Source organism: Saccopteryx bilineata, chromosome 4 (assembly GCF_036850765.1).
Source record: "Saccopteryx bilineata isolate mSacBil1 chromosome 4, mSacBil1_pri_phased_curated, whole genome shotgun sequence".
Classification (NCBI taxonomy): Eukaryota; Metazoa; Chordata; class Mammalia; order Chiroptera; family Emballonuridae; genus Saccopteryx; species Saccopteryx bilineata.
In genome coordinates this window covers 30693850-30765938 of record NC_089493.1, presented here as the reverse complement: position 1 = coordinate 30765938, position 72089 = coordinate 30693850, and the positions used below count along the sequence as shown (strand labels likewise).

At 45.0% G+C, this 72089-nt stretch overlaps 1 protein-coding gene and 1 long non-coding RNA gene across 2 annotated transcripts; one reads left to right on the top strand and one right to left on the bottom strand.

Annotated features, from left to right (window-relative positions):
• Positions 1 to 27879: 27879 nt before the first annotated feature.
• LOC136335863 (uncharacterized) lies at positions 27880 to 34878 on the bottom strand. The gene is made up of 3 exons (XR_010731321.1): positions 34471 to 34878; positions 33626 to 33885; positions 27880 to 28200 (listed from the first exon to the last, which is right to left on the bottom strand). It is a non-coding gene; the product is annotated as an uncharacterized lncRNA (long non-coding RNA).
• A 501-nt stretch (positions 34879 to 35379) lies between these two features.
• Positions 35380 to 71045, top strand: TTC9 (tetratricopeptide repeat domain 9). The gene is made up of 3 exons (XM_066277039.1): positions 35380 to 36006; positions 65002 to 65184; positions 67980 to 71045. The coding sequence occupies exons 1-3, from the start codon at positions 35598 to 35600 to the stop codon at positions 68057 to 68059; spliced, it is 672 nt and encodes a 223-aa protein (XP_066133136.1). The 5' UTR covers positions 35380 to 35597; the 3' UTR covers positions 68060 to 71045.
• Positions 71046 to 72089: the final 1044 nt, after the last annotated feature.

Here is a 72089-nt window from a genome sequence, read left to right as displayed (position 1 = left end):
GAAATCAAAACCTTTAAGCCACTATACCAGGGGTAGTCAACCTTTTTATACCTACTGCCCACTTTTGTATCTCTGTTAGTAGTAAAATTTTCTAACCGCCCAATGGTTCCACAGTAATGGTAATTTATAAAGTAGGGAAGTAACTTTACTTTATAAAATGTATAAGGCAGAGTTACAGCAAGTTAAAGCATATAATAATAATTACTTACAAGTACTTTATGTCGGATTTTTGCTAAGTTTGGCAGAATAAATCTTTATAAAACAACTTACTATAGTTAAATCTATCTTTTTATTTATACTTTGGTTGCTCTGCTACCGCCTACCATGAAAGCTGGAACGCCCACTAGTGGGCAGTAGGGACCAGGTTGACTACCACTGCACTATACAAATAAGGAAGTCTCTAATACAAAGTCACTTATCTGAGGCATAAATGGGATTCCTCATAAGAGTGCACCACCTCACATCATACAACAGTCAAGGGTGTGGGGAAAAGCTTAGTGTTGAGAAGATCTTAGAATTAAAAGGGTGGGGAAGGCTTAGTCTTAAAACTAAGCCTTAGGTATAAGGACCCTGCCTGTTTATAGCCTGCCCCCACACCCAAAGCAAACTATAAGCAAGCAAACATATGTACATCATATTTGCAAACTTATTTGACCCACACCTGGGTGATTTGCACAGACAGCTGGGCTGTCTATTGTGGACTGACTCTTGGACTGCAATCAGAGGGAGGCACCAGCTCCTTGTTGGATGGACATGCTGTTCTTAGACATTATAAGACAACCGGATGGGTAGGGGCAGCTCTGGTGAAGGCACTCCTGCACCAGAATGCACGAAGGACACTTGTAAGGTTTCCATGAACACACTCCTGAGGCCCTCCCACCTACCATAGAATAGGGGTTAGAGTTGGGCCTCCAGTTTATAATTTGGACAAAGTGCTCAGAGAGACATTGTGAAGGGCACCTTTGTAATTGTTGAAATTGTATAACTTGTGCTGTTACTATAGTTTTTTTTATGTAAAGTACCTCATTCCTAGCACAGGAATAACTGTGATGTAGATTGTAAAGTGAGCAAAAGAGATGGAATGTTGGGCAAATAAGTTTGTAAAATGTGTTTTTTTAGGTTTGCTCCCTTATATTTTGCATTGTTGGAAAGTAACGTACCTTAATTCCACGGTTTTATATTGACACCAAGGCAGGATACAGAAGAATTTTTAAGAGGAAATTTCTTAATAAGCCGGCTGCACATGACTTACAAGGGTATAGCTGACCCAAATCGAGTAGCCTTGAATATAGCTCTGAGGCTAGTTATATACACTTGATCACATACAGGGTGGGGGGAAAAGGAGGGGGCTTACATGACGTCAGAGTGTGAGGTGGGTTGGCAATGGGGGAAGGTCACACGAGGAGCCACCCATGTCCATGACCACCAAAAGAAACGGTCCGGGAGCATTTTGAAACTCTCTGCCAGCCAATGAAATTTCGCCACAACCTATCACACCACCACCCTACCAAGACTATAAATTACACCCCCACCCCCACCCCCACCCCCACCCCCACCCCCACCCCCACCCCCACCCCCACCCCCACCCCCACCCCCACCCCCACCCCCACCCCCACCCCCACCCCCACCCCCACCCCCCCACCCCGTAGAAGAAGCTGCGCAACTTCCCTGGCCCCTGTCTTGTTTGTTTTCTTTTTTTCTTTTTTTTGTTCATTTTAGAGAGGAGAGAGAAAGGGAGAGAGAGAGACAGAGAAAAGGTGGGGAGGAGCTGGAAGCATCAACTCCCATATGTGCCTTGACCAGGCAAGCCCAGGGTTTCGAACCAGCGACCTCAGCATTTCCAGGTTGACGCTTTATCCACTGCGCCACCACAGGTTAGGCCCCCTGGCCCCTGTCTTGTGGACCAGTGAACCTCGCCTGGGAGAGCTCTAAATAAAGGTTTTGCTTGTCCTCACTTGGTGGCTGCATCCTTCTTTCTTCCTTGGTGGAAAATACCTTACACAGAGGATAAGCACTTGTAAATCGCCCATTAAGGAGAAAGAAAGGGGAGAGGAAAGAGCTACTTAAATCTTTTTTCCTTCTCCTCCACACCCCCCCACACACACACACACCTGGCTAGCTGTTTACCTTCTTCCTCACAGGTGTGGGGAAGAGAGGGGGTCCAAGTCTCCTTCCTCCTTCCATTCAAAACCTAGTACAAAAACCTTTCTATTTACAATATAATAGCCCTTCCTAAGCATGAATGCGATCGGCCATCTAGAGCTGGTGTAAATCACACACAAGTGTAAAAATCATATTTACAAAATCTCTCTGAATGCTTGGCCTAAATCATCAAATGCCTTTTAAGCCTCTTAGTAAAAGGGGGTTTCTTATCTCAGTACATAGTATGTCCTTGTAAGCCAAGAAGTTCCCACATTCTTCTCCCTCCATTCTTAAGGAGGGGCAAGAAACCTGACTCTTCCTTCTAAAATATTAATATTAATTTTTGCAATTCTTCGGCACCTTACCACAGCATTAGCCTGGGCAGTGCCATGTGTATGTAGTCTGTGAATGGCTGCAGCGCCTGCCCTCTGGGTGGCATATTACAAATTGCAGATTATGTTCCTGCTTGGGACGGGCCACTGTATTGCTAATGTTTGCTGGAGAAGGGATTTTTTCCGCAGCAGGTTTTGCAGAAAAAGAAGAAAGAGTGCAGATGTAGAACCGGAGCTGAGGGGCTTTGAGAACTCCACTGAGGGTAGTGGGGGCCTTTGATTCCAGGACAAACCGAAGAAGATTTTCTCGGTTGTGGAACCAGAGAATGCTTTAGAGTTTTGGGAGCTCTGGATGAGATGGAAGTGGTCTTCCCTGCTTGTTTGCCCGTCGGCCGGTATGAGACTTTAATAAATAAAATGGCCCACCAAAAAGAAAAAGAAAAAGTTTATTACTATGTAGATGCTGCCAATTAATGATTAATGACAGTTTAGTTGGAGGGAAATAGATTAGTAGGGAGAAGGCAAGATGTGGTTAATAGTGTCTGAGTAGACAAATAGTTCCCCACTCTTCACCCTCTCTCTGCTGACTTAAGAAAAAGCCTCCACAAAATGATAACACATTCATTTCCACTTCTCAGATGCCTGCCAGGCTTTTGGAGGACTGGATGACTCTATCTCCCAATTCACTTTCCTGTTACTTTCTCTTAGGATTGGTTGCCTGGAACTCTGATACCAGACTTGCCTTCCTAGTAATTTTGCTCTTTGTATTCTCCAATAATTATCTTCTATTGAGTTTTCCTGCAGTTTACATTTTATTTGTTTCTAAATATACAATATTTATGTTAAGCCTAATCCAGAGGGACTCAAAACATTGAAGACACGAACAAAATTCGTCGATTCCACACCAAAGCTTTATTGTCTGGCTTGGCCAAGCGGCGGCAACTCCGACAGAAATCTGAGGGAGAGCGCGCTGGCCCTTTGTTCTACCTAGTTTTTATAGTTTTGCAAGCGGGAAGTACAGAAGCAAAAGTTGTAATTAGGTGCCCTTTACCACTATTGGTTATAGTCATATGCCCTTTAACATGATAGGACCATGTTCAATTTGCAAGCCATACATCATTTTGGAGAAAACAAAATTTACAAGTCAACACAATGGTAGAAAGATGTCTCTTCCTGCAGATGTAGAACCAGAGCTGAGGGGCTTTGAGAACTCCACTGAGGGTAGTGGGGGCCTTTGATTCCAGGACAAACTGAAGATTTTCTGGGTTGTGGAACCAGAGAATGCTTCAGGGTTTTTGGGAACTCTGGATGAGATGGAAGCTGTCTTCCCTGCTTCTTTGCTTGTGAATGGCTAGCCATTCACCCCTTTCCCCACAGGTGTGGTGGAATGTCTGGGAATCCATGTTTTCCTTCCCTTTGCATTTACAATACAATGCCAAGGGCCATCCTGGTTTTATGCCAATCACACAGTACAGAGATCATTCACAAAATTTCTCTGTACACCTTAACCCAAATTAATAAAATGTTCTTCAAGCCTTTTAAAATATTAATATTGATTCTGTAGCTTTTGGTACTTTACAACACCTGCGGGTGCGGTGGTGCAGTGGCTCCTCAGGGCTCCTCAATTTGAACATAAAGAAATAATTTCATTTTTTTAGGGCCATGTATAGAGTATAAGAACATTTACCAAATATTTATTGGTAGGAAGAAAACTTCTGGGTTTATGTTCTATTTCCTGCTAAATAAAGTTACCCTTTTCTTCCTAGATCTCTGACCTTGTAAGTATGGCTTTCTGTGAACCTGACATACAATGTGAACTAATTCTTTACTTTCTTGTGGGTGTTGAATATAAGATTCAAAGTCATTTCCCAGACACAGGTTAAAAAAATATTTTTAAAAATCTTAAAAACAGCCTAACAGGACTGCAAAAAGGAAAAAGGTTTAAAATGATAGATTTTTTTTTAAGATTTTATTTATTGATTTTAGAGAGAGAGAAGGTGGGGAGGGGAGGAGTGAGAAGCATCAACTTATAGTTGTTTCACTTTCATTGTTCACTGATTGCTTTTTGAATGTGCCTTAACCAGACAAGCCTGGAATTTTGAACTGGCAGCCTCAGCATTCCAGGTCAATGCTCTATCCACTGCGCCACCACAGGTCAGACAGAAATGATGGTTTGTTTGGTTTTTTAGACAATTAATTTTAATGGGGTAACATTGATCAATTAAAGTACATAGATTCAGAGAAAACATCTCCAGGTCATTTTGACATTTGACTATGTTGCATACCCATCACCCAAAGTCAAATTGTCTTCTGTTACCTTCTATCTAGTTTTCTTTGTGCCCCTCCCCTCTCTCCACCCCTCCCTCTCCTCTCTTCCCCTCCCCCTGGTAACCACCACACTCTTCTCCATGTCCATGAGTCTCAATTTAGTATCCCACCTATGTATGGAATCATACAGTTCTTAGTTTTTTCTGATTTATTTTTTTCACTCAGTTATAATGTTAACAAATGATGGACTTTTTACGTCACCAATCCATGCCATAAGTTATTCCCAAGTTATATGCAAATGAAGACTATCATTGTATATATTATTTGGATATACAATTAACCCTTGTAAAATGTAAAACCACATTGTATATGTGCTAGCATTCAGGGCTCTGTTTTTTAATATGCCATGTACAAACCTGAGAATACCTGTCTGCTTCATGGACAAATCATTCAGAGAAACACTTTGTTTTCTCAGTATTCATTCATCTATTCGTTTTTATTTATTTACTCAGCTGGCAGTTTTGGGTGGGTCAGAATAGCCATGTGAAACAATATTGTAACACAAAGTAAAAAGTGATATAATAGAAATTATAGGTTTGAGAAGACAAGTCAGTTAGAAAGCTCTTGAGAAACTGTGGAATAACGGGGAAAAACTTCTATTCTTTTTTTTTTTTTTGTATTTTTCTGAAGTTGGAAACAGGGAGGCAGTCAGACAGATTCCCGCATGCGCCCGACCGGGATCCACCCAGCATGCCCACCAGGGGGTGATGATCCGCCCATCTGGGGCGTTGCTCTGTGGCAACCAGAGCCATTCTAGCGCCTGAGGCAGAGGCCATGGAGCCATCCTCAGCGCCCCAGCCAACATTGCTCCAGTGGAGCCTTGGCTGCGGTAGGGGAAGAGAGAGAAGGAGAAGGGGAGGGGTGGAGAAGCAGATGGGCATCTCTCCTGTGTGTGTTCTGGCCGGGAATCGAACCCAGGACTCCTGCACGCCAGGCCAACATTCTACCACTAAGCCAACCAGCCAGGGCCAAGACTTCTATTCTTAACATATTTTAATTTGTATCTTTAGCTGAATAAGACATACTTGTATACATGTATACATTCAAAGATGAAACAAGTAATTCATAATTAATTTTTATTGCAAATTTTATTACCTCTCTTACCCAAAAACAGATTCTACATAGAAGAGTACCATACCTCAAAAGCTAGATTAGAAATCACAATGATTTCTGTGGCATTTTTATATGAATGGAAATAAATTAGATTTTCATGTGTAATTAAAGTAGAAATAAGTCAAATTTGAAATGAGAATGAGTAAGTTTAGCCTGACCAGGTGGTGGTGCAGTGGATAGAGTGTTGACCTGGAATGCTGAGGACCCAGGTTTGAAACCACAAGGTCGTCAGCTTGAGTGCGGACTCACAGGCTTGAGCACAGAGTCGCTGACTCAAGCATGGGGTCATAGACATGACCTCAAGGTCAGTGGCTTGAGCCCAAAGGTCATTGGCTTGAAGCCCAAAGTCACTGGCTTGAGCAAGGGGTCACTAGCTTGGCTGGAGCCTCCTAGTCAAGGCACATATGAGAAAGCAATCAATGAATAACTGAAGTGCCGCAATTATAAGTTGATGCTTCTCGTTTCTCTCCCTTCCTGTCTGTCTCTGTGTGTGTCTCTCTCTCACTTAAAAAAAAAGTAAGTTTAAAGTTGTATTTTAAATCACATTTGTGTATATAAATGCAACAAAAACAGTTTTCTCCATACAGACATAGTAAACATAAGTAGAAATACCTTACAAAGGTTGAATCTTTAAATTATTTTGTGTTAATGTTGTTTAGCCATGCATTAAGAATACCTGATTGGCCTGACCAGGTGGTGGCACAGTGGATAGAGCATTGGACTGGGACGCAGAGGACCCAGGTTTGAGACCCCAAGGTCGCCAGCTTGAGCACGGGCTCATCTGGTTGGAGAAAAGCTCACAAGCTTGAGCCCAAGGTCGCTGGCTTGAGCAAGGGGTCACTCGCTCTGCTGTAGACCCCCAGTCAAGGCACATATAAGAAAGCAATCAATGAACAACTAAGGAGCTGCAACGAAGAATTGATGCTTCCCATCTCTCTCCCTTCATGTCTGTCCCTATCTGTCCCTCTGACTCTCTCTGTCTCTGTCTCTGTCACAAAAAAAAGGGGGGGGGAATACCTGATTGGACTTTAAGAATCCTCAAAATACGAAAGCTTTATCCTGGCTAAACAGTTATTAGTAGAATTGCACTTTCAAGTATCATTGTCACATAGCACTTTAATATAACTCATTTAGCCATACTCCATGAGATACAGCTGTGGTAAATATTAAGGAATAAATGAACTAGGGTTGGTAATGACTATTACCTTGATCATTCAACTCACCCAAACTAATAGAATTCTAGGCATAAAAGCTAAAACAGAACAATGTTAAAATATAATGGCATGCGCCCGACCGGGATCCACCCAGCATGCCCACCAGGGGCAGGAGAAAATGTCAGCAAAAATAGAAATAACAAACATTTCATATTAAGTACTTCTGATATGCCAGGCACAATGCTAAGCACTTTAAAAAAGATTGCTGTATTTAATTTGATTCTACCAACAACTTCCTACACTAGTTACCTTTTTTCATTAAATTTTTTTTTCAATTACAATTTCCTTTCAGTATTATTTTGTATTGGTTTCAGGTGTACAGTTAGGGATTAGATAATCATATACTTTACAAAGTGTTCCCTTGATATTTCCAGTACCCACCTGGCTCGATACAAAGTCATTGCAATATTGCTGACGACATCCCTTATGCCGTGCTTTACAGTCTCATGACTATTCTGTAAGCATTAGTTATTATTAAATCTCCAACTCACAGAACCAGAGACTAAAACAGTGGTTCTCAGAAGTGAAGGGAAATGGGGAGATGTTGCTCAAAGTGTATAAAGTTTCAGTTATAAGATGCATAAGTTCTGGGAATCTAATATGCAGTATGGTGATTATAGTTAATAAGAATGTTCTTTCTTAAAATTTGCTAAGAGAGATCTAAAGTGTTGCTACCACACGCACACATGAATGATAACTATGTAAAGTGATGGACATGTTAATGAACTTGATTGTGGTAATCATTTCACAATGTACACATATTAAAGCATCACGCTGTGCAACATAAATATATATATAATATATATATTAAGTGAGAGGAGAGGAGATACAGTGACAGACTTCCACATGCACCCTGACCAGGATCCACCCAGTACCCCTATCTAGGGCCAATGCTCTGGCCATCTGGAGCCATGCTCAAAACTGAGCTATTTCTTTAGTGCCTGAGGCAGAGGCTCGACAGAGCCATCCTCAGTGCCTGGGCTAACGTGCTCAAATCAACTGAGCCATGGCTGAGGGAGACGGGGGGGGGGGGGGGGCAGGAGAGAGAGAGAGGGGGAGAAAGGAGGGGGAGATAGTGAGAAGCAGATGGTCATCTCTCCTGTGCCCTGACTGGGAATCAAACCTAGGACATCCACACACTGGGTTGATGCTCTACTGCTAAGCCAACCAGCCAGGGAAATATATTTTTAAATAAATGGTTTTTATTTGTCAATCATACTTCAATAAATCTGAGAGGAAAAAGTTGCCAACTTACACATGAGGGAACAGAGCTCAGGGAAGTTGAACAAGTCACTTAAGCTCACAGTGGTCAGTCGGAGGAGCCCACGTCCCCAGTACTCTTATCATTTCCATTTTGCTATTCTGCCTTTAACATATTGAGCACAACAACTGAAATTTAAGTTAATATCAAAAGAAGAGCATGATTTTTCCTAGGAGAGGAAAGAAGGTGGGCACTTTGCTCTGAGTAGGGGAATAACTGGTGAAAAGTCACAGAGGTTCAAAGGAGAGCATTATTCTGTGCCTTGAGCACACAGTGTGCTGATGCTGGGGTGGTGAGACTGGAAGCTCTGTTTGTTTCAGATCTTATTTGCTTAGGAGTTTGACTTAATTCAAAAGGCATTGGCTAGTCAATGGAGGCTTGCATTTGATAATATGAACTCAGGTGTTGGTGGAGAGGGTGAATTGGTTGCATACTAAGCAATAGTTCTTAGCAATCCAGAAAAGAGGTGATGATGTACATGCTAAACTAAGGTGCAAACTATCAAATTAATAGTGATATAGACCTTGAAGGGATAAAAGAAATGGGCTCTCCAGCTCCCTCAAGCCCACAGGTGCAAGCACTTAATTGGTTGTTGGTTATATGCAAAAAATGGTAATGTCAGCAAAGAAATGCTGTTCTGACTTTTTCATACATCAGTAATGTTTCCTGCTGTGGGTTCTTCTTTACCAATTCAGATGAGGAGTCATCACTGTGAACTTAAGAGGAAAGGGTAATTATAAAATTCATTAGGCTTCCTGAATGAAGAAGTATAATATCTTCCAAGAAAATAATTAAACCACCATGGGCAAAGAGCCTCATCTGTAAAATTTAAAGCTATGCCAGTAGGTCATTGTTTAATGTCTCAAATCTAGTCAACATGTAGCTAATTCATAATCATGCTCCATCTGGCCAAAATTAGTTGCATTATTCTGTAGGCTAAGCAAAAGTGTTTTGCTTTAGAGGTTTCAGTATTCTATCCAATGTAGCCTAATGTGCATCTGAATTTTCCATTCTCCTTTCCTCAAAATAGCTGAATCTGCTAGAGTGAAAAGTAAAAGTAGAATGTATGGCATGTATAATTAAAAGCTCTTGTTTCAAGAGCCCAAAGTCCTTAATAGAAGGAAGTTGGGATGGACTAGCCTTATACCTACTTCAAAGACAGGGAAACAAACAGATGTGTGCCAAGCTGCCAGGTGTGGAGGTGGTCAATTAGGATAACAAGCCAAAATGAAAATAACAACCAAACCACTTTATTCACTTACTTCGACAGGGCAGGCAAGAGGCAAAAGAGAAAGGCACTGGTGTCTGGTGTTCCATTTTTCCTCCACGGGAGAACACCAGGCAAGGGTCAAATGGGGGGGTGTCATCTCATGGCCAAAGAGCCCTGAACAAAATGCTCCTGCTTTTTTTCTGGACCTGTAAATCCCCAGGAAGGAAAAGAGGGAAAGAGTAGGTGTCAAAAGGTACTGAATCCAAGTGGAGAAAACTGCCTCAGCCAAAGGCCCCTACTAATGAAGTCTTGGTGGAGCTATTTGGAAAGTGTCTCGCTGAAGCCCCCTGAGAAAGAGGATTGCAAGTAGAAGTGCCTGGGCTGGGAATGCAGGTATGCATTTGAGCATGTCTGGCCCCAGGGGACCTGAGTCCTTGACTGCACCCCCCCACCCCCCAGATAACTACATTGCTCAGGCTGTGCACTGAGTCTGGTGTGGATAGAGCAGCCCCATGAGGCCTGTCAGTCAAAGCCTTTGATTGCCTATGGTCAGACCTGACAGATCACACAGAGGATTTTGTTCTGGAACCATGCTCTTCATTGTAAATCCAGGAGAATACAGATCTGGTAATAAATTAAGGTGGCTTCAGGCATCTAGCATGACAGTCTGCCAAAAGCGACACATTGTGACTAGAGGGCCTAAAGGAAATTTTTTGATCTGTCATGCAATCACTAAGAATGGCTGGCAGTCCTGATTTTATACATTATATCTGGGAAGTCCAAGACCAAAGATTAGATCTAGAGCTTGAGTAGGGAGAAGAGAAACTGGACTTTTCCTTCCTGTTTCCCAACTTTGCTGATTTCCTACCCATTCGTCTGTCAGACTTTGAGAGGAGAAAGGAAGGGGAAAGGAGTGGGGTTCTGGAAATGTTTGACCTTCTTCAGACCCATGAACACTGACTGGGTCAGCCTGCACCAGTGGTGGGATCCAGCCGGTTCGCACTGGTTCAGTAGAACTAGTACCTAATTTTTTGTTGAGTTCAGTGAACCAGTTGTTAAAATGGCAATTGCAATCAGGGTTCTCTCTAAGGTGGGCTCCTCGGCGGCTGCCCACTGTGGAAATCACAAATTTACATTCCTTACTCTTTTTTTTTGGACAGAGACAGAGAGAAAGTCAGAGAGAGGGACAGACAGACAGGAACAGAGAGAGATGAGAAGCATCAATTCTTCATTGTGGCTCCTTAGTTGTTCACTGATTACTTTCTCATATGTGCCTTGACCAGGGGGCTACCGCAGAGTGAGTGACCCCTTGCTCAAGCCAGTGACCTTGGGCTCCAGCCAGCTACCTTGGGCTTCAAGCCAGTGATCTTTGGGCTCAAGCCAGCGACCATGGGGTCATGTCTACGATCCCTCACTCAAGCTACTGAGCCCTTGATCAAGCCAGATGAGACCGCACTCAAGCCAGCGACCTCGGGATTTGGAACCTGGGCCCTTGTGTCCCAGTCCGACATTCTATCCACTGCGCCTCCGCCTGGTCAGGCATCCTTACTCTTTTAACATTCATCTGCACAACAGCATATTCTAAGTGCCCATAGTAATGTTCATTTCATCCATAGGTAAAAAAATTGCAAGTGAAAACGCCAATCAAGAAGCAATATGGAGCCTGACTAGGTGGTGGCACAGTGGATAGAGTGTTGAACTGGGATGCAGAAGACCCAGATTCAAAACCCCAAGGTTGCTGGCTTGAGCAAGGGATCATTCTCTCTGTTGTAGTCGCCTCCCACCCCCCATCAAGGCACATATGAGAAAACAGTCACTGAACAACTAAGGAGCTGCAATGAAGAATTGATGCTTCTCATCTCTCTTCTTTCCTGCCTGTCTGTATCTGTTTCTCTCTCTGACACTCTCCCTGTCTCTGTCAAAAAAAAAAAAAGAAGAAGAAGAACTGATCAGGCAGTGGTGCAGTGGATAGAGCATTGGACTGGGATGTGGAGGATCCGGGTTCAAGACCCCGAGGTCGCCAGCTTGAGCGCGGACTCATCTGGTTTGAGCAAGGCTCACCAGCTTAAGCCCAAGGTCACTGGCTTGAGCAACAGGTCACTCGGTCTGCTGTAGCCCCCTCCCCCCCATCAAGGCACATATGAGAAATCAATCAATGAACAACTAAGGAGCCACAACAAAGAATTGATATTTCTCATCTCTCTCCGTTCCTGTCTGTCTGTCCCTATCTGTCCCTCTCTCTGACTATCTCTGTCTCTGCCACAAAAAGAAGAAGAAGAAGAAGAAGGAGAAGAAGAAGCAGCAGCAGCAATATGGATATATCTTAAATAACGGTTTTATTGTTTTTTCTTAGGTATTATTTAATATTTTATTAATTTTTTTAATTATTTTATTTTATTTATTCATTTTAGAGAGACAGAGAGAGAGGAGAGAGAGACAGGGGGGAGGAGCTGGAAGCATCAACTCCCATATGTGCCTTGACCAGGCAAGCCCATGGTTTCGAACCAGCGACCTCAGCATTTCCAGGTTGACGCTTTATCCACTGCGCCACCACAGGTCAGGCTATTAATATTTTTTAAACTCATAATGTAATCTAATTTTCTGTACCTATTTTATTCTTATTTAAGTACTAAATGCATGAAATAATGAACTAACCTTTCAGTATATTATTTTTTTATACTTAAAACGATCGTTAGGGCAGATAACTGGTTGTTAAATTATTTGAATCCCATCACTGGCCTTTACCGTAGGGGAAGTGGGCACTAGCACATATTGTGGGGTTTCAGAGCACTGGCAGGAGTCTCTCCATCTGCCCTGGATACAATTCATGTCTCAGGAGACTCTTAGATTTGTTTTCTAATTTCCATTCTCACTGCCTCTCACTTAGATCATTGTAATAGACTTCAGATTACTGTCCTTGCCTCTGGTTTATTTTTCCCACTGCAATATCTGGTAAGCAATAAGAGACACAGACCTGGAGCTTCTTTGGAAGCTAGTTGTATAGAGTTTGTAATTGAAGTCCATGGGAATGAATAAGCTCTCTTCAATAGTGAGGTAGTATTAAAAGAAAAAACCACACAACTATATGCCTGACCAGGTGGTGGCACAGTGGATATAGCATTGGAATGGGAAGCAGAGGACCCAGGTTTGATATTAGCTGCCCTTCTTGCTTGGGATGGGCGTGATTATGTTAATATGTGTTGGGGGAGGACTTTCGCACCAAAAGGTTTTAAAGGGAAAAGAGATCACATTGTTCCGGGAGAAGAGTTATTATGTTCTAGGAGAAGCCCATGCTGTAGGAGAGCAGAGAAAGGCCACATGGAGGAGAGGAGAAGCAGCCAAGATGGCAGAGTGCTGAAGGAGAAGCCAGTTTGTGCAGAATTTGTGCAGAGAGAAGGAGATGAGGAACAGAGGTGAATAAGGCTAGTGAGCTAGAAACCTTTGATTCTAGGAAACTCGGATAAGTCAGTAGCTTTGTGAGCACTGAATGAGTGGGTTTTAGAGCCCAGTGTGTGTGTTTACTTGCCCGCCGGGTACAAGCTAGGATTAAAGGTAATGGCCCACCAGTTCTTGGCTCTGTTGTTTCATTACATGTAAGCAATGAAAGAACCACTAGAGAATTTTTTACTTAGGGTAATGAAGAGTCAGATTTTTGTCTTAGAAAGCCCAATCTGGCAGTTATATGAAAGAAAGATGGTTGGAAGGGTATGATTGAAGACACTACTGCCTACAGTCTAAGTAAAAAAAAAAAATGTGGGCCTAACAAGGGAAAAATAGCAATGGAACAGGCAGAACACTCAAAGCTCTTCAGTAGGTGCATTCAAAGGGAGATGCAGGTACAAGAGGCCAGATTTTAGGAACGGTTTTTCCATTTGTACAGTCACACTTGGGCCTACTCAGGAGAATTGCATTCACTTCTATTTAAACTCATAAAAAGCTCATTACTTGTACCCTGGTTTCTGGGGGTGGTGGTAGTAATTATAACCAATTACACAAACACCTCATTTTGATTTGTCAACAAATGACTCACAGTTTGGGGATCGGCGGCTAGTTAGGAAAATTCTGTAGAGAGAGCACGTTACCTTGAATGATGCTTTCTCAATGGGGGTGATGAAAACTGGTTCTTGGGAGGGGGTGTAAAAAAATCTATGTATAAAGCACAGATATACTTGTGGTACATAAACAAATATACATTATATCTAGCCTATTAAAATATCATAGGGACTTCATGTTATATGATTTCTTTTATATGAAATGCTCAGAAAGGCAGATCTATAGAAATGGAGGTTAATAATCATCTAGGGCTGGGGGGAATGAGATGGGGCACTGGAGATGATGACTAATGAATACAGGGTTTAATTTGTGGTTGATGACAATGTTCTAAAGTTAGAGTGATGATTGCACAACTCTGTGAATGTACTAAAAGAAATTTGTACACTTTAAATAGGTGAATTGTATGGTATATGAATTATATCTCATAAAGTTTTTGTCTTTTTTTGGTAATTTTCTTCCTGCCCCAGCCAGTGGCACAGTGGATAGAGTGTCTTCCTGGAACACCAAGGTCCCCAGTACGAGCCTGGGATAACTAATCCCGAAGTCACCAGTTTGATCCTGGGATTGCCTGCTTGACCCTGAAGTCTCCAGTTGAATCTATCCGGGCACATATGAGAAGCAATCAGCGGCACAACTTAATCAATGGGTGCATAACTAACAACTATGTGGAACAACAAGTTGATGCTTCTCCCCCCCCCCCATCTATCCCTCTACTTCTATTTTGCTCTCAAAAAAAAAAAACCAAAAAAAAAAAAAAAAAAAAACCCCACCAAAGGAAGTTCATGATATCTTGGTGGCTATAACTGACATAAACAACAGAAAGTGATCTCCCAGATGAATTCATTTTCTCAGTCACAGAACCATAGAGAATGAATCTGTATAGCATCACAATGAATACACAGCTAAGACTAGCTAATATTACAAACTTATGTTGATATTATGACAAAATAGGTGAACCAGCCATCATCAAAGGAGCCACATTCATCAATGTAAGGATATTTAGTAAATGTTGCCAATAATGTGCATTTCAACCATGTACTTATGTATTGTGTTATCTGCCATGCAATGTATGATATGATACACTATTTCTTTAAGACAAATTGCCACACGATAATGTGAAAAGCTATACAAATACGTTTAGTATTTTCATGTATGTGTAAGAATGTATTCATTAAGATTTCCCATGTTCTGTCAGATACAGCTTTGGGAAGCCCTGTTTTTATCAAAACCCACTGTCATCCCTAAGTCTTCCATGCTCTGCTCCTACTATGTCTTCCTGACTCTTTGTTGCTCTCCCAGTAGAGAACCCAATATTTAGAAGGCATGAAGAATCCAGAATGGTTTTTTTTAATTCAGTGAGAGGGAGGGAGGTAGAGACAGACTCCCACATGAACCTCGACCAGAGTCCACCAGCAAGCCCATTAGGGAATGATGCTCTGCCCATCTGGCGCATCATTCTGTTGCTTATCAACTGAGCTTTTCTTAGTGCCTGAACAGGAAGCCATGAAGCCATCCTCAGCACCCAGGGCCAATTTGCTTCAATCAAGCCATGGCTGCAGAAGGGGAAGAGAGAGAGAGAGAGAGAGAGAGAGAGTAAGCTAGAGGGAGACTGGTGGAGAAGCAGATGGGCACCTCTTCTGTGTGCCCTGACCAGAAATTGAACTCAGGACATCTACACACCAGGCCAACACTCTACCAGTGAGCTGACCAGCCAGGGCCAAGAATCCAGAATGTTTATAAAAGGGTTTCAGGGAGACTGTGGACTCCCTGGAATTGAATGCAAAGTTTGTGCATCATTACTTATGTACATCATTCTAGGACAAGAGTCCATAATAGTCATCAGATTCTCAAAAAGGTAATTCCTGGCCCTGGCCAGTTGGCTCAGTGGTAGAATGTAGGCTCAGTGTGTGGATATCCTAGGTTCGATTCCCGATCAGGGCACACAGGAGAAGTGCTCATCTGCTTCTCCACCCCTCCCCCTCTTGCTTTGCTTCTCTTCTCTCTTCCCCTCCTCTGCAGCCATGGTTCAATTGGAGAGAGCTGGCCAGGGGCCCTGAGGATAGTTTCATGGCATATGCCTCAGGTGCCAAAAAAATGGCTCTGGTTACAATGGAGCAATGGCCCCGGATGGGCAGAGCATTGCTCCCTAGTGGGCTTGCCCAGTGGATCTTGGTCCAGGAGCATGTGGGACTCTGTCTCTTCCTCTCACTTAAAAAAAAAAAAAGGTAATTTCTTTGAATTTATTAATTATTTCAATTTGTTGTTCCACTTACTTAAGCATTTGTTGGTTGATTCTTCTATATGCCCTGACTGGGGATTAAACCAGCAACTGTGTTGTGTTGGGATGACACTCAAAACAACTGAGCTACCTGGTCAGGGCCATAAGTCTCATAAATCTTTTTTTTTAATCCCTAAATGGGTCCCTCTTGAACAGATACCTCTTGGCTGAAGACATACATTGATATTCACTCCCCAACAGTGGAAATATCTCAAGTGGCTCTGTTTCTAATACACCTCGAAGCTCCCTAGAGTTGTTGGCATGACTATCCAAGATAAAGTTTGTTCAAGGAATTCCTTTCCTTGCCTCCATTTCTAGGTATACTTCCTCTGGAAAGAAATCCACATGACTTGGTAAATTATACTAAAACAAAACAAGAAATTTTTGGCATTCAAATTTTGTCTTTTAGATAAAGCTACCATTTATATAGAGCACTTAATCAAATATTCAGGCACTTGGCTAAGTACTATACAAATAATGTCATTTAACTCTCATAACAAGCCTATAAGATGGATGTTATTGTTATTATCATTTGATGGAATAGAAAACTGAGACTTAGCAAGGTTAGAGTGCCCGGAGTCCCACAGCTGATAAGGCACATTTGACTCCAGAGCTAACAAACTCCGTGGTTCATTCTCTTAACCACTAAACTTGACTGCCTCTGAATGATGGCACAAGGTTAGCTTTTTAACCTTGTTTATTGGGGGAGGGTGATTGAAAAGAGGTTACAAAACACAAGAGGGAAGTGGGAGAGGACTTCCTGGAGGAAGGGGTGTTTAAGCAGAGACATGATGAGTAGGAGTTTACCCACTGAACAGGAGAGTTAAGAAAATGCAAGGCAGAAGAAAGAGTATGAACCAAAGCCAAAAGACAAGAGAGAGCAAGAAAGTGAAAAATGTTCAGAATAACTGAAGCGTAGAATGTATAAGGAGACTGTGAGAGATGAGGTTAAAGTAGAAATCAGGGGCAAGATCATTGTAAACTACATCAAGGAATTGAGAGCAGTAGGATAATGAAGAAAGATTTTAAGGAAGCCAATGACAAGGTTAGATCTTAATTTAGAAATTTGTTACCATAATCTAAGCCTGAAAACATGATGACACATACAAAGAAATGACAGTAAAAGATGAACTAAATGACAGCTCTGTAGGAGGTGGGATTGATAGGAACTGGTGAAGAACCTGTGGTGAGGAGAGGAAGGAGTTAAGATATCTAGCTTGGCAGTTGGGTGAACGATTTAGTGAGACAGGAAAAAAGCAGAAGAATGGTTTAGAAGAGGGAATAGAATAGTTGTGTTTTGTTTTAGATGTGTTTGAAATGCCAGTGGACTAACCAAGTGAAGATATCTACTAGGCTGATGAAACTAAGGAAAATCCATGAATCTCATATGTAAATTTAGGAGCTCTGGAAGCCATTGAGTGTATAGTGGGACACGGGGGCTGTGTCAAAAATATTAAAAGAAACAGATTTAGCCTGACCAGTGGTAGCACAGTGAATAAAACGCATCAACCAGGAATGCTGAGATTGCTGGTTCAAAAACCTGAGGTCACTGGCTCTGAGTGTGGACTTGTCAGTGTGGGGTCACTGACTTGAGAAGGGGATCATCCACACAATCCCAAAGCCTGCCAGTTTGAGCCCAAAAGTTGCTGGCGTAAAAACCCAAGGGTGGTGGCTTGAGCAAGGGGATATTGGCTCAGCCCCAGTCAAGGCATGGACGAGAAGCTCAATGTACAACTGAAGTGAAAGCAACAATGAATTGATGCTTCTCACCCTCTCTCTCCCTTCTGGTCATTCTCTCTTAATACTTTTTATTCCAGGCAACTACCTGGGCTACAGTTGAGAGAGGTGATTCAAAGAAGGTAGTAATAGTGGTCAAATTGTTTATTGGAAATAATACGAACCATAACAACTAACTTTTTAAGTGTTTGGAACTGGGTAATACCTGAAGACCCTTTATGGCTGCCACACATGCATAATCAGTCTGGCTAGCTCTCTCTGCTAGTACTAATTCATCCCTGCAAACATGTTGCCATTCTAGAGAACAGGCTAGCCTAGTCTAGAATGATGATGGTAGCTCTCCCCTAAATGTAACTTAGGTTGACCTCTATGGTTTAAAAAAGATACTAGACCTTTGAATTCACACTTTAATGAGCTTCTTTCAACCATAAAGTCCTCCACATCACCCCTTTTTAAGAGAGTGCTAAAGTGTTTTCCTAAGTTTGGCACTAAATCTCTCTATATCTCAGTTTGACTAAATAATAACCACTCCCATTGTTCAGATATTGAGCTAAGGACAGACAACATTTTTTTCAGGTGAACCATACAATAATCCTGTGAGAGGATACTGGGGTTTATTTTATTTTTTATTTTTCTGAAGCTGGAAACTGGGAGGCAGTCAGACAGACTCCCGCATGCGCCCGACCGGGATCCACTGGTATACCCACCAGGGGGTGATGCTCTGTGCATCTGGGGCATTGCTCTGTTACAACCAGAGCCATTCTAGTGCCTGAGGCAGAGGCCATGGAGCCATCCTCAGCACCCGGACCAACTTTGTTCCAATGGAGCCTCAGCTGCGGGAGGGGAAGAGAGAGACAGAGAGGAAGGAGAGGGGGAGGGGTGGAGAAGCAGATGGGTGTTTCTCCTGTGTGCCCTGGCCGGGAATCGAACCCAGGACTCCCGCACGCCAGGCCGATGCTCTACCACTGAGCCAACCAGCCAGGGCCAATACTGGGGTTTAGAGAGGTTAAAATGGCTTTCCCAAAGTCACAGAGCCCACATTCTTTAGCAACAGTGCTATTCTGACTTTCATTTTCTATTATCTTAATCTTGATGGTGACAGTAAATACCCCCAAAACAACATGTGTTGAGCATTTTTTTTTTTTTGTATTTTTCTAAAGCTGGAAAGGGGAGAGACAGTCAGACAGACTCCCGCATGCGCCCGACCGGGATCCACCTGGCACGCCCACCAGGGGCCACGCTCTGCCCACCAAGGGGCGATGCTTTGCCCCTCCGGGGCGTCGCTCTGCCATGACCAGAGCCACTCTAACGCCTGGGGCAGAGGCCAAGGAGCCATCCCCAGCGCCCGGGCCATCTTTGCTCCAATGGAGCCTTGGCTGTGGGAGGGGAAGAGAGAGACAGAGAGGAAGGAGAGGGGGGGTGGAGAAGCAAATGGGCGCTTCTCCTATGTGCCCTGGCTGGGAATTGAACCCAGGTCCCCTGTACGCCAGGCCGACGCTCTACCGCTGAGCCAACCGGCCAGGGCCGTGTTGAGCATTTATTATGCCCCAGACACTCAATGAAAACATTTACCATGGATATTGGCTTTTAATTTTCCCAACAGTTTAATAAAATAAGTACTATTGTCTCCATTTTTAAGATGGGGATTCTGAAGCCTAGAAAAGTTGTCACTTGCTAAGTGATGAGTGGCAAGGCCAGGAATCCTCACAGTAATCACTACACTTTTGGGTGAACTCTGAGGCCTCTCTCCCACTACCTAACTTCCTGCTGCCTCCTGTACAAAGATTCAATAACATTCCTGTACCACGAAGCCTTATCACATTTTATTTCACATTAGTTACATCATTAAAATTATGGTTGTGGCCCGACCAAGCAGTGGTACAATGGATAGAGCATCAACCTGGGATGCTGAGGACCCAGGTTCAAAACCCCGAGATCACTGGGTTGAGCACGGCTCAGCTGGCTTGAGTACAGGCTCACCACCTTGAGTACATGGTCATCAGCTTGAGCATGGAATCACAGACAAAACTCCAAGGTCACTGGCTTGAACCCAAGGTCGCTGACTTGAACTCAAGGTTGCTGCTTCAGGAATGGTTCACTGGCTCAGCTGGAGGCCCTCAGTCAAGGTACATATGGGGAGGGAGAGGAAAAGGGGGAAGGGGAGGGGCACAAAGAAAACTAGATAGAAGGTGACAGAGGAAAAAAAATTTTTTTAATGCAGTAACAGTAACAATTGCATCAAATACTTATTACCTGTGACGGAAAACAATTGGACTTTGGGTGATGGGAATGCAAATGTCAAAATAACCTAGAGCTGTTTTCTCTGAACATATGTACCGTGATTTATCAATGTCACCCCATTAAAATTAATTTAAAAAAAAAAGGTACGTATGAAAAAGCAATCAATGAACTAAGGTGCCGCAGTTACCAGTTGATGCTTCTCATCTTTCTCCCTTCCTGTCTGTCTGTCCCTCTCTATCTCAAATAAATAAATAAACAAACAAACAAACAAATAAATAAATAAATAAAGTATATGGTTGTGTTGAGTTTATCCAGTTTAAGCATTGGAAGGTAGAGCCAGTTACAGGTTGGCCCAGGGCAAGTTGAGGCAGAGAACTTTATGTTTCAACTCTGAAGGTGTAGGCAAAAGGACTAAGTCTTGGCTTCCCACTTCACAGTGTGGGAGATGCCCCCCTGTAGAACAGAAGCCACCTTTGCCAGCAGGAGCTCTTTGCCAGATTTTCCCAGTCTTCTTCCACATGGTAACGTGGCCCTGATAACACAAGTACTTTGTGAATTAAATAATAGGCAACTTAAAATAATACCTTACCTTCTGAGCATAGAAAGTTATTTGATGGATACAGAACAAATCTATCAACTATAATGCAAATTTAGTTGCTGGAAAACTGGTGTAAAGGAAGACTGAAAGAAGAGAAAAAAGAAGAGGTAAGGAGATTGTTAATAAACTCCATCTTTGTGGTGTAATATGTTCTGTTTCTCTTTTAATTTTAGCTTTAAACGGCCTCTTAATCCCTAACAATGAGCTTGAAGTTTGATCCACTGAGAAAGTTTAGAGAGCCTTAGATTTCAAGATCAGATATTTTAGGCCCTGGCCAGTTGGCTCAGTGGTAAAGCGTTGGCCTAGCATGCAGGAGTCCCAGGTTCGATTCCCGGCCAGGGCACACAGGAGAAGCACCCATCTGCTTCTCCACCCCTCCCCCTCTCCTTCCTCTCTGTCTCTCTCTTCCCCTCCCGCAGCCACTGGAGCAAAGTTTGCCCAGGTGCTGAGGATGGCTCTGTGGCCTCTGCCTCAGGTGCTAGAATGGCTCTGGTCGCAACAGAGCAACGCCCCAGATGGGCAGAGCATCGCCCCTTGGTGGGCATGCCGGGTGGATCCCAGTTGGGTGCATGCGGGAGTCTGTCTGACTGCCTCCCCATTTCCAGCTTCGGAAAAATACAAAAAAAAATAAATTAAAAGATCAGATATTTTACACCCCCAGTATAAAATTATTTGGTATATGTAAGAAAAATAAGTGTAAGTGAAGCTGTATGTTCATCTTAATTTTTTTTCTCTGCCCTACCCCCTTTATGTCTAAATACCTCCCTTCCAGGCACACATCTCAACTCTGAATTTACTGACAAAGATTCTGCAGCCTGTGTGTGGGAGGGCTGGGGCAGAATGTAAGGGAAGGAAATAAATAATGGATGATAAGCTTGGCTGGTGACAGATTGTTGCAACAGCAGCAGAATCTGCAGGAGTTTAGATGCAATTCTGCAGATCTGAAGAGCTCTTGAGTACAGGAGAAGGGAAAGAAAATCTGGCCATGTTCAGCAGCTCCATGACATGAACCCACACTTTAGTTATCATAAGGCAACCAGAGTGGTCCCATATAATCCAAACATTTGTAGTGGTCAAGAGTGTGATTTGAGGTACATGAGAACAGCCAACTGCTCAGAAAAGGCTCTCTCTCTCTTACTGATCTGAGATGTCCTATTCATTCATCAAAACTTGATGGTCTCCCAGTTCCAATATCATGACACCAAGGTAACCATATTGTACCAATCAGGTACTCACATTTGACTGATCTGAGTAGAAAGAGATTGATTAAAAGGCTATGGGGTGAAAAGAGATGTCAGCAAAATGGTAGCTAATAACATATGGACCAGAATACCTCTGTGAGAAGTCTTGAGACCAGTTAAGAAGCTACAGCACCCAACCATTGTAAAACAAGGAATTCCAACAAGAGAGGCATGAAAATTTGCAGCATTTGGCATGCCTATTTCTGCTCTTCCCTTATGCAGAATAAAGCTGTGCAGCCAGGAGAAAATTCCTCATACCGGGGTCCTTCTCAGAATGGAAAAAGAAGAGTAGACCATGTGCCCAACATTGTAGCTTGTTTGGAGGCTACCTGAGGAACTGATTACTATCTTGCCTGATTTGGACCACTGAAAAGACAGGCACCAGAATTTGGAAGCCACTGAAAACAGAGGCAAGTAGCATGTTAGAGCTGCAGAACCACAGGTAGACTCCAGGGGGAGCAATATATCAAAAAATGTTTGAGATGTCCTAGAACCTGCTGCTGAGTTGACTGGTGGTCTTCCCAGCACAAAGCCAAAATACAAAGACTGGGAGAGATGGTTGATTTTTCAAAATGCCCAAATCCCAGCAAAAAATTAGAAGGCAAACAAAAAAACATAAATACATGGACCAATTAAGGGATCAAAATAAAACTCTAAAACTCCAGAAGCTCTAAAGAAACACAGATCTAAGAGTTGTCTGACAAAGAATTTAGAGTAACTGTCATAAAGATGCTCAACGACCTAAAAGAGAACACAAATAGACAACTAACTAAAATCAGGAAAACCATGCGTGCACCAAGTGAGAATAGCAACACAGATATAAAAGAACCAACAGAAACTCAAGAGTTTAAAAATATAATGACAAGCCTGACCAGGCAGTGGCACAGAGGATAGAGCATTGGACTGGGGTGCGGAGGACCCAGGTTCGAGACCCCAAGGTCGCCAGCTTGAGCGTGGGCTCATCTGGTTTGAGCAAAAGCTCACCAGCTTGGACCCAAGGTTGCTGGCTTGAGCAAGGGGTTACTCGGTCTGCTGAAGGCCTGCGGTCAAGGCACATATGAGAAAGCAATCAATGAGCAACTAAGATGTCGCAACGAAAAACCGATGATTGATGCTTCTCATCTCTCTCCATTCCTGTTTGTCCCTCTCTCTGACTCTCTCTCTGTCTCTGTAAAAAATATATAATATATATAGATATTATATATAATGACAATACTGAAAACTTTACTACAGGAATTCAACATAAGACTTCATAAGGCAGGAGAAAGAGTAGTGAACTTGAAGATAAGTCATTTGAATAACTGAATCACTGGAGTAAAATGAAAAAAAAAAAAGAATGAGGAAAAGCAAAGACAGCATAAGGTCCTTATGGGACACCATCAAGAGGACTAATATATATGTGAGGGAGTCACAAACAAAAAGAGAGAGAAAGGGGATTGAGAGCTTATCTGATGAAATAATGGCCAAATCTTCCAAAATCTGAGGAAAGAAATGAACATGTAGATTAGAGAAGTTTAAAAAATTCCCATTAAAATTAATCCAAAGAAAACCACACTGAAACACATTACAATTGAATTGTCTAAAGTCAAAGATAAAAGAGAATCTTGATCTGTGGTGGCGCAGTGGATAAAGTGTCAACCTGGAAATGCTGAGGTCGCTGGTTCGAAACCCTGGGCTTGCCTGGTCAAGGCACATATGGGAGTTGATGCTTCCAGCTCCTCCCCCCATCTCTCTCTCCTCTCTCGCTCTCTGTCTCTCTCTCTCCCTCTCTCTCTCCTCTCTAAAAATGAATAAATAAATAAAAATTAAAAAAAAAAAGATAAAAGAGAATCTTGAAAGCAGCAACAGAAAAGCAGTTTGTAACATACAAGGAAGCCTCCATGAGATTATCAGTGTGTTTCTCAGTAGAAGCTTCCCAGGCCAGTACAGAGTGGCATGTTATACTCGAAGAGCTGGGCAGCCTGGTACCACTCCCAGGCACTGGATGCTGCAGCCTGTACAACTACCACCAGATTATCTGACTGCCAGTACTTGTCAAAACAGCTGTGACTACTTCCCACAGAAGATTAAGATAAGTAGCAACTGACAGAATAATCTCATGGGAACTTCCTATCAGTGGAGTAACTCCAAAGCAATGTTCCAGAAACCAATAATGTTTTAACATCTTAGAAATGCATTGATAATAGTTTTAAAAAATTTAAATTAGAAAGTTAAATTTACGGAAAAACAAACAAACAAAACCCTAAGGAGCTTTGAGTCATAATTCCTTTCAGTACTCTAAATTTCATCTGACCTTTGTAGTAAAAATACATGCTTTTATATACATTGTGATCAATGGTCAGCTTACTTCATTTTATTTTATTTTTTGATATTTCACAAGTGCCCTCTTAAACTCTAGCAGCTTCTAAGCAAAATAAAATACACAACACCTACTTCTCTTTTGAGGCAGCCAGCTTCCAAAATGTCCCCACACTATTCCGTAACTTCTGGTGTACAGGCCCTGTGTAGTGGGGGGAGCCAGGTGCCGTGTCATGAGGACACTCAAGAAACCTATGGACAGAACTGCCTGGTGAGGAACCAAGATGTCCAGCCAGCAGCCAGCAAGGAACGGAGACCTGCCAACAACGATGTGAATAAGCTTGGATCTGAAATCTCCTCCAACAAAGCTTTTGGATGACCTCAGTGCTGGCCTACAGCTTGGCTGTAACTTTTTGAGAGACCCTGAGCCAGAACTACCCAACTAGGACATTCTCAGAAACTGTGGAAGTGTTTAAAAATCAATAAATGATATTTTAAGCTGCTGAAGTTTGGGATAATTCTTTACATGGCTATAGATAACTAATATATCTCTTCAGAAATTCTGTAGGAAAAAAATGGTGGTGGTGGTGGTGTGTGTGTGTGTGTGTAAGAGAGAGAGAGAGAGAGACAAAGAGAAAAGTCTGTTAAAATGTTAAATGCCTGATAACGCATACATAAAATTATGAGAAGCAGAACAATGACAAAAAAAAAAAGCACATATTCACAACTTCACATACCAACAGCAGAGCGAATCTCAGCCAAATAGGCTGCTGCCAAGTAGACAGAATTTGAGAGTAAAAGAGTATACGTTATCTCTGAATAGCTCACCCACTAACTGAAAATTTTCCATTAGAGATCAATTTCATTGAGTCTTTCAGTTTCAGGCCTTTAAATGTCTCCTAGAAGAAATAATATCTTTAAGTAGTATTTATGATAGGGTCATGACAGGAAACCAACTCTAACTCATGGTTTACCCAAAGCGATTTCTAATACAGAGACTATTTACAAAAGCATGAGCATGGATATAGAGACCAAAGAATAAAAGCATCTAGAGACTAGTAAGAGAGGGAAAATATTTGGGCAAAGAGCAGAAATTGTGTTCTCAGGTAGACCCAGGGAGGAGGGGTCACCCGACCATAAAACTATCATACTCACAGGACATGGCCACCCCTAAAACCATGGTGCCAAAGCAGGAGGAGAGTGGGTAAGAAATACATTAATCTTGCTCTCCCCTAACCCCTATCCTCCAGTCTCAGGTTGTTGCTTTGCTTGGAGTAAAGCTGATCAGCAGCAAAAGGACAGAGGAGCCCAGTTGGTTCAGGGGTCAGTCTCCCAGGGCACAAAACCAGACAGAACAGGGCAGAGAATGAATGGTGGAGTGGCACAGTGTTAAAACACTTCCACATTTTTAAAGAACCTTAAAGATCATCTAAGGCAGTCCACCAAGCCATCTCTGTAAATCCTCTTTATTTCGTCCCTAGCAGAAGTACCTAAAATTTCAGTGGTAGCAAAAAGCGTGGCTTTTGGAATCAGGCAGGCCTGCTTCTTGTTTTCAAGCTGTATGACCTTGGGTAATTTACCTAACCTCTGAAAACCTCAGATTTCTTCTCTGTAATGTGAGCATCATAATAACCTCATGAGGTTGTGGTGAAATTAAATATATGTACAGAAGTGGGGACACTGAGCTCCTCCCTGTGGGGAGCTGTTCATTTAGTTCGGCATGAAAAATCTGAACACCAGATTCACAGTGCAATCTGACTTCTCAACCAGTTGAGTAGCTCACCAAAATATCGTCATTACTACTTAAGTATCTATCAACTGAAAGCTGGTGAAATATATTCTGATATAGCTGTACAAATACCATATTGCTGTATTTTAAAATGTGGCAGTAACTTATATACAGAAATTCAATGATTTTCAAGGTAGTATTTACAATTGAAGATGACCGATCAATTGACAGTACAGATAGGTATAGATAGATAGATAGATAGATAGATAGATAGATAGATAGATAGATAGATAGATAGATGACAGACATGCCCTGGAATGATGCATGAAAAACAAGTAACAGTGGATGCCATTATGAAGGATTTTGGAGGACTGAGAGCAGGGTTGGAAGGCAAAATTTATTTTTATTTATTTATTTTTGTTTGTTTTTTGGGTTTTTTTTTTTGTATTTTTCTGAAGCTGGAAACGGGGAGAGACAGACAGACTCCCGCATGCGCCCGACCGGGATCCACCCAGCACGCCCACCAGGGGCGACGCTCTGCCCACCATGGGGCGATGCTCTGCCGCAACCAGAGCCACTCTAGCGCCTGGGGCAGAGGCCAAGGAGCCATCCCCAACGCCCGGGCCATCTTTGCTCCAATGGAGCCTCGGCTGCGGGAGGGGAAGAGAGAGACAGAGAGGAAGGAGGGGGTGGGGGTGGAGAAGCAAATGGGCGCTTCTCCTATGTGCCCTGGCCGGGAATCGAACCCCAGGTCCTCCGCACACCAGGCCGACGCTCTACCGCTGAGCCAACCAGCCAGGGCCAAAATTTATTTTTTTTAATTAAAAAATGTTATTGATTGATTTTAGAGAAAGAAGAAGAAAGAGAGAAACAGAAACATCGATTCATTCCTGTCTGTGCCTGACTGGGGATGGAATTGACAACCTCTGTATATTGGGATGACACTCTAATCAACTGAGCTATCCAGCCAGGGCAAGGAAAATTTATTTTTTGTTAAATATTCTTTTATAGAGAGTACTTTTCAATTTTTTCCCATGTGTATGCACTGGCTTTTAAAAAACTTCCTTAACAGCAAAAGTCTTTCTTTCCTGTTGGTGTCTTGTATCTTCTATTTATTCCATTTATTCCACAATTGCTACAAAATACTACCATACTAGGTTCTGAGGCTACAAAAAGAATGCGACACAACCTCTGCTTTCAAGTAGCGACAGCCTAGAGGTAGAGACAGAAGAATAAGCAGATCACCATCCTGCAGTGTAATAAGTACGTCTTACCTTAAAATTTGAAGGTACACACACATGCCTCATCCCCCTTCCACTCCCCTTTTTTGTTGCACTTATCACATTCTAACATCTTACATAACTTATTTATTTTTATGATGTTTATTGTCACTCTCCGTTCACTCCACGAAGATGATGATTTTTGCCTGTTTTATTCATTGATGGATCTCTAATGTCTGAAATGGCAAATGTTTTCAACATGTGTTTGTTGAATGAATAAGTGCTATGTAATATAAAAATATGTAAAAGAAGCGAGCAGAACACAGCCGAAGAAACACCAAATTTGTGAATGGAGATCAATAAGGGTTCACAGGAGAGGTGACACTTGTGCTAAATCTGGGTGACTTTGAAAGATCTAATGTTTTACAAGCAAGCAAATGAGAAATGCAGAATGATGAGACACACAGGAAACCATGAGCCCAGAGGCACAGAGATCCAAGGAGCATAGCACATGTAGGGAATTGAACATATGGCAATAATATTGGTTGCTGTTAGTTGTTTTTGCTGGCTGGGTGTTGAGTTCTTGAATATTTGTTGTATTTTCTTTTGTATCTGTTTAAATTTTTTCTTAATATAAGTTAAGAATAAAATAAGTAAATAATTTTTTAATGAGTTTATAAAAGAAATTTTAAAATGAATGTCTTCTAGGCAGGGGGACATGTGACAGCAGCCAATCCGGGCTGGCAGTAGGTGGAGGGTGAAGAGGGTAAATGCCTGAGAAGGCATCTATAAGTCAGTAGTTTTTCCACTGTAAATGATGACTCAAACTAGCTCAAGTATAAAAAGAAATTTATTCATGGCCCTAGCCAGTTGGTTTAGCGGTACAGGGTTGGCCAGGCGTGTGAAAGTCCCTGGTTTGATTCCCAGCCAGGGCTCACAGGAGAAGCGCCCATCTGCTTCTCCACCCCTCCCCCTCTCACTTCTCTCTGTCTCTCTCTTCCCCTCCTGCAGCCAAGGCTCCATTGGAGCCAACTTGGCCCGGGCACTGAGGTCGGCTCCATGGCCTCCGCCTTAGGCACTAGAATGGCTCCGGTTGCAATGGAGTAACACCCTAGATGGGCAGAGCATCGCCCCCTGGTGGGCATTCTGGGTGGATCCCCGTTGGGCGCATGCAGGAGTCTGTTCTTCTGCCTCCCTGCTTTTCACTTCAGAAAAATACAAAAAGAAAAAAGAAGAAAAAAAAGAAATTCATTCATTCACATTCTAGGAAGTCTGAAGGTGTATCTGTCATTAAAAAAAACTCCTGATCTAAGAATTTAATAGCTACTACCAGAGTTCTGTCTTTCCCTCATATCCTTTTTCCTCTGTTCAGTTTCGTTTTCCAGATAGGCCTTCTCCAGGTGGGAAGCAAGACAGTCACTGATAGTCCCCACCTCAAATCCCCCCAATTTAAAGAACGTTTTCCCCCAATCTTCATACATAAATCTCATGGAAATTTCTGATTGTCTCTACTTAGGTCATTGTACTCCTCCTTGAACCAATCACTGTGGGGTAAGGAGATGGAATAATATGATTGGCCAAGACTGGAATAATGCTAGCAAGTGGGGGGCGGGCTCAGACACCATGATTGACAGCTCCACCGGGACCACATGAATAGGGAAAAGGAGAATCCTCTAGGGAAGAAACACCAGCAGATTTAAATAACTGACATCATGGACCCAATGGAGGGCTATAGTTGATATTGGAGATGGGGAGTTGGGGGGGGGCTGTGCAGAGTAGATTGAATGGTAGGAGAGTAGGGATAGGAAGAAAGGCCTTATTTAAATTTTTTTTGTGTGTGACAGAGTCAGAGAGAGAGAGAGGGACAGAGAGAGACAGACAGAAGGAAGAGAGAGAGATGATAAGCATCAATTCTTTGTTATGACGCCTTTGTTGTTCATTGATTGCTTTCTCATATGTGCCTTGACGGGGGGGGGGGGGATACAGCAGAGCGAGTGACCCCTTGCTCAAGCCAGTGACCTTAAGCTTCAAGCCAGTAACCATGGGGTGATGTCTATGATCCCACACTCAAGCAAGCACTCTGGGCTCAAGCCAGTGAGCCCGCACTCAAGCCAACGACCCCGGGGGTTTCAAACCTGGGTCCTCTGTATCCCGGTCCAACACTCTATCCACTGCACCACTGCCTGGTCAGGCAAGACCTTATCTTTTTTTAATAAGGCTGGACTGAGCTGGACTCTGGAATTATAAAGAAATTTGTTGTTGGAGTAGGGGTGAGGAGCCAGACCGTGGGATAAATGAAACTATGAAGTTCACATTAGCCTCATATGTCTTATGCTGCATCTGAACATGAAATAGTTAAAAATCTTCCATCTTTCCAAAGAAAGATGCTTGAAAATTAAACAGGGATAAAAACTGGTGATGGAAATTCTGTCATTTTTCTAAGGTAAATTGTGTAGTCGGATGCAATTAGAAAAACATCCGCACAATAGCTTTGCTTTGATTGGCATATGACCAAACCCTGAACAGCGTAGGTTAGTATAAAAGCGATCCAAATATACATCTTTCACGTATGCTTAAGAAACTGAACTGAAGGAAGAGAAAGAGCAGCGCCTGCCACCCGTTTAGGAAGTGTACAAGCTTGGAGTGATTTTGGAGAGGAAGGGGGCTTCGGTTTTCTAGGACCAGGAGGCAGTGAGAAAGGCTGAGACTCAGAAAAGCAGAAGCAAAGCCAGAACCCAGGGCAGACACAGAACCTGAGGCCCAGAAAGCCAGCAGGAGCACTGTGCCTTCTTCTGTGTACCCTGTGTACCACACCAAGTTCTTCCCCTTAAAAAAATCGCTCCATGTCCATCTTCTCTAAGAAATCTCCCAGCATGTCTCAGCAGTGATGAGTTACTCCATGAGCGGTATGATCTTCCATAGGATTAATTGGACTGTGCCCAGTGGCGGTCAAGAGGAATGAAGAGAGAGGTTTTGGTGACACTGGGCCAAAGGACCATGAGTCCTAGAAACCTTCTTTGGTTTAATCATCTTTCTTCCTGATGGGGTTCATAAGCAAGCAATATATCCAAGGGCCATCAACAGATAAGAAGTCAAAATACTACTTTATTCTCACCTGAATAAATGCCCTTTTTTTTAATTGTTTGACTTCAGAGAGATGGGGGAGGGGGAAGCATTCATTTGTTGTTCCACTTAGTTGCGCATTTGTTGGCTGCTTTCCATATGTGCCCTGATGGGGATCAAACAAACAACCGTGGTGTTTCAGGATGTTGCTTCTATCAACTGAGATAACATCCCAGGACCAAAGCTCATTTTTTTTAGTACAGAGTTGCCTTCTAAAAACAAGGCTGGAGCAAACAACTTACAGTAAAAACCCACATGAGTGCCACCCCACCCCAACACACATACATACCAAAATCTTCCTACCTCCTGTCTTGCATATTTAAATCAGAAACAGAAGCAATAAAAAGTATGCTTGGTGATGCACTTAAGGAAGAGAAAACAAGATGGCAAGCCCTGGCTTAGCGTGCCTATTCTTGGAGTCCATATCCCGCCTTTATTTAATTATTTTTTTAAAATTTAATTAATTAATTAATTAATTAATTTTTAGAGCGAGAGGAGAGAGAGAAGGGGGAAGGAGCAGGAAGCATCAACTCCCATATGTGCCTTGACCAGGCAAGCCCAAGGTTTTGAACCAGAGACCTCAGCGTTCTAGGTCGACACTTTATCCACTGTGCCACCACAGGTCAGGCCATATCCTGCCCTTTAAATGTGGACTGATTAATTTCCAGGAATCTGACCAACCTAAAGAACAAGTCCTCTCTGGGGGAAGGCAAAGGGCAGGAGAAAAGAGGAAAGATGGAACTTCTCTTTCATCTAAATACTTGCTCCTCAACATGTGGGCCATGGACCAGCAGAATCAGCATCACTGGTAGCTTGTTAGAAGTGTACAATCTTGGGCCCCACCCTAGATTCATGGGATCAGGAAATTGTATTTTAATAAGATTGGGATTCGTATGCATGTCAAAGTTTGAGACGCATTGGGTTTCTGAATCCTAAAATCCATGCCCAAATTGTCTGTCATTTGGATCTTTGCTCACTTCCGAAAATAGTACTCTGCATATGGTCAATTCTTAATGACAGGATGTTTGAGAAATTCTCTTTGGCACCTATTTGATTCCACTTGAAGGAAGAAGAAAATTTCTGAGAAACCAGCACACATTTACTAACGAGTGACTTAGATAGAGACAGAAACATTCTAAAAACAACCAAACAAAACAGTTCTAGACATACACACACAGATCTGCTGAGCAGGACAGATGGGCATAGTAAGTCTCCTCTCACTCCATCCCTCCTCCCGTAACGCCCCCTCCCTCCTCACGCATGCTCTCCTTCATCTGAGCTAGTTAGTATTAAGCTCTCACAATGAATTCTGTTTCATACACAGGAGAGTACCACATGGATTACATTACACGTCTCTTACAGCCCTGTCCTGAAACCCAAAATCTAAGCATGAGACACTATACCACTAAAGCCAGGACCCAGCAGGAAAACAAAAAGCAAGCTGGCACTTCAGTATTTCTCACCTACAGACAGTTATGACCATCAGGACCCAAATCCCATGCCTGGTTCTCGGTACGATATTTGCCTTCAGTAGTTCTTCCTACCTGAGTAGGAAGTTAATGATAAAAACTCAGAGCACTTAACCCCCAGAGTCTTCTCTTTCCTCAACCTGACACAGTACCTTAAAGTAAAAAAGGTCAGAAGTTGGCAAATACGAATTAACTAGAGTCTGCCATAACATTTTTATGGGATCCAATAATGACAGGATTTAATGAGTAATGATTAAACTTCTTACCACCTGTTAAGCACTTACAGTGTTTCACAATAACTATATGAAGTAAGTAGTGTCCCCATTTAATGAGTGAGGAAATGTGACATTTTCAGAAGTTGAATAACATGCTCAGGAAGCAGCAAAGATAGAATTCCAGCTGACATCTACCTTCGCCCAGAGCCTCTTAGCCACTGAACTAATACTATGTCTCACTGATCAGAAACCACTGTGTGAGGAGAGAATCATTTTCCTCCTCTGGGGCTAAGGTGAGGATTAAATGAGATGAAAGATGTTCTAGCACTTAGTAGAGTCAGATGCTATAACATATAAGGTGTCAATTAGTACATTAAGATTGTATCCAAATAAAGGTCCTCAGTATTATATAAATGGTAACTATACATGTGAAGAGTCTACTCTTATAATTAAAGAGATCCAGTTCATTCAATATAGTTCTCATTTATTAAATTAGAAAATCTCTTTTAAAGTTTAACACTTGGTATTGGTAAGGCTGTTTTGAAACTAGCACATTATTGGTGGAAGCACAAGTTAGCACAACCTTTCTGAAAAGCAAACTGACAATACATTTCAAGACATTTTAAAAAATTTACATCAGAGGCCATGGACAGGTAATTCAGTTGGTTAGAGCATCATCCCAATACGCCAAGGATACAGGTTCAATCCCTGGTCAGGGCACGTGCAAAAATCAACCAATGAATGTATAAATAAGTAGAACAACAAATCAATGTTTCTGTCTCCTTCTTCTCTCTCTAAAGTCAGTAAATAAATACAGGTTGTTTTGTTGTTGTTTTTTTAAAAACTGTAACAAAGCCAATGAATATTGGTCTGCTTTTGAAAAAAACTGACATCAGAATTTCTTGTAAGGAAAAAGAAATTAGGACAAAAACTTCAGTATGAATATAGTTAAGAGTATAGATTCTGAAAGCAGATTGTTTAGATTTAAATCCCAGCTCCACTACTTATTAGCAGTGTAAACTTGGACAAGTCTCTGTAAGCTGGTATCAAAAATGGGGATAGTAGCCTGACCAGGTGGTGGCGCAGTGGATAGAGCGTTGGACTGGGATGTGGAGGACCCAGGTTCGAGACCACAGGTCGCCAGCTTGAGCATGGGCTCATCTGGTTTGAGCAAAAAGCTCACCAGCTTGGACCCAAGGTTGCTGGCTCCAGCAAGCAGTTACTCGGTCTGCTGAAGGCCCGCGGTCAAGGCACATATGAGAAAGCAATCAATGAACTAAGAAGTCGCAACGCGCAATGAAAAACTAATGATTGATGCTTCTCATCTCTCTCCATTCCTTTCTGTCTGTCCCTATCTATCTCTGCCTCTGTAAAAAAATAAAATAAAATAAAATAAATTAAAAAAAATGGGGATAGTAACAGTGCCTATTTCGCTGGGTTATTATGAGGATTAAATGAATTATTATACATAAAGTGCTTAACCTAGTGCCTGGCACAAAGTAAGCACTATATAGAAATGCTATCTATTATTTTTATTATCTCAGTAGTCTATATAATAGCAAATAATTGGAATCAATCTGTCTGACCATAGGAAAATGGTTAAGTACACTATGATAGATATAAAATGAATATTATAAAAACCATTAAAAATGAGGCTTTAAAAGACTAATCACATATAATGTAAAGTAAAAAAGAGCAGAAATTGCATATATTGTTTCATACCACTCATGTTTGTTAAAAGGAGATTTGGTACAAACATAAAAGTGTAGAAAACAGCCCATAGGGATTACATACATCAAAATCTTAACAAAGAATATACATACCTGGGTGACAGTGTAAGGTTGGAGGTTTTATCTGCTTCTGTACTTCGCAAATCCTTTTCCAGCAGTGCTTCTCACATTCACATAAGCATAGGAATCACCTAGTGATCTTGTTAAAATGCAGATTCTGGGTCAGTAGGTCTGGGATTTTATAGGTTCTGCATCTCTAACAGGCTCCTGGATGGTGCTGATGCTATTGGCCCAAGGCCTACACTTTGAGCAGCAAGATTTTGGAGCAGAGGTTCTCAAAGTTGAGTGTGCATCTAAACCAAACCAGAGCATTTGTTAAAGTCCAGGTGCTGCCCCCTGCCAGCAGGGGTTCTGATTTTAACAGAGCGGGGGCAGGACCCTAGAATGTACATTTCTAACAGTTTTCTGGGTGGCACTGATGTTGCAAGTGTAGAAGCCACACTTTGAAAAACACTGCTTTAGAATATATATATATTCCTTTAGCATCATAAAGAAGGGGGGTGGGAGCACTAAAAACAAACAAATAGACCAAAAAAAACCAAAAAAACTGGCTTTTCCATTGCTTACAAAATAAAATCCACACTGTCTTTATCATCCAATCATTTCCCACTACTTCTGCTTAGGCCACCAAAGCAAATCACTCTGCCCTAAACACATTCAAGATTTCAAACATCGTAACTTCTGCTCTTTTTCCTCACTCTGGCTGATAAGCCACTTCCTTCTATTTCCTCATGCCCAAATTGTACTACCCATCCTTCAAAAACCTCCAATGCCAGTTTCTCCATAAAGCTTGATCCATCACTACTTAAAAGGCCTCTCCCTTCATCGGAGCTCCACAACACTTTCTATTCCTCCGTGGTAATACTGCCGATCCATACCTGGTAGTGACTCTAAGGGTGGGTGGTGTCTCTCTTCCCCAGCAAACTGGCAGTTACTTCATTGAGAGCAGGGCAGTCAGTCACACGCCTATTTTTGTCTGTCCCTTGGTCTCAACGAATTCCCGGCACACAGCCAACACTAGGGGCTGACCTAAGAATGAATGAAGTAAGGAATAGCATCCCCGGGGGAGGACACGGAACTAAATGAAAACTAGGACGCATGCACGCCAAGCCTGATGACCAACAGTAACACGTGTTTTCCATCTCTGATGTTCGTGACTCATTCTGCACAGCTGCCTGCACACCGAGGTGTCAGCACACGGCGGCTTCTGGAGTACAACGCCCCACACGCTCAAGTGCACTGTGTTCTGGGCACTCTGGCGGCCACACGCAGAGACACACCTCAGCAACCACCTGGATCCATAGAAAAAGAGGCCCCGACACCTTAAAAATATTAATGCCTTACTGAAAAAGAACAATCAGCTACATGGCTTGTGCCTACGCCCCTGGCTAATCGCCGCTCCCTTCTTTTTAGTTTCTAAGAAATCTATTGAGGGTGAGTTTGCAAGGGTTTCATCGCTGGCGTTCCCCTTCCCTAAACACACACACACACACACACACACACACTCTGCCCCCTTTGGTCTCTTTCAGACTGGGCACGTCTCCGAAGGCAGGATTGAATGGGAAAGAATGGGGCTGTCTTTGTCATTAATCCTTCCCCTCTTTCAAAGCGAGCCAAGCTTCTTCCGGGTCAGCGACAATCCCGCCACCTCATTCAGGCCCGTGTCCCCCTTACCGCTAGCCCCAGAGCCCCAGAGCGCACCAGGGCCCGGTTCCCACCCCCTGCAGGTTGCGGGAGGGGAGGAGGGCAGGCGCGCGGGAGTGGGGGAGGGAGGGAGGGAAGGAGGGGAAGACAATCCGAGAGGAGGAGGAGGAGAAGGAGGAGGAGAGAGCAGCCTCCCGCAGCTGGCGAGGAGAATGGGAGTGCCGGGCGGCAGACCACCGCGGGGTATCGCGGCCGCGGCCAAGCTTGCCAGACGCAAGGCAAGCACCCGCCGCTTTTAAACCCGAGAGGGCGCGGCCGAGGCGGGCTGATCGCGGCGCGCTGGGCACCGGGTGGCGGCCGAATGGAGAGGAAGGGCTCGGCGGCCGGAACCAAAGGGAACCTGAGCCAGCCGGTGGCCAGCGAGGTGCAGCGGCCGCAGCCGCCGCTCTGCGTCCCGGGCGGCGGCGGAGGGGCTCCAGCGCGCGGCCAGGCTGGGGCGACAGCGGCCGAGCCCGCTGAGTTCATCCGGCGCGCGCACGAGTTCAAGAGCCAAGGGTCGCAGTGCTACAAGGACAAGAAATTCCGCGAAGCCATCGGCAAATATCACCGGGCGTTGCTAGAGCTGAAGGGGTTGCTGCCGCCCCCCGGGGAGCAGGAGCGGGACTCGCGCGCGGCCTCTCCAGCCGGGGCTCCCCACCCCGGCCGCCTCTCGGAGGAGCAGAGCAAGACCGTGGAAGCCATCGAGATCGACTGCTACAACAGCCTGGCAGGTGAGCCGCGCCGCGCGCCCGCCCTCCTCCCCCAGCCCTCCCGGCCTCGCGCCCGCCCGCGCGAGTCCCAGGGCCGCGGCCCGGGCCTCGGGTCACAGCGACCACTGCGGTGTGCCCGCGATACACAGTATTCCGCTGGGACCGTGCTGCTTTGGGAGGAAGAAAGCGGGGGGCGGGGGCGCTTTGGGAAAAGTATGACTTTTAGCATTATACCTTCTAAAACTCATTGTCATTTTGCGTCTCTTGACCCGCATCCATCATAAATCTCACCTATAAATAACTGGACAGAGACAGAAGGGGGCCCAGCTGGCCGGGCGGTGACTGCTGCTACTATTGCTCCCCAGTGGACCTGGGTCCAATGTAGGAAGCAGCGCCAGGATGGGCCGCCCGCACCCACTGCATGCCCAGTAACTGCTCTTGGGCAGGTACCGTTGTCAACCAGAGCTGGCCCTCACCTTCCCCCCAACTGACCGCATCACTGTGGGTGAGGGTCCCGCCCCAAGTTCACTTGGTTCCAATAGCAAAGGGCAGTTTGCCAAGCAAGATGCTTTCAGCATCTTGAGCAATATGGATTCCAAAATGCCACTTTCTTCTCTCTTAGCTCTGCTGGGGCCGGGTTGCCAGGTGAAGAGAGTGATCTCAAAGGGAGCCTAGTTCCCCGTGGGGCTGGAGCTGCGCTCTGTCCTCGCTCTCCTCCCTGCCTTCCTCTCACTCCCGGTAGTGTTGGTCCTCACACCTAGGTGCGAGGAGAAAGGGAACCCTTTTCCTGGGACGAGAAGGCGGGTATACTTTGAGGATTGTTCACTCTGGGGATAGAGGGAGAAGTCAAACATTTCTAAAAATGTCATTTTGGCACAGGAAAATTTAAAGTCTCTAAAAAAGGAGGCATCTGGATCTTTCCAGGGCCATGCTGTGAGAAGGTGGGAGATGTTGACAGAGGCAATGGCCTTATTTGTTTAAAAGCATTCTTTCCTTTTCTCCTACCCCATTTAGCAGGCTTCTGGCATGGTCCAGCTCCTCTGACCAAACAAAAGGCCATTACTCCTAGCCTAGCCTAACCCTGGAAATTGCCTAACTTAGCTACAGTTAGAGCTGAGTAGGGCTGGGAGCCTGACTGGGTGTGGCTGGGATATGTCTGGAACCCAGGCAGTTGGGGGATGAAAAAAATATATATTGAGCCTGACCTGTGGTGGTGCTGTGGACGGAGCATGGACCTGGAATGCTGAGGTTGCCAGTTCAAAGCCTCGGGCTTGCCTGATCAAGGCACATGTGGGAATTGATGCTCCCTGTTCCTCCTCCCCCCTTTCTCTCTCTCCCCCCTTGCTAAAATGAATTAAAAAAATTTAAATATATAGATAGATAGATAGATAGATAGATAATTCCACTCTGTTTCTAAGTGTGAATCAGCTCTGTTCCCTTCGAGGTTTCTAATGCTACCCTACCTCTGCCTTCCCATAATGCCGTGTCCAGTATCATCTTTCATTAGGCAAAACCCAGGCACTTTAAACATTATAGTTTACAAACTTGATTAATAGTAATAGTAGTGGCAGTGGTAGAAATGGTGGTGCTGATAGCATTACTAGTAAGAATGACAGCAGATAAAGTTAGTCGTATAGCAAAGATCGCATATTTCAATCCCTCACAAGGTACAGCATCATTCTCCTTATTTCCTGTAAGTCTCTGGCACACTCCTTACTGCCTGATGAATAGTTAAAGGGCAAAGTGGCTGTGGGTGGAGGAGGAGGCAGTCTGGATCACTAATGTGCTGATTTCAGAGTGGTAATGGAATCTTATGTTTAGTATTATCTATGGGCATTCTAGGGTTGCCCCTGTCCCCATGGCTTTGACTGCCAGCCTGTGTGCAGCACTGCCTAGCTTCTACCCCGGAGGTGGTAGTTATACGACCTTGGTGAAACCCAAGATGTGTCTGTCCTTGATCAGGGCAGGGTTAATATCTGGACAGCTCCTCTACTTCTACCCTTACCCCACACACTTTGAAAGACTTCAGTGGTGAGAGATTTTCCTTCTGCTGCCTTCTTCAGTGCTCACCAATCGCATTAATCATATGTTGTGTGTACTATGCTAGGCCCTCTACATACATTCTCTTTTTTAATCTTTAAAACAAGTCAATAAAAGCAATATGATCATCAGTTTTGCAGAGAAAAAAACAGCAACCTGTGGTTCTAGGGCCATTCAACTCCAAAATCAATGCTCTTGTCATCATCTTGCTGCACAATCAGTATCCTCTAGACCTTTCTCTCCCTAGAGTCCAGTCTCAGGCAGGCTCCAGAGGCCTTACACTTGGAAAATTCTGTTGGGAGCTCTCATCCCTGGTAACTAGGAGAAAGAAATACAGTACCTTGATTTAAGGTTCTGATAGGGCTATTTCCAAATATTATCAAAGTAAACATGAAAAAGAAAGAAAAAAGGAAGAGTAATTACAAGCTGAGCAGTCTTGTCAAAGTCAAAATCTATATCCTGCATAGAAGATTCAACTGAGAGAAAGGAGCCACATAGAAATCACTTGGAGAAGTAAAAGCCTGAAATTGGTTTCCTTTTGGACAATACACAGAATCAGTTACCACTGTCGCAGAAATCCTAGCAAATAGGAAAGTATCGTTTCTTGTTGGATTGTAAAGTAATACATACCCATAAAATGTATTGTCTTTTAGAAAATAACAAAAAAGTTTAAGAAAGAAAATAGAAAACCCTACCACCTAAAGGAATCCATTGTGATATATTTCCTTCCTGTATTTTTTTCTATACATAAGTGTAAACTGTTTATAAAACAAGGGACCTCTGGCATCCTGCTTTTATTTCCACTTACCATTATGTCAGAACCATTTTATATCCCATTAAAATATTTTCGTGAAGATTATTTTAAATGGCGATGTTAAGTTTTTTAATATGTATTTACAAATATTATCTAATGGAAAAGGAAGGAAAGATGATCACTGTTATTGTTGTTAAAGGCAGAACAGTGCAGTGGGCCCATAAGATATCCTTTCCCTCTTCTGTCTGCCAAAAGGAAGCAGACAGCTACTGCAAGTTCATTGTGGTTAAAAGACAACTGACCTTTCCGTCAGGACTGCCGTGCCAGCTGAGCAGTCCAGCAGCCCAGCAGGCTCCAGGGGGAGCATCTGAAGATGTTCTCTGAAGGATCTATCCTCCTCTACACAGCTGTGCATAGAAGGAGAGGTTTGGGGATTAGAAGGAATTTGCACTAGCCTGGAAGTATCTGGAGGTATAGGCTGTGATGCTAAGGGCATCTCAGCACTAAACCTAAGGTTGTTGTGAGGCCTCTGGAGGAAACCTAGGTTCATTGGACCCTTATTCTCTGCATGGAAGGCACCAAGACAATATAGCAAGGGGGCCGCTAGAATAGGCTAAGAGATATTAGTCTAAAAAATCTAATTGGATGACTTCAGGAGACCATATGAAGGGTCTACAGGCAAAGTACCTATGGCTGTGGTCTGTTCTGGATTGGGAGTTCTGATTCGTAGAGATCTGGCCAGTGGTACAAGATGCCTGGACTTGACTGTGAATATTTTATTCTCTAAGAAATTTAAGGAAAGAGATGGGAAGCATCTTTTTTTTAAAAGAATATCTAATGACAATGAAACAACAAATAGAAGAGATATTCCGATTTGCCTGGGGAGATTTAGGAATCTGATCCTTACCATGGCCACAAGGGAAGCATGTATTGGCTTGTTGATCAACTCCTGTTGACCTCGAACAAAACAGGACTCCCCTGGGGCCTTGGAATGTTCTATGCAGAACCTCTTGAAGGGCAGAGCCTTTTGCTCTACATCTCTTCCTGTGGGGCTGTGGTGGCCCCAGTTGGGGTGTGATCAAAAGGTTGCAACACATAATGACTATGTTTGTATTTACAAATGATGTTTGAGACTCAAATGCCAGTGGAGATAGTGGCAGACAGGCCATTGCATCCAAAGGCAAGATGAGAGTCAGCTTACGCCTCTATCCATGGCATACCTTGTGACTTTGGATGAGCCCCTACCACGTCATTTACCTCCACTTCCCCATCCATTTAGAGCTGTTTGGGAGATTTGTTTGTTTGCTTGTTTATTTTAGCAAAGGGGCAGATAATATCCATTGGTCCCATTTGAAGCCCAGGACAGGGCCTAAAGAAGTCACACTGGGAAAAGGTCTGGGAGGAGAACTAGCTTTATCAGTGCTTGTGACAGGACTTGAAGCCATGGGACCAAAACCAGTTATATAATTTGTGGAGTCCAGTGCAGAACGAAACCGTAGGGCTCCTTGTTCAAAAAAGCAGGAAAGACCTGTCATTAAAGGTCTTAAAAGATAAAGCTTTTTTCTTTCATGCTCACTCTCTTTCTCAACTCGATGTGGTGTTTTTATTTGCAATTTATGTCCATATAAGAACATTAAAAATTTAAAGTATTGGCATGAATTTTAATGTTCATTTTTATACTGTGCAATGCCACTTTTAAATGGAAATACAAGAGCACTTAACTTGTATATGGAATCATATGAATTACACAATTCACATTCTGTAGCTTATACATGCATATGTAGTTTATTCTTATTAGAACAGTGCAAATGCTGACAGAACAAGCTCAGCTGTTTTTATTTCACTTCTTTATATGCATACTTTATGTGCACACTTTCTACCAAGCCTGGCTTTCTGATGAGTAAGAGAAGGAACTATAGCCCTGGCCAGATAGCTTGGTTGGTCAGAGCATCCTCCCAAAGTACAGAGGTTGCCGGTTCGATCCCTGGTCAGGGCACATGCAGGAACAGATTGATGTTCCTGCCTCTCTCTCTCTCTCTCCCTTCCTCTCTCTCTGAAATGACTCAATTAAAAAAGTTTTTTTTAAAAAAAGAAAAGGAACTGTAGGTTTCCCTCGTCTGTGTCGTTATTTTCAGCCTAAGTGGCTGACTAGTACAGAGAATAAACATAATTAGGAAAGGACATGATGGGGTTCCTAGGTCATTTGTGTTAGGACACGATTGCTTTCTTTCCGCATTGGAAACAATGTCTGCATTGAATGGAAAGCATAGCCTCGTGGGGCTGTCAGCATGTCTACTTGCTCGTAGAGCTAACGCTCTTACCTTGTACTCGAGTTGGGTCTTGCTGAACTTTCACACATTGTGGATCCACTGGAGTTCTCTGTTCATGGGGCATCGTGACTGCTACATGTGAGAGGGGGCTGCATAGAATGGTGTGCCTGTCTCTCCTGGCCACGTGCATGATCCATTGTCCTGTCACACTTCACTTACAAAACACAATTTCAAAGATAAAGATATTAAGAATTGTAACAAGACAACAGCAGAGCATTAAGCCATATATAGTGCCCTTTTGTGCATGAGTTCTATGTAACTGCATAAGTTGCCCATCTATGAAGCTGGCCCTCAATGGGACACTGGAAGATGACTCGGTGGATATGACTAAAGTGGGCAAAATTAGACATAGACTCTGAGGCAGATTCAAAGACAAAGGGTACTCAACAGAAATTGGTGTGGAACCGAAGAACTGAGCATAAAGATAGATGAAGTACAAATGCAAGAAATTGGTGGTAGAAAAAAGATGAAGAGCTAGGGACAGAAGATGAATCGTTGGGGTAAGAATTGGTCAAAGAAGAGGGGCTTTATGCTAAGATACTCAGGCTATATCTTGTCATATGGATGGGAGAACTTGACTGGCCAAACCATTGTCCATCTGAGGCTCTTCCTAAGGTAGCACCTTGACCATTAAATCTTAAGCCTGTAAATGTGACTTCTAAGATCATCTTCCAAAAAGGGATGTGGGAATCAAAACTTGTAGAATGCTTTTAAGTAAAGGACATTCTGAATGTAGACATTGGGCAGAGTTTCTAAAGTGGATTCTGAAGCTCCTTAGTTTACCTCCAAGGGAAATGAGTTGGATGGCTCTTAGCCGGAAACTTTTAGGACATCTTGCACTCAGAGCTTCTTCAACCAAATACCTAGAAGTGCCTCCTTCAAGGCAAGGGGATTCGGCTGCAGGACATACAGGAAAGCCAGGACCCTTTCTCCTTTTGGCTATTCCCTTTCACTGCCAAGCTGTGCCTACTCCAAATAGCTGGGACAGAAACCAGATGTTTCAACAAACCAAACACCAATTTCCCAATTCACATAGAGGAAGTGCGACTTGGTGAACAGGGACTTGAACTACAAGTTCTGTCTCTAATGTACTGGGGTGCCTTGGGCTAAAGAATTTGACCTCTTGGGCCATGGTTTTCTGATTTACAAAAACCGAGGGTTAAAAAACAAAACAAAACCCTAGGGTTAGATTCCAAGATCCCAGAAGTCCTTTCCAGCTTTTCAAAAAAATTGTCTCTAGATGTGAAGGCAATCTGGCAGCAATATCTGTCACCCCGTTGATCACCAGGGTTGATGAGGCTGATCTGGCTGGCTAGTCAGGTGTCCCCTTCCTCCCTCACTGTGCCATCTGCGTTCCTCCTGAAGTTACATATGGGGTCGAAGAGGAAGACCTCCCCAGCTGGGGGATCATTCTTCAGTCAAGGGTATACCCATAGCTGCACTCCCCTGCTAGAATCTCCAAACGAACTCTCAAGGTCCGTGTGTAGGAGAACACAGTGTAGTCAAGCTTCCAGGACTCCAGACACGTCCAAATGAGGCATGGCATTTGGCAGCCTGCCTTTCTTAAAAAAAAAAAAAAAAAATAGAAAGAAAAATTCTCCATGCCATTCTTTATGAACGGTGAGGCCCTTACACAGAATATATATGCACACACGTAAACTGGCATAAGTACATATGATAGTACAGTGGTTGCATGCAAGAAGAGCAGTGCCCTCGGTGGTCCTATGGATCTGTCTCTTGCTTAAACAGTGTTTGGACAGAACAGACCCAGGGACGCCCCTTCTTCCGGCCTCCAGCCACCCTCCAACCTCTTTTCCAGCCAGCACCTTCAGAACCACCTTGGCCACCTTCAGCCTTGGAGACCAGCCAGTACTGTTTTTTTTTAGCTTAACTCCTAATTGTCAAGTAATCATGAGCTCCCAGACTCATCAGAATTATTCCACCGAGGTGGAGGCTGCTGTCAACCCGTCAGCCTGCATCTGGGGGCCTCCTACACCTACCTCTCTCTGGCCTTCTATTTGGGCCGCAGCAATGCAGTTTGGAGGGCGTGGCCGCTCCTCTGCGTGTTGGCTGAGTTGTCTGGGGAGAAGCACGAGAACGCAGTGGCTCTTAGAGATGCAGGATGAGCACAGCGGCTGGCATGTGCGGAGCCTTCCCGAGAGAGTGCTGAGAAACGCAGGGCGCCATGGAAGCGCCGTGGTGGAGAAGAACCTGAGCCAGGCCCTTGTGGGTCCGCGTGCCCTGGGTCCTACCCGCACAGACTCCCAGCTCTGTGACTTCTGGGAGAAGCGCTTCCTGGGTGAGCAGGTGGAACTCATCGAGAAGGTGGGCAACACCTGGCTAGCCTCTGCAGGCTGGTGGCCCCCAGGCTGGGCTGGGCGACTGTCTTCCTCGAAGGGCTCACCCTCAAGCACAGCCGGAGCCGTTGGTGCCCAGAGGCCTTTGAGGGGCCCCTCTGCCTCCCCTGGCGTCTGGCTTCTGTCTGAGCCTCTCCCTGCAACCTCTAGGCAGCCTTTTAACCACCCTGGAGCCCTCTGCCGTGCATTGGACCAAATGGAAACGATAAAGCTTTTTGCAGGAAAATAAAAAAAAAAAGATCTGAAATCGTACAAATAAAGCTGTTAAATTCACTTGAAAAGGGGACTGGACAGAGGAATTGCAGAAAGAAACTAACTTTTTATTATTAAGATTTTTCTTGGCCCTGGCCGGTTGGCTCAGTGGTAGAGCGTCGGCCTGGCGTGCAGAAGTCCCGGGTTCGATTCCCGGCCAGGGCACACAGGAGAAGCGCCCATCTGCTTCTCCACCCCTCCCCCTTTCCTTCCTCTCTGTCTCTCTCTTCCCCTTCCGCAGCCGAAGCTCCATTGGAGCAAAGATGGCCCGGGTGCTGGGGATGGCTCCTTGGCCTCTGCCCCAGGCGCTAGAGTGGCTCTGCTCGCAACAGAGCAATGCCCCAGAGGGGCAGAGCATCGCCCCCTGGTGGGCAGAGCTTAGCCCCTGGTGGGCGTGCCGGGTGGATCCTGGTCAGGTGCATGCGGGAGTCTGTCTGACTGTCTTTCCCCGTTTCCATCTTCAGAAAAATACAAAAAAAAAAGATTTTTCTTGTTGTTTTTTAGAGCATTTTAACATTCACAACAAAATTGAGGAGAAGAGACAGATATTTCTTATTTTCTCCTTGTCCCCACACATGGGTGGCCTCCCCCATTATCAACACTCCCCGCCAGAGTAGTATGTTTGTTACAATTGGTGACCCTACAGCGACACATCATAATTACTCAGTCCATGGTTAACATTAGGCTTTACCTTTACGTTGTACATTCTATGGGTTGAGACAAAATACATGACATATATCCATCACTGTGGTGTCACAAACAAAGTGTTTTCACTGCCCTAAAAACCCTTTGTTCTCTGTCTCCAACCCCTAACTCCTGGCAAACACTGATTTTTCTTTTTACTGCCTCCCTAGTCTTGCCTGTCCCAGAATGTCACACATGTGGAATCACACAGTAGGTAGTCTTATAGGCTTTTCAGATTAGCTTCTTTCATTTGGTAATGTGCATTGAAGGTTCCTCTATGAATTTTTTAACTTTTTATTTTAAATCTTTCTCTAGTGTTTGACTTTTCTAACTATATGCATGCTTTTGTATTTTGAGACAAATGATGACAGAATTATCTATGTAGAGAAGTTTTGCTTTTTATTTTCACCTTATAAACATAATTTTTAATGCCGTTCTGGATATTACCTATGCCTTGTCTATCCTTGTCCGATAGTAACGCCAAAGATGTCAGGCAAATTTATCCCAAACTTTCCTTTAATATCCCATCATAGGACTCATCCCCTTTCTGCAGTGACCACCACCCTAATACCCACACAGGGCTAGATATTGGCAGCATGGTACCCCACTTTAGGGGGACGCCCTCAGGACTCAGTAGCATGTTAGTGAAAGTTTGAACATGCTGGTGAGTCAGGGAAGAGAGTTGGGTCAGAGCTTGTGAGGTAACCTGGTCCTGAACATTAGGGAGGTGCCTCTGGTGTTAATGAAAGAACAGTATGGCTGCCCGATGTCCAAGATTCTTGTTGGCCCCTGAGTCTAGGAAATCCTGCCCAGCAGAGGCTCGGACACAGCGCCAGAGAGCACCGGAAGGAAGCACTCTGGACTCTTGCCATGGCTCTTCACAGGCCAAATCCAAATCCTTTCTGTTCTGCTCCAAGCATGGCCTGGGGCAGTGGGGACCAGGGTGCTAGTCCAGATTCTGCTGCTAGCTTGCTCTGACTTTGGACACCTCAGGTCACTCTGACCTTCACTTTCCCCATATGTAAACAGTGTGGGTTGGGTCACATACCCTCCAAGTCTCTTTTTTTTTTTTTTTTGTATTTTTCTGAAGCTGGAAATGGGGAAAGACAGTCAGACAGACTCCCGCATGCGCCCGACCGGGATCCACCTGGCACGCCCACCAGGGGCGATGCTCTGCCCACCAGGGGGCAATGCTCTGCCCCTCCAGGGCGTCGCTCTGCCGCACCAGAGCCACTCTAGCGCCTGGGGCAGAGGCCAAGGAGCCATCCCTAGCGCCCGGGCCATCTTTGCTCCAATGGAGCCTTGGCTGCGGGAGGGGAAGAGAGAGACAGAGAGGAAGGAGGGGGCGGGGGTGGAGAAGCAAACGGGCGCTTCTCCTATGCGCCCTGGCCGGGAATCGAACCTAGATCCCCCGCACGCCAGGCCGACGCTCTACCGCTGAGCCAACCGGCCAGGGCCCCAAGTCTCCTTTTAGAAGACTGGAACCATCCAGGATTTTGAAGGCCTTCTAGCCCCCTCCCCCCTTGGCCTTTCTGGTAGCAGCCAGATCTGGGAGCAAGCTCTCTTTTATTCCAGGTTGTTGGTATGTGCTGCCAAATAATCATTAAAAGATCTCAACTAAGATTTCCAAGGTAACCCTTGCAAATTTGGGGATCAACCAAAATAAGGTCGCAGCCTCCCAGGCTAATAGTGAGACGTTCCAGTGTATGGGTTGGGAGCCTATAAATAATATTACCTGGATCCCAGAATACAAAGTGATGGCACCAAATGTTAACCTATTGCTGCGATATCTTCCCAGCTTATTCCAAATTTCAGACGTTGTCGATTGTGAGCAGGCCGTCATCCACCATCAGAAACCTGGCAATACTGGCTACATTAGACCAAGAAACCCTGGTGGCAAGGCGGGGGAAGCTTTTAAGACAGGGACTGGCAGGGCCAAGCGTTTCAGGGAGCAGTTGCTGGCGAACTTATAGCATCTCAGAGAGTTGCCACACTTGGCCCAGGGCTGGAGACCCCTGTGGAATGAGTGTGATGTGATTCTGGGTCTAGTGCTCAGGCTGAGGCAGGACTGAGCACCTTTCTCGAATGCGCCTGCACCCCCAGGTTCTGGAGGCCGCTGGGTCTTGGGAACCTGTGTGGACTTTTCCTTGATGTCTATCTAAGGAGAAGACTGTATCCCTATGTGTGCCAGTGAGGACAGGAGGAAAGAGAGAGGACACAGACGAACAGGCAGGCAGCAGACCTAGGCCCCAGGAAGCCTGCAGGGCAATGTGGCCTAACGGGAAAGAACTTGACGTTTAGATATAAAGGGATCTGGGTTTGAATCCTGACTTCCAATCGACTCCTTCATTAACGTTGGGCAGGTCCCAACCTCTACAAGATTCTGTTTCCATTACAGCATGGAAGTAAGAATGTGTACCCCACAGGATTGTGACGGCGAGTGAAATCAAATGACGCATACGTAGATGCCTAGCACAGTGCTGGCACATAACAGATGCTTAATAAATGATGGTTATATGTAAATGTAACTCCTACTCCAGTGTCTCCTAAGGCAAAAAAGTATGTGAGAGGGGAGGGAAAAAGGGACTTAGCAGGGGGACCTGTGGGGGAATATGGGAAGCAAGTGAGCACACAGAGGAGGGCAAACAAGGGGTCAGGGAAGTCTCAGCTCCCTAAGTGGCTGCAGGAGAGCGGGGGTAGGGTGGGGTGAGCGAGGTGTGCCCCAACAGCGTTCAGTGTGGGTATTTCCTACCTGATGATGCCTGGGCGCCAGAGGCTGTGAACAGACCCATCGGGCTCCTCTGAAGGGCAGCTAAGCCCCAGCGGAACCAAAGGCTCTTGGACCAGGTGATCTGTGCCCGCATCGAGCTTCTCAGGATACAGGTTGGACTGGGAAACACTTAGAAACTGCTGGGTTCTAGGCAGATGTGTCTCTGGCCTGCGATTGTGCAAGCAGATCAGCCTCAGACAGCACAGGCTCCCTGCCCCCGGGTTCTCTGACCCTTCCTTTGAACTGAGCTAGCAGGGAAAGAACCCCGGGCTCTCTCACAAGTCAGGCCAGTTCACAGTCTGACAGCAGAGAACAAGCAGTTGCTGGAAAGGGAAGAGACATGCTGTGATCAATCGAGTTCCCCAGGGAACCTAACAAGCAAGAAGCTGACTGGCGGGAAGGGGAAACGGAGGAAGTCAAGGCCTCTGTGAGAGGGAGACACAGGGAAAGGCTGGCAGCCTCGTGCGGCTCTGTCTGCCTTCTTGTGCCTTGAGCTGGTGTTGGCTTACTGAGCTCCTTCTTGGTGCTGAATAAAGGAATAAAGAAATCCCCCCCCCCCCGCCCCCAGCTTGACCACGGGCCCTACGTGTGAAAGCAATAGCAAGTGTCCCCTGGGTCCTCCTTTTCATCCCGGCTGCCAGGCACCCCTCCACCGTACTGCCCAGGTCCTCATGGCCCTGGGCTTCCCCCAGGCAGTGCCCCAGGGACAGGCAGTGCTCTCTGCTCGGGAGACCTGCAGAAGACTTTTCCTCCTCTCCTCCCTGCTCTCTTTGAAGACATCATGGGCAGGGGTGATATTAAAAAATAGTTTTCTAATTACAAAACTAAAACATCGTAATCGCAGAAGATAATTAAAAACGAGTGAAACTCAAAGGAGAAAATAAAACTCAACTTGTCATCCCCCACCCCAAGATGCCCACCCCTTCCGGGTGGGGTTTATTTCCTTCCGGTCTTCCCTCTGCACGTGTGAACCAAACATCGGCCACTCGCGTCAAGGTCTACCTTTCTCTGGTTTATTTGTAAAAGGGTTTTCTTTTCCTTCAGATGTGCTGGGGCCACTGCTGGGAACCTCGTGGCACCACATCAGGCTGTATGGTCATACCAGATTGTACTGAAGGTTACTGGATACAGAAGGAGTTTACATCTCTAAAACTTTAGGAATATTCTTTTTCCTAAAACTCATCTGAAAAAGTAGACTACTAGGAATTTCTTATTGACTTCTCACTTTGTTTGGCAGGTTCCACAGACCTACCATGCTTCTCAGACTCCTCCCCACCTCCAGCCCCTCTCCACATCTTAGGTTTTACTGCTCTCAAATTCCTGTCGTTTCTTAAGCAAAGCAGGTTGGCCATCTTTTCATCTACCTAATTTTCCTCCAACTGATCTCAAAGCTTCACCTTTCTCAGTGAAGCAGTTGATGAGGGTATTCTAAAAATAAGGTAATTTCTTCCCTAAGAGGAAGTTTGATGCCTGCTATTACAAATTCTACACACACACACACACTTACACACACACACACACACACTTTCATATTTTCCACAAGATTAAGGCTATACTGCACAAACTTTTACAACCTTCATTTTTTCCACCAATATTTTCCATGGAAAACATTTATTCAGTGTCGTTATGTACTTTTCTACAGCACGATTCTAATGTCTGTGTCCTGTTCTATTGGAGCAATGCCCTGTTATTTATTTAACCAATTTCCTATGATGGATATTTAGGTTATTTCCAACACTTTGCTATTACACATGGTGCTGCCACAGAGAAGCCACAGAAGTGCTTTTTCTGCTACACATTCGCCTGTTAACTAACTTACCTCTCAGTACAACTGGTGACGTGATGGTTGCTCTGGTGTCATCGAAGGATGGTGGGAGAAGCAATGGGAACAGGAGATATGTTGCTGGGGTCACAGAGAAATGGTAGGAGAGGTGGTAAGAATGGGGGAGGGGAGCATTCTTTAAAGTCCAAAAAGAGAACAGGATAGAATTTTTGGCTTCTGATATATATTTTTTCCCTATCCTGGCTTAGAAGTCCTGCCAATGGATATGACATGTGTCTTTGGCCAGAGCTGACGAGGAAAAGATTATGTTGGGCAATGGATTTCTTCCAAACATTTCTAGGCATAAACTCACTATTACTTCCAAATGGCCCAGCTGGCCCCTTTAAAGTCCCACCTCCAACCCAAGAAAGGGGTGTTAATGAAGACTCCAATAAAAATAACCTTTCTTCATATTGCTCCCGTCTCTGTCTGTGTATGCTGCAATGAGATTAAGAGTCAGCCTGACCTGTGGTGGCGCAATGGATAAAGCATCGACCTGGAAATGCTGAGGTTGCTGGTTCGAAACCCTGGGCTTGCCTGGTCAAGGCACATATGGGAGTTGATGCTTCCAGCTCCTCCCCCCTTCTCTCTCTCCATCTCTCTCTCCTTGCTCTCTCTCCTCTCTAAAAAAATGAATAAATAAATTTAAAAAAAAAAGTCAGAGGGACCATGGATGGGATAACTTGGAAGGATGCTGCCATAGTACCAGGTCTGCGCCTCCCCCATGAACAGTAGCATGTGACGGGCACCAAAAAACTGAGCTGACCTCAGGTTCCGGCATTACAACTGCCTTGAGCAGATTCCAATATTTCTTAAAGGAGTATCAACATAACCCTTCAGCTTTTTAAGATTTTAGATTGGTTTGTCACCTTAGCTCTTTGACCTGCCACTGTGACAGCTAAGTACTGGCCCGCGAGGGTGAATAAGAAGAATATAAAGTCGTGGAAGATATCAACATCTTTTGAATGCTTTCCGTTTTCCTCCCAAAGCTCTGGGCACAGGCCACGGTGAATGAACCTTTATTGAATACGTTTCCCAAGAGCCACAGGATTGTGCGGAGACAGTGGGAGGGCTGCAGCAGCCCTTGTTCGAGCAGCCCTGGAATGCAAAGGGCATCCAAGGAAGCACTCAAAGGGTGGGAGAACAAACAGCAACTTGGGAATGGTGAAGAGATCTCCAAGGACAGTGTTGCTAAAACAGAAAAAACGAAAGAAACGCTTGGCAATGTTCGCAGGAATCAAGTGCAAGCTGTGCTATGTTGGAAGAAATCAAAGGTCAGAAATAAAAGTAAATGGAATTGGGGGAGATTCAGCCCACTAGCAAAAGCCAAACGACTGCTGGTAGTGAGTGCAGCCATGACAGTAGTGGAAGAGCTCTTTACCTGCCACCTACCTTGTGTTATAGCTTCTCAGGGCCTTAGGCTTAGAAGAGACATTTAGAAGTCAGCGAGTCCAAGTGTCTATCTACTCTTTACCACCAGCTCTGCAGGAGTAGGATCAACATGGGACTTGAGCTTAGACAACCCTGGCTCTCTCCCTACAAGCCAAATGGCCTTGGCAAGTTACTGAAGTTCTTCAGGCCTCTGGAAGCTTTTGGAAGCAGGGCTAAAATACCTATTTCCCAGAGTCACTGTGAGGATCAACTGAGTTGTAAATCATCATACAAGTGTTAGGTGTCACTACTTATTGAGCACATAATATGTGTAAACCGCTATGATGTGGTTTTGCTGTGTGGGGATTTAAAGATGCCCTATGTGAGAATATTATGCTAAGCAAGCTAAGCAAAATAAGTCTGTCAGAAAAAGCTAAGAACCATATGATTTTACTCACATGTGGGATATAAAACAAGCTCACAGACACAGACAACAGTACGGTAATTACCAGAGGGAAGGGGATGGGGGGCAGTAAAGGGTAAAGAGGACCAAATATATGGTGACACAGACCATTTGACTTTGGATGGTAGGCACACAGTGCAACATAGAGGCCATGTACCATAGAAATGTACACTTGAAACCTATATGATCCTATTAACCAATGTCACCCCAATAAACTTAATTTAAAAGATAAAAAATAGAGATCCCCTACGGATGCTTGTCTGGAAGGGAAAGAAGACATGTTTTATTAATAACTGCAATGCTGAGATTCCCCTGATCCTAGTATGTGGCTGTAAAAATAATTTTATTCTTTGGAAATCTAAAGGGTTCACTGGATGATTGTACCTGTAGATCTGACTTTGTTAGAAAAAGACTACCCACCCCTGGCCGGCTTGCTCAGTGGATAGAGCATCAGCTTAGTGTATGAGTGTCCCAGTTTTGATTCCTGGTCAGGGTACACAGTAGAAATGACCATCTGCTTCTCTCCCTCTCTCTCTACCCCTTCTCTCCCTCTTCTCCTCCCATAGCCAGTGTTTTGATTGGTTTGAGTGTCTGCCCTGGGCACTGAAGGTAGCTCAGTTGGTCTGAATGTTGGCCTCAGGCACTAAAAATAGCTTGGTTGATTCAAGCATCAGCCCCAGTCAGTGATTGCTGGTTGGATCCTGGTCAGGACACATGCGAGAGTCTGTCTCACTATTTCCCTTCCTCTCACTTGAAAAAAAGAAAGAAAGAAAGAAGAACACTATTTAACATGTTCTGTGAAAACATAACCATTAGGTGGGGGCACACTATTATCCATAGGAAATAAAAAAATAATTTCTTAATAAGTTAGAAATAGAGGGAAAGTACCTGATCTTGATAAAGAGCATCTATGAAAATAAAGTTAACGTCAAGCTTAATGATGAGAGACTGAATGTTTTCCCTTATGTGTTCTTGGACATTTATCCTAGAGAAACTGTGTTCTTGGACATTTATCCTAGAGAAATGAAAGCTGTTTGTAAATGTTCATAGAAGCACTATTCATAACAACCCCAAACTGGAAACAGCCCAGGGGTTCTTCACCAGATAAACGGTCAAACATTTCGTGGTACATCCATACCATAGGATACCATTCATCAATAAAAAGGAATGAACTACTGATCCATGCAACAGCTTGGATGCATCTCAAGGTTATGATGCTGAGTGGGGAAAAAAAAAAGCCAATTCCAAAAGGCTTCATATCTTGTGGTTCTATTTCTATAACACGTTGAAATGTCAAATTTTAGAAATGGAGAACAGCTTGGTGGTTGTCAGGAAGTAAAGGGGAGGTGAGGTGCAGGAAGGACATGGACGTAGTTATAAAAGGGCAACAGGAGGATCCTATGATGATGGAACTGTTCTGTAAGTTAACTTTGGAGGTAGAGGAACCTACATGTGTTATTAATTGGTATATAAGTAAACACGCACACACACCTGAGTTCAGGTAAAGTTAAGTAAATGTGATTGAGATCTATGGATTACAGCAGTGTCAATATTATAGTGAATATATTGTGCTATGGTTTTATAAGATGATACCATTGGGAGAAAACTGGATGAAGGGCACAAAGAGTCCCTCTATATTGTTTCTTATAACTGCTACTCTATCTCAGTAAAAAATTTCAGTTAAAAATAATACTGTGGGGGTTAGTTTGCAAGCACTAGGTAAGATAGGAGCTGTTTCAGGAAGAAACCAGAGATGCAGGGTGGCAACTGCGTTAGGATAACAGTAGACTCTCAATGAAATCAGAGATCTTGGTGGTTTTAGAACATTTAAAAAAAGTGTTGGTGGAAACTCTGCACTTGGTTTCATTTGTTTGTTTGTTTTTCTCTTTGAAGGCAGAGAAACAAGTGGGGTAGAGGATTCTGGAGCTTTCCATAGGAAAGTTCCAGATGAGAAATATACATATAAAGTGAGCACATTTGGCACCATCAGGTCTCACACGTAAGCCTCACAAGAATCAGAACTCGGGCCTGACCACACAGTGTTGCAGTGGATAGAGTATCAGACTGGAACATGGAGGACCCTGGTTCGAAACCCCGAGGTTGCCGGCTTGAGCACAGGCTCATCCGGATTGAGTGTGGGGTCGCTGGCTTGAGTGTGAGATCATAGGCATGACCCCATGGTCAATGGCTTGAAGCCCAAGCTCACTGACATGAACCCGAGGTTGCTGACTTGAGCAAGGGGTCACTCACTCTGCTGTAGCCCCCTGGTCAAGGCACATATGAGAAAGCAATCAATGCACAACTAAGGTGCCGCAACAAAGAATTGATGCCTCTCATTTCTCTCTCTTTCTGTCTGTCTGTCCCTCTCTCTGATTCTCTATCTCTGTCAAAAATATAAATAAATAAATAAATAAATAAATAAATAAATAAATAAATAGAATCAGAACTCAGGCTTCAAATCTATCTAGTAAAGGAACTGAGTTAAAATTCATGATAGGCAGTTGAGCATCCTAGGAAGGCAGTGTGAATAATGCTTATGAGTTCAGCCTTAGCCCTGGCTGGTTAGCTCAGGTAAAGACAGCTTTGTCCTGAAACACTAAGGTTCTGGAAAACAATAAATCGATATTTCTATCTCCCTCAAATAACAATAATAAAAAAAAAAAGCATAGCCTTAGGTGCCAGAAGCCTTCGGTTCAAACCCTAAAACAGTGGTTCTCAAACTTTTTTGAAGTTGGGGCACATTTAAAATCCTACAAATAATTGTAGGCGCACTATATACAAATTTCTGAGAAATATGTTATAATAATTAAGTCAAATATTAAAGAAAAAATATAAAGTCCAAACTTGCTTTTATGGTAAACAAAATAAATATGACAAAACTAATTTTATTCTGACATTAAAAAACATTTTTATGCTACATTTTTTGAGTTATGCTTTTTAGAATTCATAAAAAATAGGGGTTAAAAAATAAAAAAACAAAAAAGTTATCTTTTTATATATAGAGATACATTCTTACTAAGATTTAGTAAATTCGGCAGGTCCCAGTGCGGCTGTGTTAAGTTTTTTCATTCTTGTGTTTATGAGAAACATGAGCCTGATGTGTCCTAGCGATTTCTTCAATGTTTGGGCATGTATTTGAAAGGCAAACTCTCATTTCCTCATCAATACATTAAAGAATTTCTCTCTTTTTACTCTTAATTGTATTGAGTGCATAAAACCCCCACCATACATATCATCTTAACTTTACACCAAACAAAGGATAGAAGAAACTTGCCTCCAGTCTTTCTGGGGAACATGGGGGCTAGTGTCAACAATCCAGCACCACAGCTTAACAGCCTTTTGCAACCTAATCAAGCAAGTGAGGTGGGGGTTGGGAAGACTGTCAGCTTACAGCCAATTCCCCACACCTCTGTCCCCTAAAAATCTAAACTCCAAAACCCCTGTTGTTTTTTTTGGTCCCCAACAGGCACATATTTCTCTGGAATACCATAGGGCGCACCTGGAAATCTTCTAGGGTGCATCAGTGCACCCTGGCACACACTTTGAGAACCACTTCCCTAGAATCTTATTAGCTTTGTGGCTGTGAGCAAGTAACTGAAGTTCCTCAGCTTTTTCATCTGTACAATGGGCAAAATACTAAAACCTACCTTATTATTGTTGTCAAGATTGAAATAATTAATGCTTAGAACAGTACCTGGCCCATTCATGGTTAATGAAACTTACCTGCCCTTACTCTTAGCAGCCTTCTGGGAGGATGGGTGACTGCTGCCTGCAGGTGCTGGGCTAGATTCTCCTGAGCTCACCAGGAAGCATCTCGGCCTTCTGATCCCTATTTTCCTGGCCTGGGCGCCTTTTCTCCAGTAAGAAGTCTCCAATCACTAAGAAGAGAAAAGCCTAAAGTGCCACAAGTTGAATGTCTGAGAACGATTGTCCACATGTATAGATTTCCTAGTTCTAGAACTTGGCCATCTGGGACCTATTTGTCCTGTGGGTAATCCTGGCACTCTCTACAACTGTCCTGAGTTCTCATAGTTTAGCTAACTAGATGGTTCTTAAGGGACGTATATCCAAAATGCTAGACTGTACCAGCTCAGAAGGTAAGGAGAACCACTTATAGACACCCATGGAGGACTTATTAAACATGTGGACTACTGGCCTTCACCTTAACCCTTGGGAATCTGCAAATCTGCACTGCTGGGCATGGGGTCTGGGATCTCCGTGTTAAACAAACTTCCACAGATGATTTAATGAGACATTTGTCTGTGGGGTTCTCATCAGGTGTCAGGGTCTGGAGCAGGGGTCCCCAAACTTTTTACACAAGGGGCCAGTTCACTGTACCCTCAGATGGTTGGAGGGCCGCCACATACAGTGCTCCTCTCACTGACCACCAATGAAAGAGGTGCCCCTTCTGGAAGTGCAGCGGGGGGCCGGATAAATGGCCTCAGGGGGCCACATGCGGCCCGTGGGCCGTAGTTTGGGGATGCCTGGTCTGGAGCTTGGGGAGTGCTGACTTTTTTCATCCTGCCAATAATCCTTTAAGGGAAAGGTAGCTAGCAACTATAATTACCTTCATTTTTTACCTATTCCAACACTGAGACCCTGAGAGGTGAGGTGTTTTCACTCATGAGCGAATGCCACTGCTAGGTATCAATATATTGTCTTGAATCAACCAGCTCAGAGGCACCAAACCTGGCTAGCGACTTCTCTGCTAAAATGATTCCCCTCTTCCCTCATAGGCTCTCTTGTGTGCTATATAGACTCAGGAACCGGACTATTAATTTTCCTGCCACTCTGGCTTTTAGAGCTTTTAACCTATTAGGACTCCAGATGGGGCCCGGTGACTTTGGGTCCATCCTCCCACCCCATCCATAAAGCCTCCAGCCAGATACTGACTGCAGAGCCCACTCCTGCATTCGTGGTGGGGAGGGGTTGAGAGCGGGAGTAGGGGTAGGGCTGCTGTTGACTCAGAGGGTAACTAATCTATGGGAAGAAAATAAGTCTAGGACCCCACCCCATTCTTTCCCTTAAGACCCCTTTTCTGGCTGCAGAGCTGCTTCTATAATGTTCTTGGCATATTTCCCCTGCCCCCACCCCCAATACCTCTGAAAGGAGAGCCAGTAAGTAAAACCAAGCATCAAACGTGGGTTTGGGAAGCATTTGTGACAAGTGTGAGTTTATGTACATCCTTGACTGTGAAACGAAAATGAGAAATAAAGGAAAGAGAGCTGTTGGCAGAACCCTGAATGCAGGTATTTGTTTCTGCAGAAGGGGCCTGGGCACTTCCACGCAAAGGGGACACTGAATGGGCCGCTGCCACCATGGGAAGGGCCCCCGTGGGAAGGGCCCCCGTGGGAAAGGACTCCATGGGAAGGGCCTCCGGAGTAAACGTTGCCATCATCCCTGGCTCACTCTGCATTTCCATCGCTCTGCCACAGAGAAGCCCTCCAAATCACCCACCAAAATGGATCTGACATGTTCGTGAAAATGTGCTTTAATTGAAACTGTAGTTTCATGTACATATCATACATTGTGTGTAGGACTCAAAAGAGGCGTTTCCTCTAACAAAGGCTCATACTGCTGGAGAAACCAACTTTGACAAACGCCTTCCTGAAGAACTACACTGCTCACAAAAATGAGGAGATACTTCAAAATGACTATGAAGCGATAAAATATCTCCTCATTTTTGTGAGCAGTATAACATCTAGGAGCCTCAGTCTGAGTGCCCAGCACTGTGTGAGACATATAATACATTAGCTATCTCATTTTATCATAACAGGAGTTCCCACACAGGAGGTATTACCTCCACTTCACACACAAGGAGAACGAGAGCCAGAGAGAATAAGTCACATGCCCAAGGGCCTGAGCTAGTCGGTGGCAGAGCCCAGATTCCAGCCCAGGATCGTGTCTCCAGATCCACCATTGATGTTCAACCAGGATACCCTAAAACTGGCCCAATACTTTGTGCCTATTTGGTTTGGTTATAGCCTATCCTATATTGATAGTTAAATATTCTGAACATCACCTCTGTCCAGATCCAAGCTCCTTTTACTTTGCTACTATGCCACTGCCCTTTGAAATAAATCTGAAAACTAGTCAAATAGTTTAGTCAACTTCTGGGAAAATTTCCCCTACTAATGGAATAGCCACTTCTTGGGTAAGGAGGAGCAGGAAGCATCAATGTGTAGTTGCTTCTTGTATGTGCCTTGACCCGGCAAGCCCAGGGCTTCGAACTGGTGACCTCAGCATTCCAGGTCGGTGGGTGCTTTATCCACTGCGCCACCAAAGGTCAGGCATCTCCGTGTCTTTTCATATGGTCTTTCCTCTGTGTGTCTGTCTCTGTGTCCAAAATTTTTCCTTTTTATAAGGACACCAGCCATTTTGAATTAGAGCCCATCCGAAAGACCTCGTTTTGACTTGATTACCTCTGTAAAGACCCTCTCTCCAGATAGGATCCATATTCTGAGGTCCTGAGGATTAGGATGCCAACATTTCTTTGGGGGAGGAGACGATTCAACCCATAGCACTGAGGCAGCCTCGTGGAGTAGGTTCCTCCACTCACGCCTGGCCCCAGATGCGTCTTCCTTCCCTTCCCATCCAGCCCACACTTCCCCTCTGTTCAGCAGGTGAGGGCCAACTACAGTGAATCAGCTGAAAACCAATGGCTACATGAATGTGTTCTTCCTCTTCTCATCCAGTTCCCCTTCATCTTGTGCCAGTGAGTGGCATTTTGCCCAGGCAGTCATCATGCCCTGAATGCACCAGGAAAAACAAAACCCGAGTGCCAGAGCCAAGAGAACCTGACGTGTTTCAGCCTGAGGTCTCAGTGTGCTTGCTTTGGGCCACCTCATATGATTTCCTTTGTCTGAGTGCATGAGTGTGCAGTGCGGTTCTCTGTGTTGCTGGATCTCTAACTTTTCCTACCACAGACCCCTTCAGAAAGCCCGTCTGCCCTTTTCGTAGAAACAAAGCCTAGCCACCCGTGGTGGGCAGTGGAAGAGGAATGCCCACAAGGGAGGGATGATTCGAGATTGACAGCCCGATTCCTGCCTCCCAAAGTCACCTCTCTTGTAAGTTGCACTGGCCACCACTGTTGTCGCCACATTTGGCTCAGGGGAAGGCTATTTCCTGTCACTTCTTCCCAAGCATGAGGAGGAGCTTGTCTTAATTCTCCATAGCTTGGCCGATCCTGCGCTGCAACATGTATTCAAACTTATCATAAGACCCAAAAATGGTTGTCTGGGAGCCCAGGCCCATCTTCACATATCCACCAAGAAGGTGTCTCCCCACCCTGCAGCCCTCTGCAGCGGAAGGACTGCGTCTCTGAGTCCAAATATATACTCAGAGTTGAGGTCACAGATGGGAACCAGCTCCCTCTCTATCCAGCTGGAGACCTGCCTTCCCAAGGCCACGGCCTCCTCTGCTGAGACTGACTCCCGTGGCAGTGCCTGCTCCCTTCAGGACGGTCCGACCCTAGAAGTATTGTCTTGGGAAGACCACATCAGAATATAATCCAATTTATATGCCAAAAAATAAATCTCTACATAGCAGGAGAATTGACTTACGTTCAAAACCCTCCTGATGACTGCTCTACCGGTTCTGACTGTCATTCCCAACAGAAGATGCCTCCTCCAAAGTAACAGGGAGAATAGAATTCCTTTTGAAGGAGCCAGTGAAACAATTTCATCCTTCTATTAAGTGGTGAATGTTGTCGTAGTCATAGGCTGTTAGATCGAAACGGATGGCAGCAATGATTGAGTGAAGGGCAGGGCCCTTGTTTTATAGACAAGAAACAGGCCCAGAAAGGGAAACTGATTTTTCTAATGCTGGCGAGTGGCAAAGGTGGGGCTGCCGCCCAGCTCCCCTGATTCCCAGCCCTGTTACTCTTTAAAACACTGATCCGTGCTGGCTAGCAGAGCGCAGAGACTGTTGTATTACATACTTGAATTTAAATAGAGACCAGGTTACAACAAAGTGGATGAGCTGTCTTGGATAATCCGTGACTCCACAATGACAATACTGGGTGAAGGGCTCTACCCACATGAATGTAAAAATGGAGGGAACATATTTCAGGAGTTCTACCTCCTAAATACCAGTTAAATGAATCCTTTTCTCCTGCCTCCACGTCACTCACCCTAGTCACCATCACATCATCCTCCAAATCCGCCCTTGCCCTGAGAATAAAGTCCCAGATCCTCAACAGGACCACGAGTCTGTGCCCTGGTTTTATCTTGCTTTTTCAGCTTCTCTCTCAGCTTTGCCTAGAAAGCTGTTTCTCCTTCCCACCTACTTCCAAGAGGTAATTTTACCCTCTAGGAAACATTTGGCCATACCTAGAGATGCTTTTTTTGGTTGTCACACTGGCGGCTAGTGGGTAGAAGCCAGGGATGTTGCTAAACATCCTAAAATGCACAGGACATCTCCTCGTAGCAAAATATTATCCAGCCCCAAACATTTATAGCTGAAGTGGAGAAACAGTCTCTGGAACTCACCTTAAACACCATTTCTTCTATGAAGCCCTCCCATGATACTTCACACTGGTTGAGGGTCCTTCTTTCCACCTATCCCTTCTCCTTCATAGCACTTGACACACGGGAGTATCTAAGACAATCGAACATCTGCCTTCCTCATCCCACCAGTCCATTAGCTCCAGGATGGAGTGTTTGGTTCATCCCCCGATCCCAGAGCCCTAGCAGGTGCCCAGTGAAGTTAGGCATCGCTTTTTGCCTTGATGCCCATGGAACATAGAAGGAGGTAGTTGACACAGGTGACTTAACCTTTACTAGGGGTTATGTAGGTTTCCAAAGGCTTCAAATGCAGGCTCACAGACACCCATGGTCAAGAGCACAGTCTTGGGAGCTTGGTAGAAGTGGGTGGATATCATAATTCTACCGTCTCCTAGTTGAGTGACCTCCAGCAGGTTACTTAATTTCTATGAAACTGGGTTTCATCATCTGTAAAACAACCATGAAAATATAACCTGTTTCATAGTTACTGTGAAGATGAGAAGACATAGAATATGTAAGGTATTGAGTACCACCTCTGACATAAGGTCAGGATTAAAAGTGAGACGAAGGAAGGGCAGTAGGATGACCCAACCTATTCTTAGGGTCCACTGCAGCCCCCAGACCCTGGACAATGGGCACAGGGACGTGGAAGGAACATCAGGAGACTGCTGGTCAACTTCTCCTTAACTTTCTCAGCTCTAAAATGTGCCTTTAAAATATCCCAGCTTATCTATCCCATGGGCTTGTTATATGGACCCCAAATAGTTCCCCAGACAAACTAGAGAGGTGCTTAAAAATTACCTGTATGACCTGTGGTGGCGCAGTGGATAAAGCATCGACCTGGAAATGCTGAGGTCGCCGGTTCAAAACCCTGGGCTTGCCTGGTCAAGGCACATATGGGAGTTGATGCTTCCAGCTCCTCCCCCCTGTCTCTCTCTCCTTTCTCTCTCTCTCTCTCTCTCTCTCTCTCTCTCTCTCTCTCTCTCCCTCTCTCTCTCTCCTCTCTAAAATGAATAAATAAAATAAAATTAAAAAAATTTTTTTTAAAATGACCTGTAGGTAGAACTGAAGACAGCTTTGCAGACCTCTCTTACCCCTACCACCCTGACCTCTGACGAGCTCCGGCCTGGCACCCCTGGCACTCTTGATTCCTTGGCTGGATGGCAGCTCCTTTGGACCCGAGCTAACTCTGGTGCCAGCAGAGGCTTCACACCTGTAACCTGCCTGCCCCACCTCCCACCCGGTCTGAACTGGAAGTCTCACAGTTGCCACCAATCTGTAGGGAATTTGAGACATTTTCACCAAAACAAGTCCCAGGAATTGATTGCTATTGTTCCCTTTGCTCTGGGGGGATCTTTTCCATGTTTAGGCCTCTTTGCTCCTCCCCCCCCCCACAATTTTAGCTGTTTAAAAACAAAACAAAACAAAAAATGAGGGTTCATCTTCCTGGACTGCTCAGGTCAGCAAACAGAAGCGTCTGTTTGAAGGTGGAGGGCTGGACGGGAAGTGGGCCGTTATCACGTCGGATGGGGCATTGGCGAGAGACAGCCAGGAAATCCTTTCGCTCTGGGAACAGAGTGGAGGCTGAGTCCCCCACAGGTAGCAGCCAGAGGCTCACACGTAGGGACCTCTCAACAGAAACCCTCCCTGTCCGCAGAGCTGTGTAAGCACCGGGGCAGACCAACAGCTTGGGGGTGGGGAGTGGGCAGCAGGACCACAGACCCCGCAGCTTGGGGGGGGAGAGGAAAGGGAGCTGGGGGCATCAGCTCAGCCGGAGAGACCCCCGGTGTGTCAGCAGATAGAAAGCCTCTGACAACAGCTGCCCTCGCCCCCGCCCTGGGTTGCTTTGGTCTCTTTGGTTGATTTGTTTGGCTTTCTGCCCTGTGGCCAGTGAAACCTGACGGGTCAGTTTCTACATCTGGGCTGATTCTCTTTCATTTCCTGGTTCTCACACCTTCCACTGTAAAAACTGTGGTTCACCTCCCCCTCACTCTGCAAAAGGATGTGTTTTATTTTGTTTTGTTGTTTCGTTTTGTCCACATACCCAATGAAGCGTCTTGTCTCTTAATCAGCCAAATCCCTAGACAGCTATTTGAGGGATCAAAACGGCTGACGTTAGACCCCTAAAGAGAAAAATCAGTGACTGGCGCTATCTGAGGACGGCTCTCCCAGTGCGGGAGAGACCGGAGCAGAAGGCCCTGCGCCCTCGTCCTCCTCCACCCCACCAGGCCGGGTCTTGGCGGAAAGTAGCAGTGTTGCCTCCTAAATCTGTTTTTATTTGCTTTGGAGAAGCATTTTTATTCACTTTGGAGAAGCAAACCAGTGTCCTCCTTCTCGCCACACTTCTCCATTTTTTTTTTCTTTTTATAATTCCTCTAACACTTCTTGGCCCTCAGTTGATGCCTACTAAGTATTTGAGTGATCAAATGGGAGTGGAGGCAGCTCGGCAAGGGCTGGGGTTAAGGGGAGGTGAGTGAGGCTACCCGGTCACCAGAGAAGTTTGCTCATCCTGGTCCTGCCCTGTGGCTGATTGCTAGTGACTGCAAGCTTCAAGAGGAGATGTTTTACTCAGAAATGGCTGACTGTGGCCCTGGCCAGTTGGCTCAGTGGTAGAGCGTTGGCCTGGCGTGCAGAAGTCCCAGGTTCGATTCCCAGCCAGGGCACACAAGAGAAGCGCCCATCTGCTTCTCTACCCCTCCCCCTCTCCTTCCTCTCTGTCTCTCTCTTCCCCTCCTGCAGCCAAGGCTCCATTGGAGCAAAGTTGGCCCGGGCACTGAGGATGGCTCTGTGGCCTCTGCCTCAGGCGCTAGAATGGTTCTGGTTGCAACAGAGCGACACCCCAGATGGGCAGAGCATCGCCCCCTGGTGGGCATGCCAGGTGGATCCCGGTCGGGCACATGCGGGAGTCTGTCTGACTGCCTCCCCGATTCCAACTTCAGAAAAATACCAAAAAAAAAAAAAAAGAAAGAAAAAGAAAAGAAATGGCTGACTGTGGAATAGGCACCTGCCAACCTTAGCTTCCTCTTGCCTAGGATACCCAGGCCTCTTGTGCCCACGGTGTGCCCTGTAAGAGGCTGGACACTAGCCTGCCAGAAGGCCCCTGCTCCCAGGAACTGCAGAGACAAACATGTACGAAAGAGAATTTGAAGAAAGTCAGAGGCAGTTGTCATTGCAGGGGTACAGAGGCTGAAAAGAATGATCATAATATTAAATAACGCTGTGGGTTCTTACTATGTGCCAAGCCCTGTGTTAAATGCTTTATAGCCACTATTTTATAATAATCTTCTCATCAACTCAATAACTTGAGCTCTGGAACCAGACAGCATGGATTTCTTTTCTTTCTTTCTTTTTATTTATTTATTTATTTTTTATTTAAGTGAGAGGAAGGGAGATAGAGATACAGACTCCCACATGTACCCCGATCTGGGGCTGATGCTCTGTCTATCTGGGGCCCAAGCTCGCAACTGAGCTATTTTTAGCACCTGAGGCAGAGGCTCCACAGAGCATCCACAGCACCTGGGCCAGGCATTCAAGCCACTGGCTGTCAGCGGGAAAGAGAGAGAGAGAGAAGGGGAAGGGAAGGGGAGAGGAGGGGAGGAGAAGCAGATGGTCGCTATTCCTGTGTGCCCTGACCCGAAATCGAACCCAGGACTTCCACATTTTGGGTTAATGTTCTACCACTGAGCCAATTGGCCAGGGCCAGACATCATGGATTTAAATCTCACTCTTGCCTCTTCCATGATGTGTGACCTTGGGAAAGTACTTAACCTTTCTGGGCCTCAGCTTCCTCATCTGAAAAATGGGAATAATAATAGGGCCTACATCATAGTATTTCAAGGCTTATATAAGGTAAAGCAACAAGACAAGCATCTGGCACAAGGTAAGCGCTGGACACATATCAGCCATGGTTAGTGTTGTCATTGCCTCTTAGCTTATTCCTAGGGCTACCACATCAGAAGTCTCACAAATGGGCAAGTTAAACAATAGAAATCTACTATCTCACAGTTCCAGAAGCTAAGAGTCCAAGGTCAAGGTGTGGGCAGGGCTAGTTCCTTCCATGAGCTGTGAGGGAGAGCCTGTTCTCGCTTCTCTCCTGGGAGCTGAGGTTTGTTGGCTTGTAGATGTCCAGAGGCGGATTAAGGTCAGTTGAGGCTCCAGGCGTAGAAGAAAATATTGGGCCCCGTGTCATTAGAAAAAAGTGTAAAGTTGGGGTTTTGCAGGGCCCTTCAGAAGTGGGGGCCCGGGGCACACCCAGTGCGCCTGCCGTTACATCCACCTCTGTAGATGGCTGTCCTCTCCCTGTATGCCCTCACGTCGTCTTCCTCTGGGTGTCTCAGTCCAAACTTCCCCTTTGTCTTAGTCCATTCTGGCTGCTATAACAAAACTGCCATAGGCTATGTGGCTCAAACAACCCTTTATTTATCACTGTTCTGGAGGCCGGGAAGTCCAAGATCAAGACACTGGCAGATTCAGTGACTGGGAGGACCTGCTTCCTCGTTCTTGGATGGCCATTTCCTTACTGTGTTCTCACAGGGCAGAAGGGGAGTAAGGCCAGTGGCCGCCGCTGTGGCTGTGGCTGTGGCCATGCAGGTTCCCACCGAATTCGAGCACACGGTAAAGGAACAGTGGAGCCAGAGGATGGCAGGCCATTTCGTTTATTAAAGTCTCGTAAAGGTGGACAAGCGAACAGGCAGGGAAGACCGCTTCCCTCTCGCTCAGGGCTCATTCTCCGGACTCTCCTGGACTTTCAGGCCCCCACCAGCCTCAGCAGGGCTCCCAAGCCCCAACTTGGTCTCCGATTCCACACCCTGGACCCATTCTCTGTACTCACCCTCCGAACTCTTCTCAGCTCTCTCTCTCTCTCTCTCTCTCTCTCTCTCTCTGTCTCTCTGCACTCATTCTCCAGAAAAACAGGCTGGAGGGAAAAAGCCTTCTCCAGCAAACAATTGCCCCTCCCAAGCAGGAAGGCAATCTGCACTTTGCAATCTGCCTTCCCGACAGCAAGCACCGGCAGCCTTCCATAGACTGTACACACATGGCAGTGCCCCACACAAGCCAGCAAACCTAAAGAAACATTTCTTTACCCAACAAGGGGTGAGAAAGTTCACTGGGGACTCTTTATAAGAGTACTAATCCCAATCATGAAAACTCCACCCTCATGGCATAGTGACCTCCCAAAGGCTCCACCTCTAAGTTGGGAATTCATTTTCAACATATGACTGTTGGGGGGGGGGGGGAGACACCACACACAGACATTCAGCCTATAGCACTCTTTTTATAAGGACATCAATAATAGTGGATTAGAACCCATTCTAATGACCTCTTTTTAACTTGATTGTTTTTTTAAGACCCTATTTCCAAATTAGGTGACATTCGGAGGCACTGGGGTTTCAGAACCCAACATATCCTTTGCAGGGGGTGGGGGAGAGCACAGTTCAGCCCATACTACAAGGCTAAGTAACTTGATAAGGTCACACAGCTTGTTGGCGAGGAAACTGGGTCTTGAAACTCAGGATTATTGATGACCTATTTCATGGTATGAACCCCCGTGTAAAGCCCCAACACCCCTAAACCTTCTCTGGATGGGGAGAAAGAACCACGGAGAGACACTCAGAGCCTGCTGCTGCTGTGTTGATGGCACTGTCCCTTCTTTCTCTCTTCTTCTGTAGCCTGCCTGCTCCAGGCTGAGCTGGTAAACTATGAACGGGTCAAGGAGTATTGCCTCAAAGTCCTGAAGAAGGAAGGGGAGAACTTCAAGGCCCTTTACCGGTCTGGTGTGGCCTTCTACCACCTTGGGGACTATGACAAAGCACTCTACTACCTGAAAGAAGCGAGAACCCGACAGCCAACAGGTAAGGCAGGAATTGATGTTTTCTAAGCGTCAGCCCCCTCTGGCAGCCCCTGGGGCCTTCTCGTTGAGATGGGCTTTCGTGGGAGAGGGCCAGGTGGGTGCAGACATGGCAAACTCAGGGTCAGGTGGCTGCTAGGACTGGGAATGAGGAGAGCACCTGTCCTTGCATCTGGGTTCTGAGGAGCTTGGTCACCTCCTCTCTTCAATAGAATATGGAAATTATTGTCTTTCCCAAGTCAGAATCCATCTTTCTTTACTTACTCAATAAATACGCATTGAATTCTCACAATGTGCCAAGATTTGTGCTGGGCACCAGGGATGTGGGTGAGAAAACGGGGCCCCAGTGTTTGAGGAGCTTACACTCTGGCTGACAAGATGGAATACAAAGGAATAATTTGGGTGCTAAGCCAGTATGTTCCAGGAGGCATGCCCTGGCTTTTCCAGTCAGAGCCCACTCCTTAGAGCACCCATGATGTGAACCATTTGCTTAAAGTCATACCCCCTAGCTCAGGGGTCTCAAACTCAACTCAGCATGTGGGCCGCAGAGCAAGATCACAGCCATTTGGCGGGCCGCACTAGGTCTACAAAAGGCAACTGTTACGCAACACTTTTCTCACTGCAGTTGAAAACAAAAAAATCAGTACAACAAGCACAATCGTACATGCAGTTTACTCAGTGTCACAAAACTACCAGAAACTGTAGTTCGCATCACAACTGCTGTTAACTAAGCTAATATCTAGCTAGGATGCTAGAGAAATGAAAAATACAAGTAGGCCCCTAGGCTTACTTAATTTTATCCAAAATGTTTTGAACTTCGTGGATTAGTCTGCGGGCCGCGAGTTTGAGACCCCTGCCTTAGCTCAACCATCCATTCATTTATTCCACAGATACTTATAAAGCAGGCCCAGGAAGTATTCTAGGTGCTGGGTAGAAAACAGTGAACAAAAGAAAGCTGCTACCTTCAAGGATTTTGTGTTGGAATGGGAGAAGATGGACAGCAAGCAAGTAGACACGTAGAGAATGTATTCAATACTATGTAGTACTTTTAAGTGATATGAAGAAAATAAAGCAGAGTAAAAAGACAGAGAGTAAATGGGATGCCATTTTCCACCTGCTGGTAAGAAAGAGCGGCTCTGAAGAGAGAACATTTCAACAAGAGAAGGAAGCCACGTTAACTGCCTTTGGCTTGAAGTTGCCACTGTTCATTCAGCTGATTTCTTTTTTTGTTGTTGTTTTTTTTGTTTTTTTTTTCACTTTTCTGAAGCTGGAAACAGGGAGAGACAGTCAGACAGACTCCCGCATGCGCCCGACCGGGATCCACCCGGCACGCCCACCAGGGGCGATGCTCTGCCCACCAGGGGGCGATGCTCTGCCCATCCTGGGCGTCGCCATGTTGCGACCAGAGCCACTCTAGCGCCTGAGGAAGAGGCCACAGAGCCATCCCCAGCGCCCGGGCCATCTTTGCTCCAATGGAGCCTTGGCTGCGGGAGGGGAAGAGAGAGACAGAGAGGAAAGCGCAGCGGAGGGGTGGAGAAGCAAATGGGCGCTTCTCCTGTGTGCCCTGGCCGGGAATCGAACCCGGGTCCTCCGCACGCTAGGCCGATGCTCTACCGCTGAGCCAACCGGCCAGGGCTCAGCTGATTTCTTTAATGCGCCTTCTCCTCCTAGAAGTCTTTAAGGACTTCAGGGTCAATTTGCAAACATCCAAATGTATACTGTTTTCTTTGTTTTTGTAAGGACACCAGTATCTTTATTTTGATGTGTTGATTAGTTTTCAGTATACCGATCGTGTTCCTCCAATGGCACTGTAGCCACTTGAGGACTCAGCACTGGACTCATTCAAGAGAATTTTCCTGAACACCTACCTGCCAGCGCTATTCTGGATGCCATGCCTGGAGGTTTTGAGTATTCTAGTATTCTAGTTTCTACTTCTGGAAGTCACCATCTCAGGCAGCCCAGTAACTCTTATATGCTGGGATGTGCAGCACTAAACAGCTGTTCTGTGCCATACCCCGCCTACTAATTTAAGAACTGGGATTGGGGGACGATTCTCCAGTTTGACGTGAGGTGATCTGACTCCACTTAAAAGGACAAAAATAAGACAATGAAACAAAGTCATTTTAAACTCTTCAATTAAAAAAAATTACATTCAACCAACACTTGTTTATCATTAGATAAATTCCCCTATTCTGGTCCTCACAGCAATTTCATGGGGAGGGTATTCCAATCCCCAGGAGAGGCGGGCTTTGGGGTCAGATGCATCAGGTACTATGTGCCTTCTTGGGCATCTTACTTAACCTCTCTGGGTCCCAGTTTTTCCCTTTTGTCACAGTGAGGATGATGCTCCATGTCTTGCAGGACTAAAATGGGGTTAAATGAGATCATGTGGCCCAAAGTAGGCGTTCACAAATGGAGGTTGTTTTTTTGCAGACAAGAAACAGGGTTCAGAGAAGTTGGTAACATGCTTGGGGTTAAACTCTAAACAGAGCCTCAACTAACTGTGCTGACTCAGGATGATCAGGATATTCCATTTCACAGAAATGAAGGGAGAAATTCCTCCTCCTCTCCTCTCCTTCCTGTCTGTCCCTGGGTCAGGGTGACCTGCTCATGTTTGCTGGGGGGAGGCCCTGAAAGACAATGCTGGCATCCCGGTGGCCCTAACAGCCATCACGGGCCTTGGCCACACAAGCCTGGCCTTGTCTGAGCCAGCCTGGCCTGTCTGATCTGCAGCCCAGCTCTGGCCTGGTTCTGTGTGGACCCAGCAGTTCCCCTCACCAAGTGCGTCTCTCCTCACAGACACCAACGTGGTCCGGTATATCCAGCTGACGGAGATGAAGCTCAGCAGATGCTCCCAGCGAGAGAAGGAAGCCATGTAACTGCAACAGCTCTCTCAAGTTGCGCCTGTGCTCAACCCTGGACTTCTGGACATCGCCTGGTGGAGAGCCCCTCTGGGGTTCTGGTCTTTTCTCCCCACTTCTTCCATCAGTCCCCCTTCCCCTTCGGTCTCTTCCTCCTGTTGCTCCTCAACTCTGTTTACTTTCAGCGTGTAAAGAAGAGATACAAATTTGGAATCTGGTGGGCGGCCCCAACAATGGAGAGATAGATCCCCTTCTCTAGTAGGTTAGCCACTGGACGGGACCTGACTTCTGCAGGCGAGGCCCAGCTAGGGAGGACTCGCAGGCCAGGAATTCCTGTGCTTCTGACAGAGGCAGGGCCTAGCGGGTGGACCACCCCAAAGGCAGCAGGCACAGAGCCCAGGGCGGGACCCTCCACATCTCTCTGACGAACCAGAGCATCTTGAGACAACTGTGACAGATCCCGGGAGGAGACAAACCCCAGAAGTGCTGGATAAGCCAGGAGGGAGACCGTGAATGTGTACACTGGATTCTCCCACCCCGGCCCCCGGGGACTTCAGCCCTTGCCTCCTTCCCTCCCTCCCTTGTCTCAGCTTGTGCTTTTTTCTCTCCCCCTTGGGGATCTGAGACTCTGCCAGGATTCACATGCCATTGAAGCCCACTCTCAGTGCCCTCTGGTGACCACACATGCCATTCTCCCATGCCCCCAGCAGGCAGCTGTGACAGCAGAAGGGCAGGGTCAAGTGAGCCGAGGGTTGACACGCAGGTGATGGGGGGAGGGAGATATGACATCTAGGGGAGAGAGCACCGTATAGACTGGGGGACTGAACTGGGGACTAATTAAGTGAAAATAAAAAATATGAACAGGCCAAAGTCCCTGTCATTTCTGTTGGAAGCAGCCCACGCCCCCACTTTTACTCCTCAAAGAGCTACATAGAGCCAGGCAGGATGGGGCCTCCCCCAAAGCAATGGGCCATTTGTCCAGTGGTGCACAGTGTTGGCTGCCGCCTTTGTGCTTCTGAAGTAGGCTGGGGTTGGGAGGCTGCCCAGGGACTTGGCTTTGTGGGGCTGTGTGGGGCTTGTACAGCCTCTTTTTGATGACATTAGCTGGACTCAATATCTAGCACAGAGAATGTATTCAACAAATAGTTGTTGAATAAATTATGACTACAGACAGGCTCTCCTGCCTTAAACTAAGTTTACCCCAGCCTGGTCTCCTGATATCTACGCTCTTGATGCCATGTCGCTCCTGTCAAATAAGAAACACTTCCTGAGGGCTTATGTTTGCCTATCATTGTGCAATATGCTGTGGGACATAGGATGTCATCCCAGTCTTAAAGGAGATGGAAGAGTTGAGATATACACATGTGACATTATTACCAATGACACCTTTAATTTATATGATGCTTTAGATTTTTCAAAGCACTTTCATGTATTTTTTGTGTGATTAGTGAAAGAGACAGTATTGTACAAATTAAACTATATACAAATGCAATAATGTTAATGGTTAGCATTTATTAAATGCACTACCCTCAGATCTTTACATGTATAATCTCATTTCTTTCATTCATGCAATCACCTGATGAGATAGCATTTCTATTTGATGGTTAAGAAAAACTGAAAACCAGAAAAATTAACTATCCCGACATTGCATGGCCTTAAGTGGAAGAGCTGGGGTTTGAGCCAGGTCTGTCTGACTCCAGAGCGCTAGCTATGAACTACGCTATAGTTAGCTGCTGCCCTACGAGGTATATTGAGCAGTTACAAACATTCAAGAACAGGACCAAGAGTAGTAAGTTGAAAAGCTTTGACTGTGTCGATAATGGTACATGAGCTGCCTCTTGCATTTAAAATGCCCAAGGCAAAAATAAAAAATGTCCCTAACATTAGACTCCCTAGTGGACAGGGAAGTGACAGTCCAGGACAAGATAACTGAAACCCAGCAGTTATCTGTGTATTGTTCATTCAACTTGTTGATGGGCCAGCACGTATCCAAACAATCCACCTAGGTTTCGTCACCTTATCCCCAGCATTGGGGAACAGTCACAATTATAGGGAAAGATGAAAAGGAAATATGAAGGTAATTATGGGTTATTTGTTTAATCAGAGGCTCCACCCCTGCAGGATCTAATCACTGCTGAGGGACCCAGAAGCCAGCAGCACAGGTTGTATTCACATAGCTCCTCAAAGGCTTCTAAGCAGACTAGAAGAAAGAGCTAGACACATTCAAGGGCCCACAGTTTCTTGCCTGTAGCTCAGCTTCTGGAGAAAAGGGAAAAGAAAAAGCTGTTACAGCCGCCACCTTCTACCCCACCCCTGCCACACCCTTCTCTCTGCCCTCTTCCTCCAACATGGTTTCACGCAACCCCAATTCAGAACCACCCTGCAGCAGGTATAGCCTCAGCAAACCCCCCTGTTCCCAAGCTCCAGCCCAGAAAGTTTGTGGGTTGGCGAACTGTTTGTTAGAATCGGAAGGATAAGACGAGGTCGGAGGTAACCTGTAGAACCACTTCAGACCGTCAGGGTCTTCCTTTGGTCTTGTGCTCAGGAGGGACTCAGAGTAACTAGTCCCAATCTGGATCCGGAAAGAGGTTTACCCCAAAGAAGCAAGAGGGCTTGACAGATGGGATAAGATTGTACCATCCTCCCAGAGAGCAAGGTTAAAAACCAGGACTAGGTGAGCACAACCTGGTGGGACCTCTTAGTACCAGTGTGCAGGCTGTCCGCTTGTCTGGTGGCTTAGACACACATGCCTATTGGAACTCCATGAACTGTGATCCAAAGTTAAATGATCCCAAAGGAAGAAAGCTGCCTGGGGGTATTAGTTGATATTTGGGGCAAGTGGTGAATTTTCTGTTCATTTGTCCAGCAGAGACTTCAGAGATCTGTTAAGCAAAATCAGGTGTGTTCGCCTTACCAAACCTTGGGCTTCCTTGTCCCCCACCCCTCCCCTAAACAGGGGCCATCATTTAATTGCTTTGTCTGCAGGTGTCACTGCTGAACTCTACCCGGGGGGGGGGTGGGGGAGCTAAACCTGGATCTGACCTGCTTTGTCATTTCCTGCTTGGACTTTTGTGATAGACTCTTCAGGGAAAAAAAATTATACTTTTCTTATAGTTATTATGAGAGCCTCACATGTGTATCGTAGAATTTCAAGGGGGAAAAGAGACAGACTCCAACCCACAATTCTACCACCCACGACAAACGCCATATAATCCTTCTGGATGTATCTTTTGGTTCTCTTTGGGATAAATGTACACGTGCACATACACAGTTTGTTTTTTTAAACAAGAACTTGATCACATTCTCTCTATAGATATATGCTCTTTAATACCTTGCTTTTTAAAATGTGCATTTGTATTTTAGAATATGTAATACATACACAAACACAAAATTCAAAAATTACAAAAATCTCTATAGTAAGAAATTAATCCCCTTCCCACCCCATCTGCCACCTCTGGTTTCCCTCCCATTACCTGTAAATCCTTCCAGAGACACTTAAGCATTTTCCAACATATGTGTATATATTCTCTTGTCAAACACAAATGGGAGCATATGGACACTTTTTTGCACCCTGTGCTACTTCGTGTGTTTACTGTATCATGAGCGTGACATTTTTTGCGTGTCTCAAACTTTTTGAACAGCATCCCCATTATACACATGAAATCTCATTTGGTAACCAATTTCCTCATAGTGATATTCACTTGTTCCCAATCTTGCATTGTAAATAAGATTGCCACAGACATTCTTATAGCTAACTTTTGCACATACCGATGACTATTTCCTTAGGATAAAAAATCCAGGGAAGAAATTGCTTGGCTATCTTTAAGAATGTTGCTAAATGTTGCCACCCGCCCTCCAGAAAGTTTGCACCAAAGCACTCTGTTATTTGCAACCTTGAGAGTGCCCTGTTTCCTGCACCCTCACTAACGTGGGTATTAGCACTTATCAATTCTTCACCAATTTGATAGGAAAATGAGAGGATATCAATGTTATTTGAACTTGCCCTTGTTTATTACTGATTAACACCTTCATATGCTTATTGATCATT

Bases quoted from the DNA above. Each gene is read 5' to 3' on its own strand.
- TTC9 (XM_066277039.1), top strand. From the start codon at position 35,598: ATGGAGAGGAAGGGCTCGGCGGCCGGAACCAAAGGGAACCTGAGCCAG. The intron at 36,007-65,001 runs GTGAGCCGCGCC...CTTCTTCTGTAG, and splicing joins CTGCTACAACAGCCTGGCAG to CCTGCCTGCTCCAGGCTGAG. The intron at 65,185-67,979 runs GTAAGGCAGGAA...CTCTCCTCACAG, and splicing joins GAGAACCCGACAGCCAACAG to ACACCAACGTGGTCCGGTAT.